We start from the raw sequence: 72,089 nt of genomic DNA, 5'->3' as shown, positions 1-72,089 counted from the left end.
AATGGGTAGCTCTTGAGGGATGAAGTGGTAAAGGCAGCAGACGATCAAGTTGGTAAAAAGACGAGGGCTGGTAGAAATCCTTGGGTAACAGAAAAGATATTGAATTTAACTGATGAAACCAGAAAATATAAAAATGCAGTAAATGAAGCAGGCTAAAAGGAATACAAACGTCTCAAAAATGAGATCGACAGGAAGTGCTAAATGGCTAACCAGGGGTGGCTAGAGGACAAATGTAAGGATGTAGAGGCTTATTTCACTAGGGGTAAGATTGCAAAGGTGGCAGGGGTAAAATACAGGGAGCGAAAGGCTATTTACAAATTGTACAGAAAGCAGATGCCAGTTATAAGAGCTGAGGGGCATGAAAGGGAAGTAGTGGATGGGAAGGGAGTGAGACAGGATTGTAGCCTCTCCCCGATGTTATTCAATCTGTATATTGAGCAAACAGTAAAGTAAACAAAAGAAAAATTTGGAGTAGGTATTAAAATACATGGAGAAGAAATAAAGACTTTGAGGTTCGCCGATGACATTGTAATTCTGTCAGAGACAGCAAAGGACTTGCATGGACGGTGCCCTGAAAGGAATGTACATTCCTGGAAATGGAAAAAAGAACACATTGACACCGGTGTGTCAGACCCACCATACTTGCTGCGGACACTGAGAGAGGGCTGTACAAGCAATGATCACACGCACGGCACAGCGGACACACCAGCAACCGCGGTGTTGGCCGTCGAATGACGCTAGCTGCGCAGCATTTGTGCACCGCCGCCGTCAGTGTCAGCCAGTTTGCCGTCGCATACGGAACTCCATCGCAGTCTTTAACACTGGTAGCATGCAGCGACAGCGTGGACGTGAACCGTATGGGCAGTTGACGGACTTTGAGCGAGGGCGTATAGTGGGCGTGCGGGAGGCCGGGTGGACGTACCACCGAATTGCTCAACACGTGGGGCGTGAGGTCTCCACAGTACATTGATGTTGTCGCCAGTGGTCGGCGGAAGGTGCACGTGCCCGTCGACCTGGGACCGGACCGCAGCGACGCACAGATGCACGCCAAGACCGTAGGATCCTACGCAGTGCCGTAGGGGACCACACCGCCACTTCCCAGCAAATTTGGGACACTGTTGCTCCTGGGGTATCGGCGAGGACCATTCGGAACCCTCTCCATGAAGCTGGGCTACTTTCCCGCACACCGTTAGGCCGTCTTCCGCTCACGCCCCAACATCGTGCAGCCCGCCTCCAGTGGTGTCGCGACAGGCGTGAATGGAGGGACGAATGGAGACGTGTCGTCTTCAGCGATGAGAGTCGCTTCTGCCTTGGTGCCAATGATGGTCGTATGCGTGTTTGGTGCCGTGCAGGTGAGCGCCACAACCAGGACTGCATACGACCGAGGCACACAGGCCCAACACCTGGCATCATGGTGTGGGGAGCGATCTCCTACACTGGCCGTACACCTCTGGTGATCGTCGAGGGGACACTGAATAGTGCACGGTACATCCAAACCGTCATCGAACCCATCGTTCTACCATTCCTAGACCGGCAAGGGAACTTGCTGTTCCAACAGGACAATGCACGTCCGCATGTATACCGTGCCACCCAACGTGCTCTAGAAGGTATAAGTCAACTACCCTGGCCAGCAAGATCTACGGATCTGTCCCCCATTGAGCATGTTTGGGACTGGATGAAGCGTCGTCTCACGCGGTCTGCACGTCCAGCACGAACGCTGGTCCAACTGAGGCGCCAAGTGTAAATGGCATGGCAAGCCGTTCCACAGGACTACATCCAGCATCTCTACGATCGTCTCCATGGGAGAATAGCAGCGTGCATTGCTGCGAAAGGTGAATATACACTGTACTAGTGCCGACATTGTGCATGCTCTGTTGCCTGTGTCTATGTGCCTGTGGTTCTGTCAGTGTGATCATGTGATGTATCTGATCCCAGGAATGTGTCAATAAAGTTTCCCCTTCCTGGGACAATGAATTCACGGTGTTCTTATTTCAATTTCCAGGAGTATATAAGATGAACATCAAAGAAAACAAAACGAGGATCATGGAATGTAGTCGAACTAAGTAGGGTGATGCTGAGGGAATGAGATTAGGAAATGAGACACTTAAACTAGTAAAAGAACTTTGCTATTTGGGGAGCAAAATAACTGATGATGGTCGAAGTAGAGAGGATATAAAATGTAGACTGGCTATGACAAGAAAAGCGTTTCTGAATTTGTTAACATCGAGTATAGATTTAAGTGTCAGTAAGTCGTTTCTGATAGTATTTGTATGGAGTGTAGCCATCTATCAAAGTGAAACATGGACGATAAATAGTTTAGACACGAAGAGAATAGCTTTCGAAATGTGGTGCTACAGAAGAATGCTGAAGATTAGATGGGTAGATCACGTAACTAATGAGGAGGTATTCAATATAACTGGGAACAAGAGGAGTTTGTGTCACAACTTGACAAGAAGAAGGGACCGGTTGGTAGGGCATGCTCTAAGGCATCAACGAATCACAAATTTAGCATTGGAGGGCAGTGTGGAGGGTAAAAATCGTATAGGGAGACTAAGAGATGAATACATTAAGCAGATTCAGGATTTAGGTTGCAGTAAGTACTGGAAGATGAAGCTTGCACAGGATAGAGTAGCATGGAGAGCTGCATCACACCAGTCTCAGGACTGAAGACCACAACAACAGCAGCAACAATGACTTAGCCACAGCATTCGGGGTATTTTGTGAATGAGATTTTCACTCTGCAGCGGAGTGTGCTCTGATAAGAACCAATCCGGAAAATTAAAACTGTGTGCAGGACCGAGGCTCGAAGTCGGGACGTTTGCCTTTCGCAGTGAAGTGCTCTGCCATATTGTAGAGACGAGGTAGTCACAGAATCGAAACTGTGAATACCGGTCATGAATCGAGCTTGGGTAGCTCAGTTGGTAGAGCATTTGCCTGTGGAAGGCAAAGATCACGAGTTCGAGTCTCGGTCCGGCACACAGTTTTAATCTGCCGGATCGTTTCATATCAGCGGACACACCGCTGCAAAGTGAAAATCTTATTGTGGAACATCAAAGTTTTTCGTCGAAAATTAACTTCCGAATTACGGCATAGCGTGGGGTCATGTTTGCATTTGTGACAGTTTACAAATTTAACGTCACACCTGAACGCAGCAGTAAGAATTTAATATTGTGGAGTTAGACACATTAGTTACAACAGCCAAGCCGAGGGGTCCTCCGCGGAGACTCATGAGCGGGGGTACCAAAATGAAGCCCGAATTCACTAATTGGAGTTCGTAACATAAGAATATGCAGCAGCAGCTTCTCTGAACCCTTCTTTTTTGTTCAAAAATTTAACCGGCCTCCTCTCACTTCTACTATAAACAGATATTTTTGAATAACAAAGCTGCTCAGCAGGCACAGCAGTAAGATACGCCACACAGCCAAGCTTCACCATCTACTATAGGCGTAAGTTTGGCCAGTTAACAGACTGGATATTGACCCAAAACTCTGGCGTTAAGCGGTATTAATTAAAAAAAACAATTTACGTGATAATGACAATATTAACACAGCACTTTGCTGACTTGAGATCCACCACTGCTCTTTATGCCAGCGGTACAAATAACCAGTTGGGGGCACATGTTCAATAAAGTGGCGCCTGGTGTGTCGCATCTGGCCGAAGTGCAACGTTCCACTACCACTTGTGTCGTCCGCCAGTATTCAAGCCCAGTGCCAAATTAATTAAAGGCTTCGCAAATGCTAAAGGACTCGTACAACAGAGAGAGGGGCACAATTACTCCACGTACAGTAAAGCAAGTTAATTACAGAAGTATTAACACTACCGCCCCGACCAACCGAGCAAATGGCTGCAACTGACAGTGTAATTGAAAACAGAACAGTTAAACAATGACAACCACATCGGTCAACAGCTCAACAAGCAATGCACACAGAGCGCACAGTGGAACCTAAGTCTTCAGCGAGAACCATGTGCAGTACCGAGCTTTAGTCTGAAGTTCAAAATAACCGCCTATCGTTCGTGACTGACACACCACAGAATATCTTCCAAGCGAATTTAGAACTGAAGTAGATTTTAACCTTACAGCGTCCAGCAAACGCCTTCTGTTGACCGGAAGTCGAGGCCAAGAGCGAAACTTCAGCTGTTAGTTGTAGTGCGACTCGCACATCCTGCACAACAGCTAGTTGGGCCAGCGACAGCCTGCTGCTCTGCCTTGAGTATCTTCCGGATGGTGACAGGCATACGAGGTGCTTCTATTAAGTAATGAGACTGATGCGAAAAAAATGTTGCTTACCGTTTTAGTCAAATTTCGTGTTGTCTCCTTCAAAGTAGTTCCCTTCTGATCGCACACACTTTTTCCAGCGCTTCTGCCACTGATGGTAACATCTCTAGAACTCATCTTCTGTAATATCCTCCAAGACCTTCATCATAGCTTTTTGGACATCTTGTGTTGTTTGAAAATGGTGACCCTTGACCGCCGTTTTGGCTCTTGGGAATATAAAAAAAACGCACGGAGCGATATCTAGTGGGTAAGGTGGCTGTGGTAGTACTGAAAGTTGTTTTGAGCTTAAAAATTGCTGTACTGACAGAGCAGTATGGGATGGCGCATTATCGTCATGCAGAATCCAATTATCAGCAATTATCCACAGCCACAAAGAACACTTTTACAAAGTCTTTCTAAAATTTATTTGTAGTAATATTGGTAAACTGTTTGTCCAGGAGGCACCCACTCTTTATGAACAATTCCCTTGCACTCAAAAAAGAAGCACTCAAGCATGCGTTTCACTTTTGACTTTGACATGCGAGCTTTTTTTTAGTCTGGTGATCCCTTTGGGCACTACTGCTAACTTTGGCGTTTTGTCTCTGGATCGTACTGAAAAAACCAACTTTCATCACCAGTGCTAACACGGCTCAACAATTATGAATTGATTTCCGTTTCCTCTAATAGAGTGGCTGCCACATTTTTCCATGTTTCTCACTGTTGTAGTGTGAGGTTTTTGGGGCCCATTTTTGCAAAAATCTTTCTCATACCAAGACCTTTAAGTGTTTATTATATGAGCCGTTTCTCGATTGGTGTTCAGTTCTTCTACAATCATTTTCACGGATAATCTTCTAACAGATCGTACAAGTTCATGCATCCCGGCCCAGTTGACATCTGCTGAGGTTGATGATCATCCACTGGGGTATTCATCTTCAACGTTCGTTCTCTCTCCACTAAACATTTTATGCCAACGAACAGCTTGAGCTCTATGTCTCCTCTCCAAAAGCCTTCTGAAGCTTACAGTAACTTTTCGTCACGTTTTCACCCAATTTAACTCAAAAAGAAATGGCAAACCATTCCGGCGGAGTACTATGTGGCTCCATTCCGTGAAGAGAGACACGAACACGTGTTAACTTATTACAGCACAGATCACGACTGAGCAATTGCATCGATGTGCCGCTTGGACTAGAAGCAGCTTATAGACCAAGGTCAAAGATACTGTGCCTACGCTGGCCTGCAGGGTTGCCACATCTTGCAAAGAAAATCAGTCCCATCACTTTACTGTCGCACCTCGTACACTGCCGGTACGGCTGGAACTCGCTCTCGGGCGTGAAAACCAGTACGTGGCATCAGCGCCGGTTTCCTACTTCTTTCTAGTGTACGCTTCACTCAATCTTCATAGGAAAGACCATGTTTCACATTTGTGCGTTGCTTAAAAGTTCTGCCCAAACAGCGGCGCGCGCCAACCTCGCCCCCCCCCCCCTCCACCATCCCCCCCCCCCACGGGAAAAAACTGAGACAGGCATATCAATGAGCCTCAACAACTACAGTCGCATTACTTGTTTAATGAAGATTATTTGCGCACTTTATATGAAAGCTACAGATGACGGTGCAGGGAATTATGGCATAATCATAGTTGGACGAACCTAAATCTTAACTGAGAAACAATAATAAAATTGCAAGGAAAGCCGAATAAATTATTGCTATAGACGACAGAGCGTAGATAGATGTGTACTGGAACCGAATGAACCTTCGGATACACCAACGGGGTACCAGCAGTAATACGTACTTCGTTTTAGAAGTTTAACACACGATATGTGTTAATGAAAATTACTGTATTATCGTTAGGTATTCTGGACGGAATGCCACTTCTTTGATATGAATTTGCCGTAAACTGGACGCGATAGATGTATTGTTGACGTCAGCTAGTGCTAAGGATAATGGCATAACCGTCTTTCTTATTTTCTTCACAGTTATACCAATACCCTGCTTCTGTCGCACCAGCAGCTGCCCTGAGTCGGAGTCATACCTACATCGTTTTGCTGTAACAGGGATGGCTTATCTGATTTCCTAAAGCTGACAATATAGTATGAAGGTTGTTCTAGGATGCTGCATCCATACGATTTATCTTCATGGTTTGAACTCATGTTTGTGTATCACATAGGACACATATAAAGTTCGGTACAAAATCTGTATTTCTATCAATGATCCTCTTAAATATATTTAAAAGTACAAAAAGTAACGCTTATTAAATTGGAAAATGTAGCACTCTAATATGGTTTAACATTAATGTGAATTGATACACATTTGATAAACGTACTATATGGATATCTTTCAACAGCATGAAAGACGATAAAACACTACAACAGAGTGCCTAACAGTTATCAATTATTTACTTTTGACATCTAGAAATTATATTTATGAATATCAATGCATGTATTTGATTATTTTAAGAGAAATGAAGTTTCATTGGGTGACTTTAATGTATAACTGTGACGAGATATACAAAAACAATATTGCAAAATTCTGTAGTAAAAACGATGGTCAAGTCAGGGACTTTGCATTGTGCAAAATTCAGAGAGTCTGTTAAGAGTGTGGTACTAGCATCGTTGAGGTGCGAACGCACGCAGACAGAGTTGAGGATTGAAATCGTACAGTGGACTAGTATGGACGCGCGGTAGACTCTGTAACGAAGTGCATTGTCGGTATAGTTTCTAAAGTCGTTAAGGCATTGCAAATAAAAATGAGCGAGCATATATCTGGGACAAAGTACATATTATAATCATGAGGAAATGGCGAGTTAAATATTCGAGGAAGTGTACCAGGAGGCCAACGTTAATATAATTTGCTCGTTATTGAAGATAGATCTGTTGGCAGTTTTTGTTGCCATTAAATGCATTACGCCGCATCACCTCCACCTTACCACAAAGTACGACTGTGAGACTTAACAGTGTAGTTTTCTATAAGAATTGCCAGTGTCGTATCGTCGTCTAAAGTGAACATTATAGCAGTTTTTAAAATTGTAATTAGCTTCACTGTTACTGTCCTATCATAATTACAACCGGCTGTCAATGTTAAAAGAAATGGTACTTGATTGGAAAGAAAACAGCACTTGCAATTCCATACTTAAGGTTAACTAATTCAAAACTTGAAATAATGATAACTAATTCAAACTCATGTTGTTGTTGTTGTTGAGGTCTTCAGTCCTGAGACTGGTTTGATGCAGCTCTCCATGCCACTCTATCCTGTGCAAGCATCTTCATCTTCCAGTACCTACTGCAACCTACATCTTTCTGAATCTGCTTAGTGTATTCATCTCTTCGTCTCCCTCTACAATTTTTACCCTCCACGCTGCCCTCCAGTACTAAATTGGTGATCCCTAGATTCCTCAGAACATGTCCTACCAACCGATCCCTTCTTCTCGTCAAGTTGTGCCACAAACTTACCTTCTCCCCAATGCTATTCACTACTTCCTCGTTAGTTATGTGATCTACTCATCTAATCTTCAGCATTCTTCTGTAGCACCACATTTCGAAAGCTTCTATTCTCTTCTTGTCCAAACTATTTACTGTCCATGTTTCACTTCCATACATGGCTACACTCCATACATATACTTTCAGAAATGACTTCCTGACACTTAAATCTATACTCGATGTTAACAAATTTCTCTTCTTCAGAAACGCTTTCCTTGCCATTGCCAGTCTACATTTATATCCTCACTACTTCGACCATCATCAGTTATTTTGCTCCCCAAATAGCAAAACTCTTTTACTACTTTAAGTGTCTCATTTCCTAATCGACTTAATTTGACTACATTCCATTATCCTCGTTTTGCTTTTGTTGATGTTCATCTTATACCCTCCTTTCAAGACACTGTCCATTCCGTTCAACTGCTCTTCCAAGTCCTTTGCTGTCTCTGACAGAATTACAATGTCATCAGCGAACCTCAAAGTTTTTATTTTTCTCTCTGGATTTTAATACCTACTCCGAATTTTTCTTTTGTTTCCTTTACTACTTGCTCAATATACAGATTGAATAACATATGGGAGAGGCTACAACCCTATCTTACTCCCTTCCCAACAATTGCTTCCTTTTCATGTCCCTCGGCTCTTATAACTGCCATCTGGTTTCTGTACAAATTGTAAATAGCCTTTCGCTCCCTGTATTTTACTCCTGCCACCTTTAGAATTGAAAGAAAGTATTCCAGTCAACATTGTCAAAAGCTTTCTCTAAGTCCAGAAATGGTAGAAACGTAGGTGTGCGTTTCCTTAATCTTTCTTCTAGGATAAGTCTTAAGGTCACTATTGCCTCACGTGTTCCAGTATTTCTACAGAATCCAAACTCATCTTCCCCGAGGTCGGCTTCTACTAGTTTTCCCATTCGTCTGTAAAGAATTCGTGTTAGTATTTTGCAGATGTGGCTTACTAGACTGATTGTCCGGTAACTTTCACATTTGTCAACACCTGCTTTCTTTGGGATTGGAATTATTATGTTCTTCTTGAAGTCTGAGGGTATTTCGCCTGTTTCATACACCTTGCTCACCAGACTGTAGAGTTTTGTCAGGACTTTATCTCCCAAGGCCGTCAGTAGTTCCAATGGAATGTTGTCTACTCCGGGGGCCTTGTTTCGACTCAGGTCTTTCAGTGCTCTGTCAAACTCTTCACGCAGTGTCGGATCTCCCATTTCATCTTCATCTACATCTTCTTCCTTCTCGATAAAACTGTCCTCAAGTACATCGCCCTTGTATAGACCCTCTATATACTCCTTCCACCTTTCTGCTCTCCCTTCTTTGCGTAGAACTGGGTTTCCATCTGAGCTCTTGATGTTCATACAAGTGGTTCTCTTATCTCCAAATCTCTCTTTAATTTTCCTGTAGGCAGTATCTATCTCAACCCTAGTGAGATAAGCCTCTACATCCTTACATTTGTCCTCTAGCCATCCCTGCTTATCCATTTTGCACTTCCTGTCGATCTCATTTTTGAGACGTTTGTATTCCTTTTTGCCTGCTTCATTTACTGCATTTTTATATTTTCTCCTTTCATCAATTAAATTCAATATTTCTTCTGTTACCCAAGGATTTCTACTAGCCCTCGTCTTTTTACCTACTTGATCCTTCCCTGCCTTCACTACTTCATCCTTCAAAGCTACCCATTCTTCTTCTACTGTATTTCTTGCCCTATTCCTGTGAATTGTTCCCTTATGCTCTCCCTGAAACTCTGTACAACCGCTGGTTCTTTCAGATTATCCAGGTATCATCTCCTTAAATTCCCACCTTTTTGCAGTTTCTTCAGTTTTAATCTACAGGTCATAACCAATAGATTGTGGTCAGAGTCCACATCTGCCCCTGGAAATGTCTTACAATTTAAAACCTGGTTCCTAAATCTCTGTCTTACCATTATATAATCTACCTGATACCTTTTAGTATCTCCAGGGTTCTTCCATTTATACAACCTTCTTTCATTATTCTTAACCCAATTGTTAGCTATGATTAAGTTGTGCTCTATGCAAAATTCTACCAGGCGGCTTCCTCTTTCATTTCTTAGCACCAATCCATATTCACCTACTACGTTTCCTTCTCTCCCTTTTCCTACAACCGAATTCCAGTCACCCATGACTATTAAATTTTCGGTACCCTTCACTATCTGAATAATTTATTTTATTTCATCATATATTTCTTCAATTTCTTCGTAACCTGCAGAGCTAGTTGACATATAAACTTGTATTAGTGTAGTAGGTGTGGGCTTCGTATGTATCTTGGCCACAATAATGCGTTCACTATGCTGTTTGTAGTAGCTTACCCGCATTTCTATTTTCCTATTCATTGTTAAACCTACTCCTGCATTACCCCTATTTGATTTTGTGTTTATAACCCTGTATTCACCTGACCAGAAGTTTTGTTCCTCTTTCCACCGAACTTCACTAATTCCCACTATATCTAACTTTAACCTATTAATTTCCCTTTTTAAATTTTCTAACCTACCTGCCCGCTTGAGTGATCTGACATTCCACGCTCCGATCCGTAGAACGCCAGTTTTCTTTCTCCTGATAACGACAGCCTCTTGAGTAGGCCCCGCCCAGAGATCCGAATGGGGGACTATTTTACCTCCGGAATATTTTATCCAAGAGGACGCCATCATCATTTAATCATACAGTAAAGCTGCTTGCCCTCGGGAAAAATTACGGCCGTAGTTTCCCCTTGCTTTCAGCCGTTCGCAGTACCAGCACAGCAAGGCCGTTTTGGTTATTGTTACAAGGCCAGATCAGTCAATCATCCAGACTGTTGCCCTTGCAACTACTGAAAAGGCTGCTGCCCCTCTTCAGGAACCACACGTTTGTCTGGCCTCTCAACAGATACCCCTCCGTTGTGGTTGTACCTACGGTACGGCTATCTGTATCGCTGAGGCACGCAAACCTCCGCACCAACGGCAAGGTCCATGGTTCATGGTGGGAGGTTGAAACTCATGGTGAGCAAAATTAGAATCAAATTTATTAAAGATCATTAATTAGTCGTAGGTATTGCTTCACAATACTTGATGACTGTAGGCGTTACTGAGAGTGAATTTGATAGTGGCTAGTCGGTATTGGATTAAACTGATTCATTGCAGTTGCTAGCGGCTAGTCTGTTTTTGTTTTCACGAATTTATTACATTAATATTAATATTCATTAATGTTTTTGTGTATGATATTTTCATTTGAGCTTCCACCTGTATAGTTACAGTTGCCGCCTAAACATGCCTCAGTACTTGTTCCGATGTCTCAGTATTCAAAGACACCTAGATAACTTCATAGCTTTCACTGAAGAACATAATTCCAACCCGTAAATACTTATTCAGTAATTACTGGTTCAATCGGTCTTAGTTCCTTATATAATTACAAACTTTACAAGGTACACAAAACTATTTAATTAGAAAGCAAAATCTATTTCCCATCATTGTAGTTCAGTATAAGTATTTGTTGGACAACTTCTAGTTATAGTATTGCTTGCAGTCTTTCACTTTGTATTTATTCTTCCGGATCGATGCCTGTTCTGTGAAATTCGAAGCATTGGGTACCACAAATCGTTGATATATCGACGAGTGCACTTAGGTTTTACTTGTCTTCCTCGTGACAGGGCTTAGCGCAGTAAAGACAAGGTTAGAATGTGACGAGGACATGTAACACGAATTCGTTTGACCTATCAATTTTAAGGAAATATGCTGCAGAAAGGTTAACGAAATTCATCTCAGAAATTACGACAGCAGGCTGTAAGCTAAGGAATGTATCAAGGAAGTGATAAACTATGTTCTGTGAAAATGCGATCATGATCCATCTCGAGATTCTCAGTGTACGGAATGTAAATTACTAGGACAGACGAGTTTAAGAGCCGACCTCTAACCATAGCGGAGAGGACATAAATAACCAAACAATGTTCCTAGTTCTTGTGTGTAAATATTCATGTGAACTTTTACTACAAAAAATATTATAAAAATTCTAAAACGATTCGGGTGTCAAAATTTTCTCTGCGTATCATTGCTAACTTTGACGATGAAGACCTCACACACGGAAACGTCAAAGAAACTGGTATAGGCATGCCTATTGAAATACAAATATGTAAGCAGGCAGAATATGGCTCTGCGGCCATCAACGCCTATATAAGACAAAATGTATCTGACGCAGTTGTTACATGGGATACTGCTGCTACAATGGCAGGTTATCAAGATATGAGTTTGAACATGGTGCTATAGTCGGCACAAGAGCTATTGGACACAGCATCTCCGAGGTAGCGATGAAGTAGGGATTTTCCCATACGACCATTTTACAAGTGTACCGTGAATATCATGAATGCGGTAAAACATCAAATCTCCGAAATCGCCGCGGCCGGGAAAAGATCCTACTGGAACAGGACCAACGGCGATCGAAGAGAAACGTTCAACGGGACAGAAGTGCAACTCTTACGCAAATCGCTGTAGATTTCAATTATGGGCCATCAGCGTACGGACCATTCAACGAAACATCATCGATTTGGGCTTTCGGAGCCGAAGGCTCAATCGTGTACCCGTGACGACTCGACACAAAACTGTACATCTCGCCTGCGCCCGTCAACATCGACATTGGACTGGTGATGACTGGAAACGTATGACACCCCACATGTCCCGAATTGCTGCAGAGTGGCTCCAGGAACTCTCGCCTGAGTTTGAACGCTTGCATTGCCCACCAAACACCCCAGACATGAACAGTATTGAGCATATCTGGGATGCCTTGCATCGTGTTATTCAGAAGAGACATAGTACTGTTACGGATTTATGGCCAGCCCTGCAGGATTCATGGCGTCAGTTTCCTCGAGCACTACTTCAGACATTAGTCGAGTCGATACAGGTTCGTGTTGCAGCACTTCTGCCTGCTCGCGGGGACCCTACACGATATTAGGTAGATGTACCAGTTTCTTTGGCTCAGTATAAAATACTTTCAGTAATTAACATAATGTGCAACAATATTGGGAGCAATAATGCACTTACACGCATAGCATTCGTATTACAGAAACGTTCAATCAAGACAATACAGTAAAGAGCCTGATTTTGTCATAATGAGCCCTTTGGAAGCCATCTTTCGGTGAGAGCAGTGTTTTCCTTGGTTCTCAGCTAAAATTGGTTCTTGAAACCTTGTGGTTACGATCTCGAGGGACACATGACATCTGTCTTCTAGTGTTTGCCATTTCAGGGTTTTCTCCTTGTCCCGATCACTCTGCCGTCGGTGACACAAACTTGTGATTTTGTGCTACTCTACTTTGTAGACTTTCAGTATCCTCTCATAGTCATACTGTTACAGCACGGAAAAACAAGGTGTTGAAATTGGGGAAAATTTTTATTGCATCTCACTCACATTGCCACAAGGAACATCAAGTCATGCCATAGAGGTGGAAGCAGGAAGCAACCTGTAGGGAAGCACCCTACTCACGCCATATAGAATTCATATGTTTTCCATTGTGTGCCAGACTATTCCGCTCTAACTAGCTACAACACGAATTTTGCGGAATACCTTAAAAGTAAAGAAAATGATCTGAAGAGTTAATGTCAGGAATGATGCTAAAATAATAGTGTGTTAAGTTTCAGTTTAGTAACTTTAACAGTTTTGGAAATGTGGACGTTTTACGTAAAAATCGTCGGCGCAACAGGAAGGAGCTACAAACTTCAAACTTTATATTCGGATTCTTTTTCGTTGTAATTTAATGGAAACAGCATGCTCGATCTCATAAAGTAATGTTTTGGTTGAAATTCATATTTTTCTGTTTTTGTATACTAAAAGGGTGGAAGCAAGATAGATTAAGTAAGTGATTAGATAAAACTAGGACGTTTAGATTTAGATAGAATGGAGATACGTTATGATAACAAAGATGTGAGAAGTTTCCGAAAGGTAGCTATAAAACGATAGCTGTAGCATCTCTCCAAAGGACAATTTCAGAGCTCATCTTGCGTGCATTGCAACTAAAATAATTCTCTCGCCAAAAGTATTCAACCTAGCCACATCAGAATTTTATTATATATACTTACCTATGTACCGATTGCACAATTAAATTGAGAGCTTCATTGGCCCTCAGCAAATGAAGCAATTAATTATTTAGTAACTTGAATTGGTTCTGCCAGCCCCAGCGGCTAGTCAGGAAGGCAAATGTCTGCGCCTTCAGCGGCCCGCACCGCGGCTATATAAATAAGAGCGCCGGGAGCTAGAATCAGGCTCCAGTTCTCTTCTATTTTCACATCAGCGCACACTCCGTGTCGGAAGTCGCGTTGCATCTGTGCAGTTGCAAGGAACAGCCTTGGATGACATATTATGTAACTCGGTATGCACGTAACAATGAGTTCATATTGTGGTAAAGTGTTAATTGTGGAACGACTTCAGTGATTCATTCTCAGCTTGCGTATGTCGCATTTTCACGTTGTGCCGCAGGACAGACCTTCTACCATTACTATCGTGGCGTTTGATGAGTATTAACATCAAATTTTGGCGAACATTCACTTTGAACATTTACATAGATGACGGTTATTGAACAGTTTCGTTATCTAGGGGTAATAGGATTCCCGCAATAGACTGTGAACAGCTTCGATAGTACAAGTGCTGACATTAGCATTGCTTGGGTACACATTTGTCTGAAACTTTACGCTTTATCGTTTTCAGAATATAGTGAAAATTGTTATAGTAAACTGCATCTTCCATGAATTCCAGACATCATCCTAAACCCTCAGCGTAATGAACTTCAATCATCAATAACTTTATTTTTCCATCAGAGTGGACACAGTGAATTTTAATTACAGGCACTACATTTCTGCTAATCACTTTCTGGTTGCCAACATTGTAGTTAGAAAGCCTGTGTTGAGAACGGCATTTGTACCCGCAGCCCCACAAACCCTGTGTCGTAAATAGGTCATTTCTTCGACACATTACTACATCTGTCAAGTGAGAAGACACATTCAGCAAAAAGGAGAGTGCGACGGAAAACCAAAGGAAGAGAGGAAAGCCTATTCGTTAGCTCATAAGGCATGTTACTAGAAACTTCATCTCTTTCTCTTTCACAAGGAACTTATGCAGAAGTTAACGATATAGAAGAATAAGGAGGACACATGCAGTCAGAACGAAGCAAGTGTAGCGTCATAGCCTCATACTAGCTCTTTTTAAATAGCCCACCTCTCCAGGTCTTATCACGATTTAACCATTTGGACTGATGGCTCGATTCCATGAATACGCCACGATAGTGAATGTATGTCCCAGATGCGGCAGCACCATCTATGAAGTAAAGGAAGATGTACTGGAGAAGAAGGCCGTCATCGGATGAACTTCATGCTGCTCACTGTCTGCCATCTAATATTGGAGGAACTCACTGCCTTCTGACAACACCACCTAGCAGAATGCTGCCTGAACTGAACTTCAGTGTGCAATTCAGCAAACTGGCTTTGTCACTTCCAGGTTCTTAGTCAACAATCAAGGGTAGAGAGGAGGTAAACTGACCGCACGACTACCGACACAGGTACTTCGTCGATGAGTCATCAAGGGCCAGCGTAGAATTTGGAATGGGACCGAGGAATCCTCAGCAGCCAGTTTGAGACCAATTTATGTAGGGCAACAAAAAAATGGTTCAAATGGCTCTGAGCACTATGGGACTTTACATGTGAGTCATCAGTCCCCTAGAACTACTTAAACCTAACTAACCTAAGGACATCAGACACATCCATGCCCGAGGCAGGATTCGGACCTGCGACCGTAGCGGTCGCGCGGTTCCAGATTGTAGCGCCTAGAACCGCTCGGCCACCCTGGCCGGCTGTAGGGCAACAGATGTGTCTGCTCGCTGGAAACCCACTGTGGCATTCGGGTCTCTATACCTCGCCTGGGCGTGCAGCCGCGGAGCAGACTGAACAGTGTCAGCTAGAATCCAACACGCAGTTGGATGAGCAACAGCCGAAGCTGTTGTGGAAGAACGACTAACTGGAAACATTGAGAATAAATGACTGTCTTTGACGCTTCTAAAGTTCCCAACAGCCATCCTGATATAAGACTGATATGGGTGTATCGATTGGACCTGTCAATCGGCCATCCCGTCTAGTTGTACCGATGCGACTAAAGTCAGAGGTCGTACTCGTCTCGACCATAGAACAAGCACCTCTGCCTGTGTGTTTCAACAGTGAGATGAGGGCCGTCAACGGGAGAGGTTCCCTGTAAGGAGGTTTTGACGGTGTCACGTGCGGTGGACGCGGTCGCGCCTCAGGATTCGGTAGTCGACAGTTATTTTGATGTACCGGAGAGCGGCGAAAGCGGGCCGGTGAGGCGCCTGTGTTCGACTGGGAGTGCACCACGAGTATTTGAGTTGTTGCTGCGTTGTATTTCGATTCACGACATCAACTGAATGTTGAAAATTTTATTCGCTCGTGCCTTGAGAGATGGGGCGGGTGCTGTCATTCATGCTCCAGTGTGGATTTACGTTTATTTCTGTTATGTGTTGTAGAAGCAGGAAAGTTTACGTGTAAGCAACGAAACGTCCTGAGTGTGGTGCCTGCTTAACGTTATCAGCTGGTGGCTTGTGTTTACCGACGGCCGGTTTCTATGCTGACAGCAAAACTAGCTGTAAACCATCTGCAACGGAATTCGGCTCATGGTACTGTAAGTGATCATGTATTCTTGGTAAATCATTTTCTTGACTAAAGTTGTGGGCTATTCTCCTGGATGACCCAAATTTTAAAAGGAGCAGAGAGCTGATTCTTTTTAATAATAAAAAGTCAAAGCTCCAAATTGTTGATTTTAAACTGATATTATCTTTACTCTTGTTACTTACGTAACAGCGCTTAAGAAGAAATTGACCTATTAATCTGTAGTAAGTCATTTACAGTCCGTATCTAAAAATGTGTGTTGTAATTTATCTCGGTGCAGTATTGGACGTATGTCTTGTAATTTTAAAAGGGTTATATACCAGGCCATTTTGGAAAACTTGATGAATTTGAGATTTAAATTTTAGGTCGTCAGTTCCCAACGACTAGTGTTCGTGTTCAATCAGTTTTTGGTGTAAATATTTTATTTGTCGCACGCAGCTTGTCTTTAACTGTGCTATGCTTTGCTGAAGGGGCTCATGCCTATGTTTTGTAGTTCACAGATTTTGCTCAGTTAAATAATATATTTTAAATGGGCTACTGTTTGGCGTTGTTCAACCATTGTACTGTATACTTTTCTAGTTGCGAGCACAAAAGGCTGTTGGTTTTGTGTCAGGTTGAAGGCAATACAGCGGTTGACTAGTTCGCAAACTCGAAGCTGCACCCGTTGGCTTTAGTCAAGATGTCATTGTAAGTTACTATCTTCTCTAAAAAAAGTTATGACTAATGTCTCCAAGTAATTAAAGAAATCTTGCTAGTTTCGTTAAGAAATTTCTAAGATGGCTAGTGTCATCAATCAGTAATGGTCGCTGATTAGGAATAAAGATAAATTTAACTCTGTTGAATGTTGGAACTACCAATTTACTTTTCTTAAATGAAGTTAATTGTTTTGTCTATCGTTCAGTAGATTTTTGCTCAAGAATAATTGTATGGAAGCTATCCCGTTCTAAAAGTTACTGCCCAAGTTACGTGCTAGAGAAACCAAAACTGCAATTTAACCACAGCTACTCAAAGGAGATAAGAAGCTCGGGAACTTTGCTGATGGACATCTTGTGGTTGGTACTTAATTTTAATTTCAACTTAAGAACAGATTTCATTATTACAGAATTACAGAATCAGAATAACAACACAGAAATTTAATTAGGATCTTTGTCCTCTAAGGAAAATAAACAACTAACTTTAACCGTCTGGCTGTCTTTTTTTCTTTCTCTTTTTCAAAAGAAATAACGATGGAATTAAATTTCGGACATTGTCCTTCACCAAACTTAGAAAAACTATGTGATTCGATCATGAATCAATATACAAAGATTATTTTGAAGATAATGATTATATCTTATTGCAAAAGGATCACAGACAGTCATCACCATAAGCACACTTAGTTCATTGTTTACGTAACAAAGATTTACACGACACCGTGAGTTACTTATAATAGGATCTCGTCCGTCCTGGCGGACGGGTTGGATATTTAACTAAAGGATGGGAGCACGGCTTAGACACGGTGGTACTCGCAACAAACGAGTAGAAAGCAAACGCCAAGTAATTTCGAAGATGATCAGGCTGCAAGACAGGGCAGAAAACACGCCGAACACACACACCATCTCAGCCTGCCCGCCAAGGAGACAAATCCCATCTGTTCACTTACCAGACCATATCAGCAAAAGCAAATAATTCACACGGCAGACAATTTCAACTTGTGATTCACCTTTCTAAAGACATACAAGTCTTCCTAACTACGTGACTATCTGTAACATAACTGAAAACCAGACATTTACCGAATAAAATAACAATTAAAATTACACTCACGTAACAAAGCTCTGCCCTTCATATTAAAAGGAAGTCTAAATCCAAAACTGGACGAAGAGCACACTAATTAACCTACTACATCAAATTAACACCACAAAGAACCTTTAAAACATGCAATAAAACTCTATTCCCTTTTGAAGTTGCCGAAATAATTGGACTCCGCACAGCGGAAAACAACACTTTTAAGCCGTAGACTTCGCAAGTTCAGTATAACATTCTCTTATTCAGAACCATCCTTAACTGATCTCCAGCAGATACAACAAGCCACCGTAAGTTTCAGCAAGTCGTATAACCCTAGCTTACTTATTTGTTAGATAGTTTAATTAATTTCTTTGCGTGTTTTTGGGTACTTGCATTGTTTAATTCATATGTTTCGTGCGTATTACAGTATTTGACAGTTGTAGCATCGCACTTTAGTGTTTACTTGGTAGAGTCTTATTTAAATTGCGTGTGAGTTTCGTATAGGAGTTGCAATTTCGAGTTTTAGTTACTGTAATCGTAAATTCAGCAGATTGTAGCGCAGTCGTTAGGCATTTGTACAGGTTAGTTGATACATTATTTGCGTGTTTCGCTTGCGTTATCTAGGCACGGACTCGTGTTTCAGTAACTGTTGTTCAACATCGATTAGAATGGACAGGGACTGCGATTTCTGTGTTCGGATGAGGGCTGACTTGGCATCCCTTCGCTCACAGCTGCAATCGGCGCTGACTTCGGTCGCGCAGCTTGAGGCTGTTGCCAATGGGCACCACTGTGGGGAGCCGGACTTAGGTATCACGGGGATGTCAACCTCGTCCCGTCTGTCCACAGATCGGCCTGCCGCTGTGGTTGCCCCGGTTGCTGCCCGCAGTGGGGCTGAGCCCTCGCCTGTGGTTGATTGGGAGATCGTTCCAAGGCGTGGCAGGCAGCGAAAGGCGTCCCCAGAGGCTAATCAGAAAGCCTCCCCGGTGCGTCTGACAAACCGGTTTCAGGCACTGTCTCTGGCTGAGCCAGATGCAGCTGCCTGCCCTGTTTCAGAGGATCATTCTCAGCCTTCAAGGTCCGAGCAATCGCAGAGGGTGGGCTTACTGGTAGTTGGGAGCTCCAATGTTAGGCGCGTAATGGGGCCCCTTAGGGATACGGCGGCTAAGGAGGGGAAGAAAACCAGTGTGCACTGTGTGTGCATTCCGGGAGGAGTCATTCCTGATGTGGAAAGGGTCCTTCCAGATGCCATGAAGAGCACAGGGTGCAGCCAGCTGCAGGTGGTGGCACATGTCGGCACTAATGACGTGTGTCGCTTTGGATCTGAGGAAATTCTCTCTGGATTCTAGCGGCTATCTGATTTGGTGAAGGCTGCCGGTCTTGCTTACGAGATGAAGGCAGAGCTCACCATCTGCAGCATCGTTGACAGAACCGACTGCGGACCTTTGGTGCAGAGCCGGGTGGAGGGTCTGAATCAGAGGCTCAGACGGTTTTGCGACCGTGTTGGCTGCAGATTCCTTGACTTGCGCCATAGGGTGGTGGGGTTTCGGGTTCCGCTGAATAGGTCAGGAGTTCACTACACTCAGCTGGCGGCTACACGGGTAGCGGAGGCTGTGTGGCGTGGACTGGGCGGTTTTTTAGGTTAGAAGGCCTCGGGAAAGTACGGGGTGGGCTGCCATGTCAAAGGGTGCATGGCAATTACAGGACGTGCTTGGATCAAGGAATAGCCGGAATTATAGTTGTAAATTGTTGTAGTTGCGCTGGAAAAGTCCCTGAGCTTCAAGCGCTAATAGAAAGCACAGAAGCCGATATCGTTATAGGTACAGAAAGCTGGCTAAAGCCTGAAATAAGTTCTGCAGAAATTTTTACGAAGTCTCAGACGGTGTTCAGGAAAGATAGATTAGGCAGAATTGGTGGTGGAGTGTTTGTGTCTGTCAGTAGTGGTTTATCTTGTAGTGAAGTCTAAGTAGATACTCCATGCGAATTGGTATGGGTGGAGGTTATACTTAATAGCCGAATTAAGTTAATAATTGGCTCCTTCTACCGACCCCCAGACTCCGATGATACAGTTGCGGAACAGTTCAGAGAAAGTTTGAGTCTCGTAACAAATAAATACCCCACTCATACGGTTATAGTTGATGGGGACTTCAACCTACCCTTGGTATGTTGGCAAAAATACTTGTTCAAAACCGGTGGTAGGCAGAAAACGTCTTCCGAGATTGTCCTAAATGCTTTCTCCGAAAATTATTTTGAGCAGTTAGTCCACGAACCCACGCGAATTGTAAATGGTTGCGAAAACACACTTGACCTCTTAGCCACAAACAATCCAGAGCTGATAGAGAGCATCATGACTGATACAGGGATTAGTGATCACAAGGTCGTTGTAGCTAGGCTCAATACCATTTCTTCCAAATCCATCAGAAACAAACGCAAAATAATTTTAGTTAAAAAAGCGGATAAAGTGTCACTAGAAGCCTTCCTAAAAGACAATTTCCATTCCTTCCGAACTGACTATGCGAATGTAGACGAGGTGTGGCTCAAATTCAAAGATATAGTAGCAACAGCAATTGAGATATTCATACTTCATAAATTGGTAAGAGATGGAACGGATCCCCCGTGGTACACAAAAAAGGTCCGAACGCTGTTGCAGAGGCAACGGAAAAAAGCATGCGAAGTTCAGAAGAACGCGAAATCCCGAAGATGGGCTAAAATTTACAGACGCGCGAAATTTGGCACGTACTTCGATGCGAGATGCCTTTAATAGGTTCCACAACGAAACATTGTCTCGAAATTTGGTAGAAAATCCGAAGAAATTCTGGTCGTATGTAAAGTACACAAGCGGCAAGACGCAGTCAATACCTTCGCTGCGCAGTGCCGATGGTACTGTTACCGACGACTGTGCCTCTAAAGCGGAGTTATTGAACGACGTTTTCCGAAATTCCTTCACCAGGAAAGACGAATGGAATATTCCAGAATTTGAAACTCGAACATCTGCTAGCATGAGTTTCTTAGAAGTAGATACCTTAGGGGTTGCGAAGCAACTCAAATCGCTTGATACGGGCAAGTCTTCAGGTCCAGATTGTATACCGATTAGGTTCCTTTCACATTACGCTGATACTATAGCTCCCTACTTAGCACTTGCTGAGTAGTCATGTAGATGTAGATGTAGAATCTCCACAGGTTAACCGCAGCATATAAATCATATGTAACTTAATGCTTCCAGTTATGAGGATGTCCAGCCTGAGATGACAGATCGGACACCGATTCGCACGCAAGCGCGTCGACTAATCAGCACCGTACACCCGGCGCGCAGCAAAACGGCGAGGACGGCTGTGCTCAGGCACCTCGGGTAGAGGCGAGGGCCTACCTTAAAAACGAGTTGTCTCGTTGAACGCTGAGCGAAGAGAGAGCTCGGCCACACGCCAAGCCGGAAAACCAAAGGCGGAGCAGTCAGAGATACAACACCAGACTAGTGTCGATATCAGCGACGCAAATGGAGGCATAACTAGCACCATTCACCACGGCCCAGTCTCTCCCTCCTATTTGAGAACCAACCGCCATAGAAGCTAACGCCAAAAACTCATGTACACTTAACCTGGCTCAAGAGTACTCTGTAAATCCTACCCGAGCTAATCTCCATTACCTGGGAATTCAATGGACTAAGAATCTTACAGATTCGGCATGGCTTATGATATCTCGGCTTAAGCGTCCCCTTTACATCCTGACCCATGATAGCGGTCAAACTGGCAACAAATACCAAATTGCCAATTTTCCCAGTAAAGGGATTTCGTTCTATATTGTAACTTTTTGCCTGCTGACTGCGCGATAAATATACTGGGTGATTCAAAAAGAATACCACAACTTTAAAAATGTGTATTTAATGAAAGAAATATAATATAACCTTCTGTTATACATCATTACAAAGAGTGTTTAAAAAGTTTTTTTTCACTCAAAAACAAGTTCAGAGATGTTCAATATGGCCCCCTCCAGACACTCGAGCAATATCAACCCGATACTCCAACTCATTCCACACTCTCTGTAGCATATCACACGTAACAGTTTGGATAGCTGCTGTTATTTCTCGTTTCAAATCATCAATGGTGGCTGGGAGAGGTGGCCGAGACACCATATCCTTAACATACCCCATAAGAAAAAATCGCAGGGGGTAAGATCAGGGCTTCTTGGAGGCCAGTGATTAAGTGCTCTGTCACGGGCTGCCTGGCGGCCGATCCATCGCCTCGGGTAGTTGACGTTCAGGTAGTTACGGACAGATAAGTGCTCCATCCTGCTGAAATATGAATTGTTGTGCTTCTTGTTCGAGCTGAGGGAACAGCCAATTCTCTAACATCTCCAGATACTGTAGTCCAGTTACAGTAGCACCTTCGAAGAAAAATGGACTAAAAACTTTATTGGCTGAAATGGGACACAAAACGTTCACCTTAGGCGAGTCACTTTCATACTGAGTTGTTTCCCGCGGATTCTCAGTGCCCCATATACAGACTATGCGACGGTTGACTTTCCTGTTAGTGTGGAAAGTTGCTTCATCACTAAACACAATCTTTGAAACGAAAGATTCATCTGTTTCCATTTGAGCAAGGATAAAATCACAGAAATCGATTCTTTTAATCTTATCAGCTGCAGACAGTGCTTGAACCAATTTCAGACGATAAGGTTTCATTACTAACCTTTTTCGTAAGACTCTCCATACAGTTGATTGTGGAATTTGCAGCTCTCTGCTATCTCTGCGAGTCTATTTTCCTGGGCTGCGAACAAATGATTGCTGGATGCGTGCTATATTTTCATCACTCGTTCTCGGCCGTCCAAAACTTTTCCCTTTGCACAAACACCCATTCTCTGTAAACTGTTTATATCGACGTTTAATACACCACCTATCAGGAGGTTTAACACCATACTTCGTTCGAAATGCACGCTGAACAACTGTCGTCGATTCACTTCTGCCGTACTCAATAACACAAAAAGCTTTCTGTTGAGCGGTCGCCATCTTAGCATCAACTGACGCTGACGCCTAGTCAACAGCGCCTCCAGCGAACAAATGTGCAACTAAATGAAACTTTATAGCTCCCTTAATTCGCCGACAGATAGTGCTTAGCTCTGCCTTTTGTCGTTGCAGACTTTTAAATTCCTAACGTTGTGGTATTCTTTTTGAATCATCCTGTATATTATTCCGACCGCACAGCCAGTTTCCTCTCAAACCTTCCGGAGTCATCGATCCCGGCAACAAATCACTATGTAACTAAACTATTTCTACGGGTTATTATGTCATTATTGGGTGGGCACCGACTCCATGTAACTCACTAGGTTACTTCTTACTATTGAACTAAAGCATAGGCAAATGGTCGCTTCTGGCACTCGTGCGGCGTCTGTTAATAAATCGTGTAAGACAGCCGTGTACTTGTTGCGTTCCGTGTGGCATAAAGCGCCTTTGAGTCAACAGAACGTAGCGCTCGGAACTATTCCGAATATTTAAATGAACCAGATGCAAATGGGAAAGCTTATTGATTGTGAAATTAACGTGAGAAGATCAGGGTCGCCACCGACTCTAACCATACAACTAATCAAACGTTTGGCCGAGTCGGAAAATAAATTAATTTGTTCATAGATCAAAAACTCATCAAAGTGCATACGTTGTGGTATCGCTCATAAGGGATGCTATGGAATTAATACTATTGCCCGTGCATTGTTCAAGAGAATCAAACTATTAAAATAAAATAGAAAGTGCATGAACACTGTGCATAATATCACCTCCCTGCAACTCACCTGAAAATAAGACTTAATCTAAAGCATTTGTTTTAAAACAAAAGGGGAAACTGATCACTGGACCTGTGCGTAAGGAAACGCGTTTGGTGTGCTAACATAAAAGCTTCGATGTGAGTGGCTTAGGTGCGAAAACGTAACCTCGGAATACAAGAGAAAATTGTGGATAAAATCATTTATTCCTAAGACATGGATGTGAGGCATGTACACAATTACTGATAACTTTAATTCCTAAAACATTAAAGGAAAGCATCGATACATTCACCGTTATAATCTACACCTAAAATCATTGGTGTGAATCATTCATACAACTGCGGTTTCCTGATAACTTAATTACAATGACTCGTGGAACGGTACACGTTTGCAGTACACCCGCGTGCCCACGTGGTTTGTGGAGACGCAATTTCTAGGTATCGAGGCCAAGTTGCAAGAATATCATCACGTAATCACGAACAGTTAACATTCTTTAAACCACACGGGATCGGACCGTTAGTGATGATTGTAGCTCAACAGACTAATGCTCATCCACGTGGTTGGCTACCCACGTAAGAAATATACGTAAAACAAGTTAAATTTACGATAAGGCAAATATATTAATATTTTTAAAAAATAAAAGCGTATACAGGCACAGCTGGAGGAAAATAGACATTCATACAGAAGTGAAGGCTCACTTCTTATAGATGCGACACCTTTGTGTGGCGCTCTTCCGGCGGATACGAGTCTGCTATAGAAATATACCAAAAGAAAAATATGCCGGAGTTTTGCATTCCTTGCTGCGACAAGGTAAAGCAATCTTTCAGAGTTGAAAAGCTAACAGCTCTTCTCTCGCCAAGTAATAACGTTCCACGCCGTCAGTCTAGCTCACCCTTCATCGACTGGAGCACAGCTGTGGACGCTTGCCGTACCGGCGGCAGACTGCCTCGCTTTTTCACCTCCAGCCCCTTCCACGCTCCGCGTGGCCCGGAAAACCCCAAAGATGCCATTTCCGTCACCAACATAACGCAGGTAGATTCCTCACAAATAGCGCAACCGTCTTTGCCTACTTGACCACTATGAGAGTCGGCGATCCTGTACAACTACTGCTGAAGCTGTGTGTTATCGCAGACTTTCTGCTGCAGAGTACGCCACCATCTAGCAACGTGACACACAACCACATTCATTCAATCAGTTATGAGAAAAAAATAAACAAGGAAAAGAAAGAGAAATGCTAGTGGAAATGGGCTAAGGGACTAATGAAAGGTGGCTACAGGACCCTTTCAACTGATAAGTTCGAGAGGGGAAAATTAACAGAATACGCGAACATTAACGCTTTGGGGGCGACACCAGTGGTCTCATCTCTCGCGGAATTAAATGCCTGATTAAGCCAGGGAAGACTCAAATCCCATCTACTCGGTGATTTAGAATGGTATATAGGCAAGGCCGATTTAAATTTCGGTTGACCCCCTCCGCAAAGGACGCCTTCGGATAATATGGAGAGGTGGTAATATGTTTGATCCCGTGGTTGAAACAAAAGGCCTTAAAGATCTTTGATGAGAAGACCGGGGCATTGTCACTCACCAAGGATTTAGTTGGTCAAAACCATAGAATTACTCTAGCCAACTGTAGTACCCCCACGAGTTGATAGCAACCACACAATGGGAGAGAAGGCATCAACTACAACCAATACATATTTGTTACACCTTCTAGTGCGCGGCTTCGGTCCGATGTATCGAGAGGGTAATCTTCCCTTTGAGATTGTAACAGCCCGAGAGGAGCGCCCGAGTTGGGTTTCGCTCTTTTACATGCCTTACAACTTGCAACCAAACGACGCAGCACGCGGTACAGTGAGGGCCAGACAAATATTTCACGTACCTTGGCTAAGGTCTTGAACAGGCCTAAATGGCCTCCAACTACAGACTCATGGAAGTACTTAAATACCATAGGTACCAAACACAAAGGCAAGCAAATCTTTAACTGCTGGTCCTTGCCCACCTGTTTCAAAGGACAGCACGATTAAGACAATAACCCGGAGAAAGCTACCCTGCCATTACCTTCTCCCTCATCGGTCCCTAGACCGAGTCCTCCGACTGCTTTTCTTGCAGGTCGCAAAAAAGCTCAGGAGTATCCGACAATATAGTTCCTACCACACACTGCGGTCCAGATCTTTGGGCCTCGGAAGGCTCCTTAGTAAACATACTACTTAACGCGTCAGTTACCGCATTATCGGAACCCTTAATATGTTTGGCGTGAAAATGAAATGCTGAAATACACATAGCCCAACGAGCAATTCGACCGGTTTTTCGTGGCCTAGCCAGAACCCAGCTCAGAGCCTGGTTATCTGTCTCCAGAAGAAATTACTTATGCTCAAGATAAAATATGAACTTCTCAAATGCAAATATAACTGCCATGTCCTCCAGTTCATAAACAAAATAATTGGACTCGGGACCAGATAAACTGCGTGACGCGTAGGCTAAGGGCCTCCTTTCTCCCTCCTCCTCCTGGAATTAGGTTGCTGCAATACCAGCATGGGAAGCGTCAGTATGTACGACCAAGCTCTTACCGAAATTCGTTACAGCCAGTAAGGGTGGATTAGAAATCGCAATCTTAAATTCTTCAAAGGCAATTTGCTGTACCTCACCCTAAACGATCTCCCTATCCTCCTTACGAAGATCGTTGAGGGGGGGCAGCTAACTGGGCAAATTGCGGTATGAACTTTGAAATAAATTCAACATTCCAACAAAACGGGCGATTTCCTTCTTACTCCGTTGAGGAGGGAACTCGCGCAAAACCTTAGTTCTTTCCTGACCAATGCTGACCCCCTTAGCCGAGACCAAGTGCGCCAAAAACGAAACCTGTGACCTATAAAGGGTAATCTTCCAGGGTTGAAGGTCAACACTGCACAACGTAAGAGGGCAAAAACTTGATCCAGATGACCTATGAGATCCTCTAGGGTTCGACTATAAACCACTACATCGTCAAGGTAATTAGACACGCAGAAAATTTCGAATCGCCGCGAACGGCATTTAGTAAACGAGATAATACAGCTGCACCAGTGCCCAAATCAAAGGCAACTCGATTGAATTCGAAAAGGTTCCAGCCGGTGCAAGATGCTGTTACCGGCTTCGACACTTACAGATAACTGAATCTGATAATACGCCTGGCTTATATCGAGGATGGTAAACACGGTCGCGCCAGAAAACCAGGCGATACGGTTATGTAAATCTGGAAGTGGCACAGATTCCAGGACTACTTTCTTGTTAAGATGACGGTAGTCTATAACACGAAAGCCGGCCGGAATGGCCATGCGGTTCTAGGCGCTACAGTCTGGAGCCGAACGACCGCGACGGTCGCAGTTTCGAATCCTGCTTCGGGCATGGGTGTGTGTGATGTCCTTAGGTTAGATAGGTTTAATTAGTTCTAAGTTCTAGGCGACTGATGATCTCAGACGTTAGGTCGGATAGTGCTCAGAGCCATTTGAACCATATAACACGGAAATCTTTGCCTTGTTCCTTCGGAACCAAGAAAACGGGTGCAGCATACAGCGAGATGGATGGCCTAATTACCCCTTTCTGAAGCATTTTCTTGATATTTCGCTTTAATATCCCCATCTTCGGAGGTGATAATCTATGCGACGCCAGGCGGATAGGAGCTCCGTCAGTCAAGATTATCTCGTACTCCAACAGTTTCGTCTCGCCTAACCGCTCGGACAACATCTCTGGGTACCGCTCAAGGACCTGTCTCAAACCGCGCACCTGATCTGTGGAAAGGTGACCCATCTCCACCTGCGCATTACCCAAAAAATCGGCACTACTCCCCCTTGAATGATTACAAGAACAAAGCGACATAACAGAACCAGGAACAGTTTTAAAATGGAAAACAGCGGCCGCATAATCAATGACCAACACGGTACGTCACGCAAAATCGCATCCTAATATCACGGGAATCTTCAAACTACTAGCAATGATAAAGTTATGTGGCCAGGAAAACCCTGTAATGTGCTAATAACCCCGCACCTCACCCGCCAAAGGCAACTCAGGGTGCAGGCCGCTGTGGCCGAGCGGTTCTAGGCGCTTCAGTCCGGAACCACGCGGCTGGTACGGTCGGAGGTTCGAATCCTGCCTCGGGCATGGATGTGTGCGACGTCCTTAGGTAAGTTAGGTTTACGTTGTTCTCAGTCTAGGGGACTGATGATCTCAGATGTTAAGTCCCATAGTGCTTAGAGCCATTTGAAACATTTTTGAGCAACTCACGGCCGTATACAACCCGACATCATTGCGCAGGAGAGAGTGGTAAGGAAAATTTACACAAATGTCGGAATTCTAGATACCACGTATGGTCAATTACAGATACCGAACTACCGGAATCAACTAAAGCATAAACTGGTTCATCTCTAGTCGGAGCACAAACATATGGCAAGGGAGAACGTTTCACACCCTTTATCGCTTTTCAAATCGAAGGCCAGTTACGGTCTCTGGTACCCTTACGTGGCCTCTGGCGTGAGCTATTCGGCCAAGGGCTCCTGGACGCGAAACACGCCGCACTAACTGATCGGTAGCTTGGCAATGGTAATATCGTAATACGCGTGGATTATAAGACCCCCTTTCTCTATCACCACTAGAAGTTACCATGCGAAGTTGTTTAACTTGGTTCGAATGGCTCTGAGCACAATGGGACTTAACATCTGAGGCTATTAGACCAATAGAACTTAGAACTACTTAAACCTAACTAACGTAAGAACATCACACACATTCATGGCCCGTGACGGAATTCGAATCTGCGACCGTAGAGATCGCGTGGTTCCAGGCTGAAGCACCTAGAACCTCTCGGTCACAACGGCCGGCGCTGTTTTTTAGGATAGGGAAGGGGGATAGAGAACGAGTTTTAAGAGAGATTGGCAGACAGTCTCAGTTTGAGAAAATAGATGAACAGGAGTCAGATTTTAGCATACAGCCTCCATTTAAACAATGTTTAACAGAAAGTAATCAGAAACTGCCAGTTCATCTTCACCAATGCAGTTATAATCCCATTAGTATGCAGTATCAGTTATCTATATTACACCAGAACATTCCGGGACTCAGAAATAAAGTTCATAAACTACTCATTTGTATCGATGAAATGAATTCATCTAACGAAATTGACATAATCTGCCTCTCTGAACATCAAGTGACCACTGGTATAGATATGTTAGACATTTCAGGATTTAAGCTTGCTTCCTACTTCTGCAGAGTAGATATGGAGGGAGGAGGAGTTGCCACATTTATTAAAAACTGCCATAAATTCAAGAACATTGACATTAATAAATTCTGTTTAGAGCAGCATCTAGAAGTATGTGCAACAGAAGTAGAGTTCCATAACAGATCCTATATAATAGTGACTATTTACCGAGCACCTGCAGGAAATTATAATCTATTCATAAATCATCTAGAAGCTCTTTTGGGTTATTTAACAGTAAGAAGCAGAGAAATTTTGATTGCTGGTGACTTTAATACATATTTTCTAATTCAATCTTCCAGTAAACATTTACTGCAGTTAGTAATGTTGTCTTTCAATCTAACTAACACTGTAAACTTTCCATCTAAGATCAATAAATCCTCACGGCCAGCCATTGGTAACATTTTTATAGACAAATCAAAGGAGCAAAATCATATGATAAAACCTGTAATAAATGGACTATCAGATCATGACATGCAGCTCCTTGTTTTAGATGTAAATTCTAAGCAGATTATCAAGACTGCTAAATCTGAGTACAGTAGAGTATTCAATCAACCAAAAATAAAGTGTTTTAGAAAACTGCTCAAAGATATGAACTGGAAAAATGTTCATAGTGCTCATGACATGAATGAAAAACATAACACATTCATGAACAATGTCAGTACCATGTTTGAAAACTGTTTTCCTCTAAAAGTTACTAAAATTAAACAGAAGTCTATAATAAAACCATGGATCACACAAGGAATAAAGATTTCCTCTAAGACAAAAAGGAAAATGTATCTGTCGACCAAGAATAGCTCCAATGCTGATGATTTAGCTAAATACAAGGAATACTGTAAAATATTAAAAAAGTAATTCAGACATCTAAACAAACACACTACTAGAAGAAGATAGCAATGTCAGGGAACAAAATAAAAACAATACGGGATATAGTGAAAGAAGAGACTGGTTAAACCAGAAAGGAACAGGAGCAAATAGCACTAAGGGTAGATGACACATTAGTAACCGATGGGCATAGTGTGGCAAATCTATTTAAGAAGTACCTTATATCCATTGCAGATAGAATGGGATTGTCAGGATCAGTAAATAATGCCCTTGAATACCTGAAACTAGCCTTTACAAATAGCTTCAGGTACATGAATATGTCACTCACATCACCAAAAGAAATAACTTCCATAATAAAATCTTTAAAAACAAAGCATTCTAGTGGTTACGATGAAATATCAAGAAAGTTAATTAAGGCATGTTCTTGTGAGTTTAGTACAATTCTAAGTTACTTGTATAACCAGTCAATTATAACTGGGACATTTCCTGACTGGCTGAAATATGCAGATGTTAAGCCTCTATTCAAGAAAGCGGATAAAGAGATGCCATCAAACTACAGACCGATTTCACTTTTGCCAGCATTCTCAAACATTTTAGAAAAAGTAATCTACAGGCAGCTTCTCAACCATCTGACCACAAATAACATATTATCAAGAACACGGTTTGGATTTCTGAAGGGTTCTGATATTGAAAAGGCTATTTACACCTACAGTGCAAATGTACTTAATTCATTAAATAACAAGTTACAAGCAGCAGGTATTTTCTGTGATTTGTCAAAGGCATTCGATTGTGTAAACCACAAGATCCTTTTAAATAAATTGGAATTGTATGGTGTCACGGGCAGTGCTGCAAAATGGTTCATGTCATACCTCGCTAACAGGAAACAAAGGGTGTCAGTGCAAGGGACTAGTGAATTAAGTCATCAGTCATCATCAGAATGGGAAGAAATTACATGTGGTGTCCCACAAGGATCCATCTTAGGGCCATTGCTTTTTCTTGTGTACATTAATGATCTGTCATCAGTTACACTGTCAGAAGCAGAGTTTGTTTTGTTTGCAGATGACAAGTATTGCAATAAATAGGATGTCGAGTGTAGCTCTAGAAAGATGTGCTAATGATATTTTCATGGATATTAATAAATGGTTTAAAGCCAACTCACTGACAGTAAACTTCGAAAAGTCTCACTATATGCAATATAGAACCTGTAAGAGGTTTCCACCCAGCATATGCATAGAGTACGAAGATGAGCAGATAGAAAAGGTTGACAGTCTTGAATTCCTGGGATTACAACTTGATAATAAATTCAGTTGGGAGGAGCACACCTCATAACTGCAGAAACGCCTTAACAAATCTGTATTTGCAATTCTAGTGTTAGCAGACTTAGGCGACATAAAAGTGAAAAAGCTTGCATACTTTGCCTACTTTCATTCCATAATATTTTGGGGTAACTCTTCAAGTCGAACAAAGAGTGTAATACGTATTATTTGTGGAGTAAACTCACGGACGTCTTGTAGAAACCTCTTCAAAGAACTGGGGATACTAACTACTGCCTCTCAGTATATTTACTCCTTAATGAAATTTGTCATAAATAATATATCTCTTTTTCCAACAAACAGCTCAGTTCATACATACAATACCATGAACAAACATGATCTTCACAAGGACTTAAAAGCACTTACTTCAGTTCAAAAAGGTGTCCACTACTCAGGAACACTCATCTTCAATAATTTGCCAGCAAACATAAAAAATTTAGTTACAAACAGAGATCAGTTTAAAAGGAGCCTGAAAGACTTACTAGTGGTCAACTCCTTCTACTCCATTGACGAATTTTTTAATAGAAGCAAATGCTGTGTTGTATATATTTATACTATTAGTATTGTTATTTAAGCTTTAAAAAATAAAAATAAAATAAAAAAGGTGACATGTTCAACATCCACGAGGATCTCCTCAACACGGATCTATGGAACGAAAAACTAATCTAATCTAATCTAATCTGTTTAACTTGGAATTGCGGACGTTGATCATCCACTAGGGAGACCTTTTCTACCTAATCAATTAGCTCCTGGAACTGTGCCAATCAAGTCGGACGCTGCGCAAAAGTTAAGTGCGAACGATCTTGAGGACGCATTCCCTTAAGCAGATGTTAATATCATCCATTTCTGATATCGACATGTCAAGAGGAACAACTGCAGTATGCACTAGATCAAAATATTGTGCTAGCGTCTCATCATCTGCTTGTATCCTCCAATAGAAATCACGCTCCAACTGTACCCGTATTCGATTGCGACAACTTTCTCCTTAAAATTTTTCGACCGAGTTCAACCAATGTTCCTTGATTCAGCAACTCCTCCGCTAAGACCATACCAAAGTACCCTCGAGCCATCGGATACAATAAAGACGAAAATTACGCAGTGCTGCACCCCCAACGCATCAGCATTAACTTGTAACAAGACTAACAACGACATCAGTTCCTGAGTAAAATCTAAGGTTTCAATATGTAATTCGGCAAATCCCTTCAAACAGTTTTACAGTAGGATTCGGAAATTTCAAAAAACAATCAGAATACACAGTTTTACCTTGCATTCCCACTCCTTTATCTTTACTCTGTACAACGGGCTCATCTTCCAAACCTCCCTCACTCAAAGCAAGCGCGGCTGTAGATACTTTGCAAATCGCGAACGACACAAACCATTTGATTTCGAAGTACCCTGCACTGCATCACTGAGATAGACAGTCGATAAATCCGTTACACATATATTATAGTGATTTAGGTGAGCCTGCAGGCGGCAAATTTGCCTCTGCGTAACTTGAGAAGATCTTACAAAGTTGAGTGTACGACCAATGTAGTCCACCGACAGTTTAATGCGTGCAAGCCACTCACCCACTTCAGTAAGGTAATCAACAGGAAGACGAATGGAATATTCCAGAATTTGAAACACGAACATCTGCTAGCATGAGTTTCTTAGAAGTAGATACCTTAGGGGTTGCGAAGCAACTCTAATCGCTTGATACGGGCAAGTCTTCAGGTCCAGATTGTATACCGATTAGGTTCCTTTCAGATTACGCTGATACTATAGCTCCCTACTTAGCACTCATATACAACCGCTCGCTCACCGATAGATCTGTACCTACAGATTGGAAAATTGCGCAGGTCGCACCAGTGTTCAAGAAGGGTAGTAGGAGTAATCCATTTAACTACAGACCTATATCATTGACGTCGGTTTGCAGTAGGGTTTTGGAGCATATACTGTATTCAAACATTATGAATCACCTCGAAGGGAACGATCTATTGATACGTAATCAGCATGGCTTCAGAAAACATCGCTCTTGTGCAACGCAGCTAGCTCTTTATTCGCACGAAGTAATGGCCGCTATCGACAGGGGATCTCAGGTTGATTCCGTGTTTCTAGATTTCCGGAAAGCTTTTGACACCGTTCCTCACAAGCGACTTCTAATCAAGCTGCGGAGCTAGGGGGTATCGTCTCAGTTGTGCGACTGGATTCGTGATTTCCTGTCAGGAAGGTCGCAGTTCGTAGTAATAGACGGCAAATCATCGAGTAAAACTGAAGTGATATCAGGTGTTCCCCAGGGAAGCGTCCTGGGACCTCTACTGTTCCTGATCTATATAAATGACCTCGGTGACAATCTGAGCAGTTCTCTTAGACTGTTCGCAGATGATGCTGTAATTTACCGTCTAGTTAGGTCATCCGAAGACCAGTATCAGCTGCAAAGCGATTTAGAAAAGATTGCTGTATGGTGTGTCAGGTGGCAGTTGACGCTAAATAACAAAAAGTGTGAGATGATCCACATGAGTTCCAAAAGAAATCCGTTGGAATTCGATTACTCGATATATAGTACAATTCTCAAGACTGTCAATTCAACTAAGTACCTGGGTGTTAAAATTACGAACAACTTCAGTTGGAAGGACCACATAGATAATATTGTCGGGAAGGCGAGCCAAAGGTTGCGTTTCATTGGCAGGACACTTAGAAGATGCAACAAGTCCACTAAAGAGACAGCTTACACTACACTCGTTCGTCCTATGTTAGAATATTGCTGCGCGGTGTGGGATCCTTACCAGGTGGGATTAACGGAGGACATCGAAAGGGTGCAAAAAAGGGCAGCTCGTTTTGTATTATCGTGTTATAGGGGAGAGAGTGTGGCAGATATGATACACGAGTTGGGATGGAAGTCATTACAGCGTAGACGTTTTTCGTCGCGGCGAGACCTTTTTACGAAATTTCAGTCACCAACTTTCTCTTCCGAATGCGAAAATATTTTGTTGAGCCCAACCTACATAGGTAGGGACGATCATAAAAATAAAATAAGAGAAATCAGAGCTCGAACAGAAAGGTTAAGGTGTTCGTTTTTCCCGCTCGCTGTTCGGGAGTGGAATAGTAGAGAGATAGTATGATTGTGGTTCGATGAACCCTCTGCCAAGCACTTAAATGTGAATTGCAGAGTAGCCATGTAGATGTAGAAGATTTGTAGATGTAGATGTAGATGTAGACGTGCCGCCAGCTCGTCCACATTGCCCTCCACGGGTCAACCGCGTAAGCGCAGCTCGTAAATTAAATGCTCGCGGGGCAAATATGAAATTCCAGGGCCGGTCCGTCCACTCTGGGCAACTTCTTGAAACAGCAAACCATATTAGCTAAATTTACACGACACTATTATCCCAAGCTTTGGCCATCAACATAAGGGTAGGAAAGGAATCCCCTGTATTAGTTCTGCTACCAGTTGAGCTGTGTGAATTCCCACGTTATGTGCTAGAGAAACCAAAATTGCAATTTAACCACAGCTACTCAAAGGAGATAGGAGCTCGGGAACTTTGCTGATGGACATACTTGTGGTTGGTACTTAATTTTAATTTCAACTTAAGAACAGATTTCATTATTACAGAAGTACAGAATCAGAATAACAACATAAAAATTTAATTAGGAACTTTGTCCTCTTAAGGAAATATACAACTAACTTTAACCGTCTGTCTGTCTTTTTTTCTTTCTTTTTTGAAAAAGAAATACCGATGAAATTACCAAAGATCAAGTCTTTAAATTTGGGACATTGCCCTTCACCAAACCTAGAAAAACTATGATTCGACCATGAATTAATATACAAACAGTATTTTAAAGATAATAATTAGATCTTAATGCAAAAGGATCACAGACAGTCATCACCGTAAGCACACTGTTAAGTTCATAGTTTACGTAACCAAAATTTACACAACACTTATGATTCACCTTGAGTTACTTATAAAAGGATTGTCTCGGCGGACAGGCCCGGTAGTGAGCTAAAGGATGGGAGCACTGGTTATGCACGGTGGTACTCGCAACAAACGAGTAGAAAGCAACCGCCAAGCAATTTCGAAGATTATCAGGCTGCAAGCCAGGGCATAAAACACTCCGAACACACACACGATCTCAGCCTGCCCGCCAAGGTGAGAAACCCCATCTGCCCCACATACGAGACCTTTTCTGCGACAGCAAATAATTCACGCGGCAGACAAATTCAACTTGTGATTCAGCTTTTTCAAGATCATGAAAGGCTTACTAACTACGTGACTATATGTAACATAACTGAAAACCAAACAGACATTTACCGATAAACAATTAAAATTTCACTGATTTAACAAATCTCTGACCTTCATATTAAAGGGAAGTCTAAAACAAAAACTGGGCGAAGAGCACACTAACACACTACATCAAATTAACAACGCAAGGAATCTTTAAAACAAGTAAAACTCAATACCTTTTGCATTTTCCGAAATAATTGGACTCCGCACCTTGGAAGAACTCTTGGAAGCCTTAGAGTTCGTAAGTTCAGTATAACACTCCAGAACCATCCTTAACTGATCTCCGCCAGATACAACATTCCACCATGTTTCACAAATCTTCACAGGTTAACCGCAGGATATGAATCATACGTAACTTAGTGCTTCCAGTTACGCGATGGGAGGATGTCCAGCCTGAGATGACGGATCCAACACCGTTTCACAAGCAAACGGGTCGACTAGTCAGCACCGTACAAGTGGCACGCGGCAAAACCCCAAGGACGGCGTGCCCAAACACCACGGATTGTGACGAGGGCCTGCCTTAAAAACATGTTGCCTCGTTGAACGCCGACCGAAGAGAGCAGCCACATGCCAAGCCGGAAAACCAATGGCGGAATTGTCAGAGATACAAGACCAGACGAATGTCAATATCAGCGACGCAAATGAGCATAACTAGCGCTGTTCACCACAGCTTAGAGCCTTTAGTTCCAAAGTAACTCCATCTACATTCACCCGTCCTTACCTCCCTCCCTACCCCCTTCTATGAAACATGGAAGGATCTTGCTGTCCTCTGTAGTACGCTGCCCTACATACTTGAGCAGTATCCCAGAAAGAAGAGCTAGAATATTTGTAAGCATTTTCCTTTGTAGTCTGATTGAATTTTCTTCACCAATAACTCTGACATTGACACCTTTTTTCCTACGATTAAGTTAGTTTTGATTATTGCACTTCATATCCTCACTATCACTGATTCAACCTCTGATTCATTGACAATGAAGTCCTTGGATACTACCTTTCTGTGTGTTGTGAAGTTCACAGTTTTACATATCTGAACATATTCTTAATATCTTCCCCACTTTTAATTCACATGTAGATCTGCCTGGATATCTGTGCAGTTTTCTACAAGTAGCACTTCACTATTCAAAAACTGCTGCATCTGAAAAAGTTATGTTACGGATTACAGAGTCTTCCAGGTCAACAATATACGAGTAGATATTGTCCTAAAAAGACCTCCATGGGGCACGTCAGTAGTTCCTTTACAAGTACAGGTAACTCTCCAACTCTCCATCTCTCCATCTCTCCATCCAAGATAATATCGCATTCTCCCTCCAAGAAATCCTGAATCCACTCTCAAACTTCATCTGATACTACATATATTTTTACTTCCTTAATAAGCTTTGGTCCAGTACAGACTAAAAATGTTTTCTTAGGTCAGTAAGTACTGCACCCACTTAGACTCGCCCACACTTACTGGATATCATGTGAGACAAACGCAAATTGGAATTCGCATGTCATCTGGTCGAAATATTGTTCGAAATGTTTCATTACATTCAAGCTCAAAATTTTTTCTAGGATGATACAAAAGATGCATTTCGATTGTATTTTGAAGATTACTTCTCTTGCACTTCTCGTAGATGTGAACTGTGCTTTCTTCAGATCGTTGGACACAGTTTTGATTTGAGGAATCTGCAATATATAAAATAGAGACGAAGCAAAATTCTATCTATAGTATTGCAGGTTTTCCAATGGACCTCACAATCTTGTATAAATGCTTTGATTTTAGCTGTTTCTCAATACACACACACACACACACATATATATATATATATATATATATATATATATATATATATATATATATATATATATATACCACTCTTTTTTTGCAGTGATATGTGAAATAAACTCGGGTAGAACTTATGTGGAGAATAACCTACCGACCGATTGCCACTGTCCTATAGTGTAATCCGTATTTACACTGTGTCTACTACTGAGTAGACTGATTTGTTGAGCGTACACAATATTCGTTGAGTTTATACAACGCATAACAGACGTTTCACTACTGGATAGTGAACGAAACCACAACACCAGTTGCAATAACTACCGTTTATGGTAACTGTCAAGATTTTAAGCTGGGTTCTAACCAACCTAAAACGACAAATTCATTATTAAACTTGACAATGAGTATATTTTTCTCAGATACAACCTAATTTGTTGTATTCTTTGTTCCTTATGATTGCCTGTTCTAATAGGAACGACAAACTTAAAATGTTTTCGTTAAATGTTTGAGGCTCGGTCGTTGCAGTATTTCACTGTTGAAATATACTAGCTGTCATCTAAGTAATGGCTATTGCATAGCGTCTATGCAGGGTGGCAAGAAATAATCTGAAAAACAAGTAAGGGTGTTGCAGGATAGGTTGTGATAAAAATAATTGTTCATAAAAAATAGACATTGCGGCGTTTCCGAGCTATTTAGCATAGACGTTAACCTATCAGGTCGTCGCCCGCACGAATTCAGCTTGCCAATATTACGATAACAAGACTTCAGCTCCCTAAAGGGCACTCACATGGTGAATGTTGAAAATTTGTACCAGACTGGGATTCAAGCCCGGATGCTCTGTTTGTCTAGAATTGTTGTCTTAATCGAATCGGTTATCCGGACACACTTCACGGCTCACCAAGCTATCAACCTATGACCCACAAAGTAGGGTTACTCCCCCTTCCCCCTTCCATTAGCCCTTCTGCTCGTTACCCACAGGGGTTCGTAAAATATGGCGCATCGGTCCCGAGAGCATCTAGAGGCGTCCTCGCTCATTGGACAGAATAGACACCACATTTCAATACGGAGACAGTATTGTCAAATTTATTAGTCGCTTGGTTTCCTCCAACCGAACAAACGCTACTTTTGCGCACCTAGCTTAAATTATCACTTCCGATAAGGCATTTCTAATTGGTAATAAGCAAATCAAGGAGTGGTAACACACGGACGCAGATGCATAGATGTCTGTGCAATATCGAATTTCAGCGCGCTGCAAGTTCTTTATTTAGCAAGTGAAATGGCCTGTCCGACTAACTTCAATATTAAATAACTCGGAAACAGCGCAACATATCGATTTTTTTCTTAACAATTATCTCTCAGCACAACTTCCCTTGCAACGTCCTTACAATCTTTTCAGACTGTTTCTGACCATCTTGTATATCAGTATATATTGCTATTACAGAGGATTTGCTTCAAATAATTTTTTAATAAATGAATCGTACCTTAATATTTACACCCATTTCCTCATTTGATCATCATTAATACTCTGAAATTATTTCTCTTCTATTGCTGCTCGAAGTTATGTCAGTTGATTCGTACTCATGTTGTTTCCCGAGCCTATTGCATCATTATTAATTGTCTCGCACAGACTTATTTCTTCGCCTGTGCTTCGTTCTGTAATTTACCAATGTGTTTTCTTCGTAACATTTTTTACAGCACCACATTTCAAATGTTTCAGTCCGTCTTTTATACAGTTTTGCATCGGTCCTCATTTAGCTTCTATGCAAAGCTGTGTCGCAGACATGACTAACTTCTTCCTCAATTTCAGTTCGACAATTGGCACCAGCAGACCCTCTCATCTGAAGTCACCATCTTTCCCTATATCATCAAAGATATTTCTTCATCTATCTCATGCTGCTTTATAATCTACGTTGTTTCGGTAAATATGTGCAGTTTTTTTTAATTCTTTGTCGACGTCTATTGTGGCTTTCACGATTTTCGTATTGTCACCTCTTGGTCGCGGCGAATCGCCGCTTAAATGCTACTTTGGTTATGGATCAAGCAAATCCACTGTGTGATTAAATGCACCTGGGTAAGACGAAACGCGCACCCGCCCGTATAAAAGCAGATGGAAAATGTTGTCTCGTGAGTAGAGAAAGAGTGACAGCAGAATCGATCTGTCAGATCATCTCAGTGAGTTCCACCGTAGACCAGTCGTTAGATGTGTACCTGAATAACAAATCAATCAGTGGAATTTCACCGCGTATAAACATACCCAAATCGACTGTTGGTGATATGCTCATGAAGTGAGAGCGCGAAGGGACAGCTACAACTAAACTGAGACCAGGAGGACGTGATGAACAGATACCATCGAGCGTTGTGGGGGGTTGTTCTACAACATAGCGTGAAATCATTGAAAGGGATCACTCTTGAGTTCCAAAGTGCTAGTAGTACTCCACCTAGAAAATTGAATGTGGTTGGCAATTCAAAAAAAAAAAAAAAAAGTGGATGGAAAGCTCAAGCAGTTAATCATCAGCCACTCATTCTGTAGTCTGTGCTAAGAGAAGCTTGAAATGATGTAAAGAGCGATGTCATTGGGCAGTGGGTGATCACTAATAAGTGTCCTGATAGCGTTCACCATATTGTGTAAGGTACAGAGATAATGATCTCGTTAAAGCCACAGTTATTTTGTTGTTGTAGGAATAGCGATGCGAAGACTACCTTTTCGTAGGGTGAGGAAGAGGGGCGATGGAGAAAAGTATGGAAACTCCGCTTGAACATAAATGGAGATACTAGCCAAAGCTGTAGACTGAGCTGTCGTATTTGACCACGAACGACACCTCAGTAATGTTCCTAAGACATTACAAATGTCAATCGCTGTCAGAACAGTATTCTTTGTAGTTGTCGGGGAATTATACGAGAGATAAATGACTTAGAATGAGGGAACATCGTTATTGGTGGTGCTTACGTAATCAAGCTAGCGGAAATGTGGTGATTCTAGAGGCACCATATAGGTGATTTATACTGCATACAGGGAATGCAGGAAAACATCATACGCTAACTGATGAAGGTTTCTTGGGTCTCCTGCCAGGTGGTGGCGCTGATATCTCGTGACGTTTCGGGAAGTGTCATACTACCCATCTTCTGGTGAAGTGATCGCCAGAAGATGGGTAGTTTGACACTTCCCGAAATGTCACGAGATATAAACGCTACCAACCGTCTGGAGACCCCAGAAACCATCAATAGTTTACGCCGGCAAAGCCTACAGTCACATATCACCCGCTAAGTCACAACGCGGACGAATGCCTCTGTCGATCGATAGTGACAGATGGTCATTGAAGAGGATTGTGACGAAAAATAAGAGGACGACAGCTGCAGAAATCACTGCAGAACTGAATGTCGCACCCGGAGCCCTGCCAGCATCAGTACAACATGAAGGGACTTCCAGAATCATGGAACTGAAGGGGTAGCTGGAATTCCAAAACCCCTCACCAGGGATGCAAATGCTCGTAACAGATTAATGTGGCGTCGAAACCATCGAACCTGGACTGTGCAACAATGGAAGTAAGGCATTTGGATGGATGAGCCTTGTTTCACACAGTCTATACGCTCTAAGCGTGAAACGAGGTTGAGGTTGTGTGTGGGGGGGGGGGGGGGGGGGTAGAGTTGGGTACATTCGGTAGTTGAGACCAGCAGTGAGGTCATCGGTCCCATTGGATTAGGGAAGAACGGGGATGTACGTTAGCCCTGCCCTTTCAAAGGAACCACCCCGGCATTTGCATGAAGCGATTTAGGGAAATCACGGAAACGTAAATCAGGATGGCCGGACGGGTCGCGCGGTGTGACCGTGCTGTTTAGAGGCGTCATGTCGCGAATTGGGCGGCCACTCCCGCCGGAGGTTCGAGTCCTCCCTTGGGCATGGGTGTGTATGTGTTGTCTTTAGCGTAAGTTAGTTGTGTGTAAAGTCTAGGAACCGATGAACTCAGCAGTTTGGTCCCATAGGAATTCACACACATTTTCATAGCCGGACTCGGGATTGAACCGTCGTCCTCCCAAATGCGAGTCCAGTGTGCTAACCATTGCGCCACCTCGCTCGGTAAACGTGGTTGGGATTCGATGATAAGTTGAGCAGCAATTTCGTGGTATTCCATGGGCCCCATGGCTATTCTGGAAGGTTGCATTACTGCCAAAGTTTGTATGATAATTTTGGGTCACTGGGTTCATCCGACGGCGCAAAGTTTGTTCCCCAAAACTAATACTGTGTCCCAAGAAGAGACGATTCCTGTTCACGTGGCTCACGGTACTTGTTTTGTGAGCACCAGCATTAGCTGCCCGTCTCTCCTGGTCATCACAGTTAACAAATCTCTATATTATAGAGCCTTTGTTGTCTATTATGAAGAGAAGCCTGCGTGATCGCTGTCCACCTTCGTTATCATTACCGGTTTTAGAGGAAGTTTCCTTGATAACGGTAAAGGTGCATGTAACTGTACCGAGACGACTGGAAGCTGCTTTGAAGGACAGCGGCGTTCCTACATCGTATTACACATTGTAACGAGTTGTTTTTTGGCGCTTCAATATTTTTGTCCACCCTTGCAGGTGGTAGAATAAGTCCAGTACAGTAGCAGCTTACATCACTGTGTTCCATCCTCTTCTACGGTATTTTTGCGAAGTATGCGATTCTCACTCGATAGACAACGAAAAGTGTGAATAACTGGCGCCTTGCTCTGTATTATCACGGATATGATAAATGAGTTTGGAAAGAAAACATTAAAACATAATCTTTTTCAGTGCAGCAAAATCTCTTCACTAAATTTCGGTCAGCAACTTTCTCCTTAGACTTCCAAAACTTTCTGTTGTGGTCCTCGCTCATAGAGAGTAATAATCATTAGGGTTAAATAATAGAAGCCAGTGCTCAAACAGTAATATTTAGTTGTTCACTTTTAGTTACTCTTCGTTAGTGCAACGGTACAGATACAGTCTGTAAGTGGTGTCTTGAACCCGCTGGCATTGAATTTATCGAGAATTACAGATTAATTGTGTGGACGCATATACGCATGTTTAAGAGGTAACACTGTTTCAGTCCAAATGTAAGTAATTCCGTGGGAAACAATCGTATTTTGTAAGCAAGAATAATAATTGAATTCGTGGACCTGTACAAAACTTTTGTTTTGTTGGGAATAGATCTGCGAACATAGTACGGCTGTAGGTGTACAGTGAAATCCTCTTTGTACTGTTTAAGGTCCGAAGTTCTTCCCGAGACAGCTACATATCTAATGACCATTCAGGATAACACAAGTCTAACGTTATGTATTCAGCTATTCAGTGTTCTTTGCTGTTAAGTTCACGTTCTATGCATGAGCATTTAATATTTTGGCATTTGTTTTGTACTGTTAGGCAGCGCACGGTGCAGAATTATATAATATTCTTCTGGTTACGTCAGGCAGGACAAAATTATGGCTACTTAATTCCACTGATAGTGGTATCTATTCGGCTCCACTTTTGTCATTATTCAGAAATTTTCTGTTATGTCTTTCACTGTAGCCACTGAAATATTAAGAATAAATATATGTGCTACAGTTGCGAAGCTACCTTTTAATTTTTTTTGTATCTCCTCTACGTTTTACTTTAGTCTATTGTAAAACTTTGCCATTGGTCTTTTTAGATACTATTACCATAAACGTAATTTCTCTACAGATTGTAATCATCATTTCTAGTACCAGCAACGCATTTCATTATTGGTTCGTTGAACACGTACAATTTGCGTATTTCTCCTGCTCTTGCGACTTTTACAGTTCCAAATTCATCTTAGTTCCGCGCGAATTTCATTAGCGATGCCAAGAGATATATTCTGTTTCTGACACCTACGATAGTCTTTTTTCCGTCCACATTTTAATCTTATCTTCCATCGGAAGACACTAGGTGTGAAGTATTACCCTTGTGTAGAACTAGTAGTTATTCACATTTCTCTTTGGGATAAGTTCTCTCTGACACTCGTGGCATATACAGTTTATTTAAGAAGACAGGTTTAAGAGTATTATCGAAGTTAACTGTAGTCTGAGGTGCACTATCTTTTGAACGCCCTTTCTGAAACAAAACAATGTTTCAACATACATGTGATTGGAGAGCGTTGTATTAGCGTGTGAGTGTGCAAGTGTTGGGCCGTAGGGTGGCGTGAGGAAGGGGTGCGTATTAAAAATTAGGTGATCATGTATAGTTCCTTCTTCAATCAGACTGTTACGAAAGGTTATCAACAATAAAAGTACTGAAGAATTGCAGGTGATTCGCGCACGTTCCCTTGAATGCAAGAATATGAACCCAAAATCCGACGTAGGTTCGTTTTGCATCAACAAAGGCAGTGCACACATCTTTGATACGAGTATGTATCGTAAATAGCTGAGTAGAAAGGAAATATTGATATGTTTATTTCGTATGAGTCTGTGATGGTGATAAAACATGTAACAGAGAGACGCACTGGATTAATTAGGCAGAGGAATAATTCAATATATGCCAAACAGTTACTGTTTCGTAGTGAAAATTGATGTCTGTAGTGTTTCGTAATTTGCAATTAACAATATGCATTACAACAACAATGAAACCTGTATCGCAGTGCTGCCTGTAATACCTCGATGTGACTTATTTGCGCCGGCCGCAGTGACAGAGCGGTTATAGGCGCTTCAGCCTGTAACCGAGCTATCGCTACGGCAGCAGGTTCGAGTCCTGCCCCGGGCATGGATGTGTGTGATGTCCTTAGGTTAGTTAAGTTTAAGTAGTTCTAAGTTCTAGGGGACTGATGACCTCAGATGTTAAGCCCTATACTGCTCAGAGCCATTTGAACCATTTGAACCATTTTGCGTGATTTTAATGTTTCGCGCTCAACAGCACTTTCTTTCACGAAGTTTTCTAATGAGATGTTGCTTAGACCAGTTGCGTAATGCTGTGAATCAGATCAAATAAAAAACTTATTAGTTAATTTGTATTCAACATTGCATTTAGACGACCTTAACAGATGAATTCACATAATGCAGAAGAATATATATTTTAATAACAGAAATAAGAATGTCAGATGTTTGCATTCTTCTTAACGAAAAATCAGAGCCACGAATGTGCGACAATATTAATTTCGTGAACCGGATTTTGGTTAACATCATTACACAGTCCCTATCGTCGTCAAAGAACATTAGAGTACTGATGAATAAATATGGAAAAGATGGTACGTACAAAGAGTGAAATGTAAAAAAACAGAGTAAGCGTTTGCTTTGATAATGCATTGTAAGGTATTATATTAATGAATTCTGCCATATTCCCTTGAGATTGGTTTACTGTTTATCTTACACATTTTCAAATTCAAAGTTATTCTTCAGCATTCTATGTTCTCCGGTGTCAATTGTAAAATATTGTACCGACAGTACTAGAAGTCTTTCCCTCACTACAAAAACCCATAAGGCAAAAAATATGACACATAGACAAATAATTTTTAACTTGAATTGCTAACGACATATTCATGTTTTTGTGTATACTCATACTTACTATGTTCGTCACAGGACCCAGTGAAGTCAGAAAGCCCAATGTGTATTCTGACATCAAGAGACACAGTCACCAAAAATAGTGCAGGGAAAATTTAACGGCGAACCGTAGGAGGCCATCAGATGTTAACAGCATCAAGAAGTTGTATGCGAAGTTTAAGGAAACAGGGAGCGGCGGTGGTCTCCCTAACACAGGAAAACCTAACCCTAATGCGCAAACGATTCAGACAGTGAGTGATGCCTTCGTGAGAAGTCCCAAAAAATCAGTCCGCAGAGCCCCACGTGAGATACAGATTGCGAAGACATCAGTGCATGGCACTTTTTCGTGCATACAAAGTCCAGCCAACGGATTACAGTGCTCGTTATGACTTTCTGCTGCGGTGTTGGCTAAGATTGATGAAGATGATGACTATCTTTAACGTGTCCTTTTCGTAGATAAGACACATTTATTTTCAACGGTGTTGTCAGCCGACACAGTGCTAGGATCCGGGGTATGAGAATCCGAACCCTGTGTTTGAGACCGTCAGCAGAACGTATGCAGCCGTTTTTATGCACAATAAAGTAATAGGATAATTACAAGACGTATATACAGCCACTTCGGTTGCACAAAATTTTGTCAAATGACCACACTTCATCAGAATAAAAAGTTACATGGAATACATGTAATCATATCACGGTTTAAAACGTCTGAGCAAAAGTGCTCTCGTCAAACAGAAATGATATAGTAATTAAAAACTAAATGTAAAAGTATAACATAATAGGATCGATTTTTCTTCACTGAAATGACACTTCACAGCCATTACCTATCTTGATACGTTGCAGTTATTTGTTGTGACAGAGATAGAGGGCATTCCGGAATTAGTTTTCCAACAAGAGGGTGCGCCACCTTAATAGCTATTACTGTAGATGTTCGTACCTATTTGGCCACAAAATTTCTGAGAAGAGGGATCGGGAATGATGGTTCATTCAACGACCTCCGCGATCATGGGACATAACATCACTGGATTTCTTTCTCTGCGGAAAAGTCAAGGACCAGGTTTAACGATCATCAGTGAACGAAATCGCAGAATTTTTGCGCAGAATTACTGAGGCCATAACATCCATCTTTCATGAAATGTTGACCATCACATGGGTGGAACTGTAATATCGCCTGGAGTTCCTTCGGGCCACGGAAGAGAGAAAATGACAACAAACCTAATACAAGAGAAAGTGATATGAAAATAATTAGAATAAATAATGAAAGACCTCTCCTAACATTACAGGACAATTATAATATATATAAAACAAAGCCTGAAAAGGAACACTATTAAGTGACCAAGTAAATATGACTAACAACTCACTGTTTACACTGATTGATCATATAATAGAAATCCGAACAAATGATTACACATCTGATTCCTCTCATAATAATAATAATAATAATAATAATAATAATAATAATAATAATAATAATAATAATAATTATTATTATTATTATTTTAAGAATAAATAAATGAATCAAAATAGTAATAAAAATAAAATAAATAATTTTTATTTAAAAAAGAAAAACTCTCTCCCTTTCTAATACACACACACACACACACACACACACACACACACACAATCACAAAACAGTTGAATGCAGAAAAATGAAATTCTGTATTAAAAATATGGCGGTTACAGTGATGTGTAACATAAACAGTGAACTGAAAGTGAACAGTAAGATGTCCACCTGTTTGCCAGATGAGAAAAACCAGTTTGCTTAGATGCAATGAATTAGAAGTTTCCTGTAAGTACCTTTCCATGTCATCAAAAAACATTAAGGAACTGTTTTTCAATCTGTAACCTAGATGTGAAACCATAACCTATGTGTAAAAATGGAAAAATCTTGTAATATTTCAGGACATCCACTGAAGATTCCTTGTAAAAAGGGGAAACGTGTCTGGGTGCATAAATAAAAATAAAAATTACGATGTGCAGCATTCAAAAAAGGCATTTTCTTTGTAACAACTGCAATTTATATACAGCTGCTGCGAAAATGGCCACTACAAGAAACATGTTATGATGTTAGGTACATGAAATGAAGTGGCGAGTGAAAATTAGTGCTAAGGCCGGGAATCAAACCCATGTCTCCTGCGTAGTAGGCAGATGTGCTACCCACTATGCCACCTAGGCCACTGCACGGATTTCCCTGCCACACGTCCCCCATCGATCTAAATTCTCACTGCCCCCATTATACATTAAATTACCCCTTACGTTCCACACTCTGGTGCTATTCCGGAACGTAGAGAGCCTCGGCAATTCTATTTATGTGTAAGGAGGAATTTAAAGTAGACTGAGGCAGCAGCGAGAATTTTGGCTAAGGACGGAGGCTAGGGTAATTTGTGCAGTTGTGTGAACCACTGTGCTAATGTGGCTTAATGGTTCAAATGGCTCTGAGCACTATGGGACTTAACTTCTCAGGTCATCAGTCGCTTAGAATTTAGAACTACTTAAACCTAACTAACCTAAGGACATCACACACATCCGTGTCCGAAGCATGATTCGAACGTGCGACCGTAGCGATCGCTCGGTTCCAGATTGTAGTGCCTAGAACCGATCGGCCAGTCAGGCTTAATGGCTAGCATTTCTTCCTAGTAAACAGAAGACCCAGGTTCGATTCCTGGCGTTTGTACAAACATTCAATCGCTCCTTCAGTCTATATAGTGTGTCGTTCATTGATAGCGCCAACGGCATGGCAGTTCAGCGTGTTCTGTCGGGGAACTGCCCACTCTCCGTAATAAAGAACTGAGTGAAGTCCTCGTTGATAGAAATAGAAAAATGTCACGTGACATCAGCAAAGAGCCACGAAAGAAGACCGAAAAAAGAGAAAAGTCGATAGAGCACTTGCCCGTGAAACGTCAGGCCCCAGGTTCCAGACCCGGTCTAGGACACAATTTCAGTCTTGTAGGAGGTTATAATGTTACTTAAAAACCGTCTTGATTGCAAATATTTTTATTCATGACCGGTTTCGGTTCATTCAGAACCATCTTCAGATCTGATATTTCAGTTACAGGAGTAACCCGTCCAAATCCAGCAGTTTTCACATGCTACGTCACGTCTTGCAATCAAGACGGTTTTTAAATAACATTATAATTTCACTGATTGCTGTTGTCCCAAAAGACATTATGTCTGTTTTTCCTTTAAGGAGGTTTCAGAAAAGCGCACACTCATGTGCAGAATGATAATTCTTGCTGGAAATAAACTACAAATTTGTAGATACATATTTTTTGTGTGTATTGGATAAGTTTCCCAAAGGAACTTTTTCAATTTGCTCTCTAGTTTAGCATTGTCGCCTGGCATTTACATCCACTCGGTAAGTTACGAAAACGTTTGGTAGATAGATTGTTTCTGAATTATTTTTGAGTTGAAGTCAATTTGAATAAAGTTATGAAGGCTACTTACAACTATCTTGAGATAAAACGTCTGGAACAGTCGCCTGCAAGACTTTTTAAGGCTAGCACCAGATGTTATGCATGAGACACATTGACAAGTCACAGTTTTCTTTGTTAAACTCGATTTATCAAGTAACACAATTCTTTATGTCGTTTTTATTTAAAGCAGGTATCGTATGTTAACTGTATAAAACTATTTACGAAGTAAGCAGAAACGGTTGGGCACATTCTGTTTTCAGAAACCAACCACAATTTCTACCACCAGTCACCTAATCGAAAGCCATAAAAACGGCATACAAACCACCATTTTTCCCTCAAAAGATACGAGAATAGAGTTGCACATAAATTTCCTAATATTGATATGAAATAGTCACCTCCACCCTCTGTATGGTGGGAGAATATATCCTATGAAATTATAGATTATATTTTGTTTCATTCGTATTTAATGGTTTCTTATAGTGGACCACATTCCCGTCGCCAACAGCGATACAATATTCGACGGCGCCGAAATACATGCAGATGACGCATCTGGTCGTGAAAGCCTTTACTGTATGATCACTAGTAGACACTGACCTTCCACTGTGTACTCGCTGCCTTCCAGACAGTCCCAGCGGTAGGATCTGAAGCACTTCCTGCTACCTCCGTCATAGTGTTTTCCGAAAAAATTAACGTTTACGGCTAACTTTCTCTCTGTCGAATAGTAAAAGCAATGATCCTGTCTTATCCTTGTTATGCTTCCTTCTCTTTTCCTCCTCCTGTGAGTCACGCTGCTTTCCTCCATTTTATTTATTATCTGTGTCTAATATCGTGCTCGTCTTAGGCCCTCCTCCCCCATCTGTAATGTTTTCTCATGCTCATTATTGTTTGCCGAAATTTCTATCTACCGTTGCACTTATCATGAAGGAATAAAAACGGTGTGCGTGTTTGGTTACTTAAGTAACACTTTGCCGTCCGCACGTCTCGTAGAAATTTATTCGCCAGCGCTAATTCGGATTACTTGGCTTGTCGCCGGTCGCTTGTCACCTTTCCGTTGATGACAAGCTTCAAACTTTTGCGCCCTTTAATTTTTTTCCGGAAATCCTCCATTTTGCCGTATCGTTCGACAAACTTGAATTTTCTTCTCAATTAACTTCTCTGCAAGTTCTATACTGTGATAATTATCGACGTAGGGGTGATGCCACTTTGTATAAAAAGGTGTCGGTAGTTCCATCACTGTTTTTGCTAAATGTTGTCTAGCGCCGGAATATATCTTTTATGAGGAAATGTATCCCGTACTCGAATCACACAGCATCCGAATGAGTACGTCATATTTATGTCGTATATATATGTCGTAATTTTCGACTGCTTGTAAACATTAAAATTTAACTCTCCACGCCACACTATCATTCCTTCATCAGCTGAGATGTTTTGACTAAGGTTAATCGTTTCTTTACACTTTTTGGGAAAATAATCAAATACGAATTGCACTTTGAAAAGCCGGTCAACATTATCCGGATTCTCGTTGTTCTCAGAAAAATGTAAAAATGGCAATATTTGTCTGAATCTGTTGTGGGATACCGTTTTGCGAAATATCGGTGTGTCTATCAACGGATTCGTTGACTAATAATGATCCATCCTTGATTTTTTTTACAGTTGCCATAAGGATAGCAAGCTCAAACTATTTTGTAAGTTCGGGTCCCGTAACGTCGACAAATTTACCATTTTTTTATCCAATTTCCTTCTACTGCAATTTTCACTGTAATAACTGTTAATTTCGTTGCTAATATATTCAAATTAATGGTTCCCAATATGCAGGGTGAAAAGTATTTAAACTGAAACTCTTGAAGGTTATAGGGGACATCAAAACAAATATTTTTTCCTAATGTCATTTTTTCCTATGCGAAGTATTTAAACCAGTAGAGGAAGATTTCTCTGGCGGCAAATTAATTAAACCAACATCCAATTTTCCATTTTTTATGACCAAGAGACAACACATAAACACAACCCAATTTCAATTACAATAGAATTTTAAAAAATGCCTCCATGACGTAAATAAAGGTTAAACCGTCGGATCATGTTCTGTCTGACACGGGCAAAAACCCCAAGAGTATCCTGAATTGTTCCTGCTGCTGCTTCTATCCCAGCAACCAGATCCTCTTCTAATGCAACTGGAGTTGCATCAACAAAGTTTTGCATCTCACCCAACACAAAAAAATCCAGAGGGCACATATATGGGGATCGAGCAGGCCATGATACAGGACAACCTCTGACAATCCACGTTTCTGGGAATCGTCGGTCCAAGAATCGACGCACATGACGACTGAAATGTGCCGGCGCCCCGTCATGTTGGAACAACATGCGTTGTCTTGTAGGGAGCGGGACGTCTTCCAGCAATTCTGGCAATGTTCTGGCGAGAAAATTCTAATAGTGCTTGTCATTTAATGGCCTAGGTAGGAGATACTGCCCAATTAAACAGTCCCCAACAACACCGATCAACACATTAACGAAGAACCGCACTTGATGAGCGCTAGTAACTGTGGCATGTGGGTTATCCTCATTCCAAACATGCGAATTGTGCATGTTGAAGACTCCATCACGCCCGAAAGTTGCTTCATCGGTTAACAACACAGAGGATGGAAATGTAGGATGCATTTCACACTGTTCCAGGTACCACTGCGAAATCTGTGCTCTGAGTGGATAATCAACTGGTTCCAGGTTGTGGACACGCTGTAAGTGGAATGGACGAAACAATTGCTCTCGACGGACTGCTCTTGCATTCGTCTGATTCCTCCCCATGTAACGTGCAATTGCACGAGTGCTGATTGAAGGCTCCACATGCTGCATGACAGCTTACTCAAATTGCAGCGTTCTTACCGTGCGACGGAATCCCTGTCCAGGTAATATGCTAAATGACCCGGTCTCACGCAGACGTTGGTACACAGTAGCTAAGGTTATATGATGCGGGATACGGCGATTAGGATATTGTTGTTGATAAACCCGCTGTGCAGCTCATCCGTTGTGGTGCGCTACGTAGTACGCACAAACCATGTCAGTGTACTCACTCCAGATGTATCACTCCATTAGTAAACAGAGACAATGCACTACTACACTGGTGGACAGCAGTTGGGTACAACTGAAGAGCGTAAAATATGCCCTCTAACAAATGAAGATCGGAATACGGCCTCTAACAATTGAAGAGCCTAATACGGTTCCACCGGTTTAAATAATCCTCATAGGAAAAAATGACATCAGGGAAAAATGTTTGTTTTTATGTCCCCTACAACCTCCCAGAGTTTGTCGGTTTAAATACTTTTCACTCTGTATAATTCGACGATATCCACAACGCTCTTTGTTTCTTAGAGATATATGTGTGGTGCCGTAGATCCTTCAAATTTATTATTGGTCCATAGTAAATCACAGTCTTCTTCGTCTGATTCATCCGAATCAGTTGGCACCCGTGGCGTTCGCCGAATTCTTCTGGGACGTATTTCACGATTCTGCCTCACTTTCATTTTTTTGATTTCCAATGTCTTCTTCCCAATCAGCCAAATCGTCAAGAACGTCAGACAAGTCGTCTACGCATCCATGGTAAATATTCGTATCGTCTCTTTCGTCTGCCATGGTGAAAGTGTACAAGTACTTATAGAAACAAAAAACTTGTTGACGTGTGTAACTTATTGTTACCTAAAAAAAACACCAACAGTATGTACATCTACATCCATACTCCGCAAGCCACCTGACGGTGTGTGGCTAAAGAGCTGTCGTTGGCTCCTGCGGGATACTATGTACACGACCCCACTGTGGTGTCGCCGGCTGTGGACCGCCATTTCGGGCACGACACCACTATGGTGTCACCGGACGGCAAAGTGTTAATAATAAAGCCTATCGTAATACAATGAAGAAGAAAATCGAGGCACCAAGGAGGCGTTGTGCGATATGAACGAAAATTAGTAAGAGTGTTTCTACATCTGAAAGATGATGTCGGTTCAAATTTCGTGCACAACTACGAAGCTGGAAATCAGGTTCTCTTTAAATAGACGCTGTAATATACGTGAGCGTGATTTACCTTTGAGATTGTTCGTTGTGAGCTGATGTTAATGAAGAGCGCCTTTAATACGACAAAGACACCTTTATCTACATCTCCGTGAGTTCGAACGAGGACCTTCGACAAGGCTACAAGAAGCTGGATGTTCCTTCTCCGATACTACAAAGAGACGTGGCAGGAATATAACCAATGTACGTGATTGCTGGCAGCGGTGGTTACGAGAATGTACGGTCGCGAGAAGACCTTGCTCTGGACGGCGTCGCGGCGCTAGCGAGAAGTAAGCTCATCGTGCTCGATGTACTGCTGTATAGCATCGTACTTCAACTGCAGCAGCAACTTGAGCAGTAGCTAGTACCCCAGGTACGCAACTAACTATTCCAAATCGGTTACCTAATGGTCAGCTCCGAGCTGTACGCCCTACAGCGTACATTCCACTGACCCCAAACCAAGGCCTTTTGTGACTTCATTGATGTCAGGCAAGTGCTTATTGGAGGGCAAGGTGAGGGTCTGTTGTTCTTTCTGATAAAAACTGGTGCTGCCTCGGTGCCAGTGGTGGCCGTATATTGGTTAGAAATTGCTTACAAATTGAAAGTCTGCTTCCAACCCCTTTGCGTGGTAGGTACACTGGACCTACATCTGGAACTGTGGTCCGGGGCCGGCCTATGTGGCCGTGCGGTTCTAGGCACTTCAGTCTGGAACCGCGTGACAGCTACGGAAGCAGGTTCTAATCCTGCCTCGGGCATGGATGTAGGTGATGTCCTTAGGTTAGTTAGGTTTAAGTAGTTCTAAGTTCTAGGGGACTGAAGACCAGAGATGTTAAGTCGCCTAGTGCTCAGAGCCATTTGAACCATTTTTTGTGGTCTGGGGTGCGATTTGTCATGGCAGAAGGAGCACCCTAATGGTTATCCCCCGCACCCTGACAGAAAAATTGCGCATCAGTCTGGTATTCAACCTGTTGCGCTGCCATTCATGAATCACTTTCCAGGAGGCGTTTTCCAATAGGATAACGCTCGCCGGCCTACCTACAGAGTGTCGACATGTTGCCTTTACCTGCTCTATCTCCAGATCTGTGTCGAATGGAGCAGTTATGGGACATTATCGGGCGACACCTCCAGTATCATCCAAAACCAGCGTTAACCATTTCTGTATTGATCGATCAAATACAGCAGTCATGAAACACCAACCCACAAACGTACATCCGGCATCTACCCAAAATAATGCGAGCACGTTTGCATGATTGCATTCAACATTGTGGCGGTTACAAGTACCAGAATTTCACATTTTCAGTGGCTTATATCACTTTCATACTAACTTGTGACCTTGCATTGTTAATAACTTCATTGTGTTACTTAGACAAATTTATTCGCCATATTTCATTACTCTATATTAATTATCTTTTTGTGTTTCGACTTTTTGCGTCATTCTACATGAAGTTATAGATTATAGAAATTTCTCATACGTAGTTGGCATTATTTTTTCCAAGTATGTTGCCATATATTTTAGTTTGTGTAGCTGCAACAAGTAAATGAGCTATATTCTGTTGAAACGTGTGTCTGAATGAGTATGTTTCGTTCTTTCATTTCAATTTTAGTTATTCATATGAAATCGTATGGCGTTATTTGAAATACGGAGTCTTGCAATGTATTTGTAAGTAGATATTCTAAGTCATTTATGCTATCTACAAAGTTTCTGCCGCGATTTGTAATGTTTAAACAAACTGAGTAATTGTTTTGGAGGGGCTGATTTGTGGGCAAGGGAGGACGAAGGATAACGCTTCACGTAGCGTCGACGGCGAAGTGATTAGAGACGGTGCGCTTTTAGGGAGAGATAGGGAAAGGAATCGTCTTATCACTGGAAAATAAACCTAGCCGGAACACTGATGAAGGGGAATAATGGAAAACCTGAATTTGCTTGGCCAGAGAAGGAATTGAACCGACGTCCTTCCGAGTGCGAGTCCAATGTATTACCTCCTCAGTGGTTGATTATATTGTGCGCCTTTACTGTGTTATGTGTTGCGTGACGGTGACAGTATACTGCACAGTTTCAGCTAATTACGGACAATAGACAAACTGATGTTACTGTATTACGGTTCCAACACACAACTCGCGACAACAGCTCTTGATATTTCGCTACTAGAGCAGTTTAGGCTAACATTGGCATGGACACTATTTTTTGCTGCAAGAGGTACAGACGGAGCACAAAAGAATGTGAATGATTTTATTTTGTTGATTAAATCCGGATAAGAGTGTTCGATGTACACTCCTGGAAATGGAAAAAAGAACACATTGACACCGGTGTGTCAGACCCACCATACTTGCTCCGGACACTGCGAGAGGGCTATACAAGCAATGATCACACGCACGGCACAGCGGACACACCAGGAACCGCGGTGTTGGCCGTCGAATGGCGCTAGCTGCGCAGCATTTGTGCACCGCCGCCGTCAGTGTCAGCCAGTTTGCCGTGGCATACGGAGCTCCATCGCAGTCTTTAACACTGGTAGCATGCCGCGACACCGTGGACGTGAACCGTATGTGCAGTTAACGGACTTTAAGCGAGGGCGTATAGTGGGCATGCGGGAGGCCGGGTGGACGTACCGCCGAATTGCTCAACACATGGGGCGTGAGGTGTCCACAGTACATCGATGTTGTCACCAGTGGTCGGAAGAAGCACGTGCCCGTCGACCTGGGACCGGACCGCAGCGACGCATGGATGCACGCCAAGACCGTAGGATCCTACGCAGTGCCGTAGGGGACCGCACCGCCACTTCCCAGCAAATTAGGGACACTGCTGCTCCTGGGGTATCGGCGAGGACCATTCGCAACCGTCTCCATGAAGCTGGGCTACGGTCCCGCACACCGCTAGGCCATCTTCCGCTCACGCCCCAACATCCTGCAGCCTGCCTCCAGTGGTATCGCGACAGGCGTGAATGGAGGGACTAATGGAGACGTGTCGTCTTCAGCGATGAGAGTCGCTTCTGCCTTAGTGCCAATGATGGTCGTATGCGTGTTTGGCGCCGTGCAGGTGAGCGCCACAATCAGGACTGCATACGACCGAGGCACACAGGGCCAACACCCGGCATCATGGTGTGGGGAGCGATCTCCTACACTGGCCGTACACCTCTGGTGATCGTCGAGGGGACACTGAATAGTGCACGGTACATCCAAACCGTCATCGAACCCATCGTTCTACCATTCCTAGACCGGCAAGGGAACTTGCTGTTCCAACAGGACAATGCACGTCTGCATGTATCCCGTGGCACCCAACGTGCTCTAGAAGGTGTAAGTCAACTATCCTGGCCAGCAAGATCTCCGGATCTGTCCCCCATTGAGCATGTTTGGGACTGGATGAAGCGTCGTCTCACGCGGTCTGCACGTCCAGCACGAACGCTGGTCCAACTGAGGCGCCAGTTGGAAATGGCATGGCAAGCCGTTCCACAGGACTACATCCAGCATCTCTACGATCGTCTCCATGGGAGAATAGCAGCCTGCAATGCTGCGAAAGGTGGATATACACTGTACTAGTGCCGACATTGTGCATGCTCTGTTGCCTGTGTCTATGTGCCTGTGGTTCTGTCAGTGTGATCATGTATCTGATCCCAGGAATGTGTCAATAAAGTTTCCCCTTCCTGGGACAATGAATTCACGGTGTTCTTATTTCAATTTCCAGGAGTGTAGTATATCGGTATTTGTGGCAACTCTTGTTATTATAAAAATCACCTACGATTTTCGCGAAGACCGAACAGCCGACTCTTCTAATTCAATTCAAAGTCCTTCATTATTGTTCCTGTCGCTGGTTCTCTCTCTCTCTCTCTCTCTCTCTCTCTCTCTCTTTTCCTCCCAGTTCCCAATCTACATACAATGCTCATTCTGCTGTTGCAACATTATCTTTGAGGTACATTGAAGTGGTTTTTTACACTATATACATCGACACCCAGTGCACTGTTGTTAGGAAAGTGTTGTCTGTACTGACTCAATCATTTTATTCGTGACTGACTGAAATATTGCGCAACGGACCTCTTTCAGTTCACAATGAGAACAAAGTCTGTCACTGTACTCGAGAGTAGAGCTTGACCAAGTCCAGCACGGATTCTCGCAGTACTGTTCTGTCTAGCGTCTTCTCTGAGTATTGGTGAACGCTTTGCACCCATACATAGTACTAACAGAAGGTACCACCAAAGCGTTAATTTCAATTCGGGAATATTATTAGCAAATTATTAGTTTCATAGTTCTGTTACGTTATTTTTACGTTATAAGCTTCTTCTTCTTAAAACAAACTAATTAACTAACTTATTTACGAAAGACAAATGTGGCATTGTCAAAAGGAGACAAGGAGCAGCTTAACCTCAGGTCGTTTTGGATAATTAATTTAAAAGAATGTGGACTAAATTTGTCAATAATGTGTTTTCAATAAACCACAGCCCAGCTTATACTTAACTGATGAGGGCTGTTTAAATAAGAACCTGAATTATAAATACCTGGTTAAGATTTTAGACATGCTCTTATACGGTTCTAGTATTGGTTACTGGCAATTGTTAAAGCATTTATCGTCAAAAAAGCCTCACTAAGCTTCCGGGACACGACTCACAAGTAGTCTTCATAGCCTCGGCATTCCAGTGTTTCTCTCTCCCACTTCTCAAACTTTGATGAACCAGCTCTCCTAGAAAAATGATGTTGCGGAGAAGTGGCTTCCCAACAGTCCAGAGCTCGTTGCCGGAGTGTTCTAAGACTTCCTCATACGCAGTTTCAGATTTAGCGCTCTTGTAAACTTAGCCATCCAGGTATTTTTAATGTACCACATACCGTCTTCGAAGCATCTCTTACGCATTTTAAAGATACACGCTGTTGCTCCAGAAAAAGATGAGAGTCTCCAACATAATTTTCTAAAAATACAAAGTTATTTTAATAACTAAAGAGAAATTATGGGTCAGATTTCAATTAATTTGGTAATTGTTTGTTGTTGTTGTTGTCTTCAGTCCTGAGACTGGTTTGATGCAGCTCTCCATGCTACTCTATCCTGTGCAAGCTGCTTCATCTCCCAGTACCTACTGCAACCTACATCCTTCTGAATCTGCTTAGTGTACTCATCTCTCGGTCTCCCTCTACGATTTTTACCCTCCACGCTGCCCTCCAATGCTAAATTTGTGATCCCTTGATGCCTCAAAACATGTCCTACCAACCGATCCCTTCTTCTAGTCAAGTTGTGCCACAAACTTCTCTTCTCCCCAATCCTATTCAATACCTCCTCATTAGTTACATGATCTATCCACCTTATCTTCAGTATTCTTCTGTAGCACCACATTTCGAAAGCTTCTATTCTCTTCTTGTCCAAACTAGTTATCGTCCATGTTTCACTTCCATACATGGCTACACTCCAAACAAATACTTTCAGAAACGACTTCCTGATACATAAATCTATATTCGATGTTAACAAATTTCTCTTCTTCAGAAACGCTTTCCTTGCCATTGCCAGTCTACATTTTATATCCTCTCTACTTCGACCATCATCAGTTATTTTACTTCCTAAATAGCAAAACTCCTTTACTACTTTAAGTGTCTCATTTCCTAATCTAATTCCCTCAGCATCACCCGATTTAATTTGACTACATTCCATTATCCTCGTTTTGCTTTTGTTAATGTTCATCTTATATCCTCCTTTCAAGACACTGTCCATTCCGTTCAACTGCTCTTCCAAGTCCTTTGCCGTCTCTGACAGAATCACAATGTCATCGGCGAACCTCAAAGTTTTTACTTCGTCTCCATGAATTTTAATACCTACTCCAAATTTTTCTTTTGTTTCCTTTACTGCTTGCTCAATATACAGATTGAATAACATCCGGGAGAGGCTACAACCCTGTCTCACTCCTTTCCCAACCACTGCTTCCCTTTCATGCCCCTCGACTCTGATTACTGCCATCTGGTTTCTGTACAAATTATAAATAGCCTTTCGCTCCCTGTATTTTACCCCTGCCACCTTTAGAATTTGAAAAAGAGTATTCCAGTCAACATTGTCAAAAGCTTTCTCTAAGTCTACAAATGATAGAAACGTAGGTTTGCCTTTTCTTAATCCTTCTTCTAAGATAAGTCGTAAGGTCAGTATTGCCTCACGTGTTCCAACATTTCGACGGAATCCAAACTGATCCTCCCCGAGGTCTGCATCTACCAGTTTTTCCATTCGTCTGTAAAGAATTCGCGTTAGTATTTTGCAGCCGTGGCTTATTAAACTGATAGTTCGGTAATTTTCACATCTGTCAGCACCTGCTTTCTTTGGGATTGGAATTATTATATTCTTCTTGAAGTCTGAGGGTATTTCGCCTGTCTCATACATCTTGCTCACCAGCTGGTAGAGTTTTGTCATGACTGGCTCTCCCAAGGCCGTTAGTAGTTCTAATGGAATGTTGTCTACTCTGGGGGCCTTGTTTCGACTCAGGTATTTCAGTGCTCTGTCAAACTCTTCACGCAGAATCGTATCTCCCATTTCGTCTTCATCTACATCCTCTTCTATTTCCATAATATTGTCCGCAAGTACATCGCCCTTGTATAAGCCGTCTATATATTCCTTCCAAATTTCTGCCTTCCCTTCTTTGCTTAGAACTGGGCTGCCATCTGAGCTCTTGATATTCATACACGTGGTTCTCTTCTCTCCAAAGGTCTCTTTAATTTTCCTGTAGGCAGTATCTATCTTACCCCTAGTGAGATAAGCTTCTACATCCTTACATTTGTCCTCTAGCCATCCCTGTTTAGCCATTTTGCACTTCCTGTCGATCTCATTTTTGAGACGTTTGTATTCCTTTTTGCCTGCTTCAGTTACTGCATTTTTATATTTTCTCCTTTCATCAATTAAATTCAATATTTCTTCTGTTACCCAAGGATTTCTAGCAGCCCTCGTCTTTGTACCTACTTTATCCTCTGCTGCCTTCACTACTACATCCCTCAGAGCTACCCATTCTTCTTCTACTGTATTTCTTTCCCCTATTCCTGTCAATTGTTCCCTTATGCTCTCTCTGAAACTCTGTACAACCTCTGGTTCTTTCAGTTTATCCAGGTCCCATCTCCTTAATTTCTGACATTTTTGCAGTTTCTTCAGTTTTAATCTACAGGTCATAACCAATAGATTGTGGTCAGAGTCCACATCTACCCCTGGAAATGTCTTACAACTTAAAACCTGGTTCCTAAATCTCTGTCTTACCATTATATAATCTATCTGATACCTGATTTGAAGGAGAAACTACAAAAAAAGCGAGAACAAACACCAATAGATTCAAGTAAGTGCGTGATGTGTGCAGCTAACTGGCTGTGAATGTTAAAACTGCTTAATTAAACTCTGATGGAAATTTAGCCAGCCTTACATCCCCTCAGATTGGTGACTACGCCATCGGCTCATGCTTACCACTCACAGACGGAGTGAGTGCAGAAGATGGCTGCAGAAGATGCTGTAATTTCTGAGTCGACTTCTACCTCTATGCTCTTCTTTAAGAGACATCTCTCTCTTTGGTTCCCCTGAAGCTAGTGTACACATTAATCTCTTGGCTCCAAGAGTGTGCTGACTGAACACCCTGACACATAGCTATGCCTGACACTGTAGAAATTTTGCCAGTCATTTCTAGCTGATCTTGCACGTTCCAACCAATAATAATTTCCTTAAAGTGTTTAACAAGTGCCTACTCTTATAAATTTTTTTCATGATTAACCAATAATGGTATGGCATAGGAAGGAAGATAGAAAGTTAGTCCTACTACATCACAGCTTCCAGCCCTTTCCAGCCAAAGGTTTGCATGCAGAAATGCACGGGAAAATGCGCCTTCTACTGAACCAATTATGGTGAGCCAATCATAGTCCTTCTTACTCAAATCTAAACACATTCCTTTGTGGCACGGCCACAAACAATGGTTGGACCCATTATTGAATTAAGAATGACTGAATATCAACAGGTGGCGGTGAAGACGGATTTGGCGTGCAATCAGTAACACCCTCTGGCAGAGACTCGTGTCCTATTGCTATAGAGTTCTCCGTTGCCTGTTGCATTTTCTTCCCACAACGACACAGCTTCTGATTGGTCTCCGTTACTCTGCGTGCTGGTGGCCCTTCTAAATTACTCTCACGACATTATGTCCCCTGAGTTCTCTGCGAAGTGAGCTGCACGACTTCCATAACAAGTTCATGGTATTCGGTTGTTCCCTATCAGTTGTACTCATCATATCTCGTTGAATCGCGTGTACTGCCCCGGTGGTCTGCGTTTTTCTAACACAATATTTCAACGTCGTACCTCGGCATCTCCATCAACTATTAAGTGGATCGTTTTACCGACCACCCACCCCCGTCCCGACTCAGAAGATAGTTGCTGTAGAGTTCAAAGAAAACTTGAATTAAAATAGGTACCTCATCGTGTAGGTGGTGATTTCAATATATCCTCGATATGCTGGAAATATCGTACTAAAACGTACTGAAAGCTTTCTCAGAAAATTAATTTGACCAAGTTCATGAAAACACTCGAAGCGTAAAAGGTTGCCAAAGCATACTTGACCTCTTAGCAAAAAAATATCATGGACTAATAGGGAGTATCGTGATGAATACAGGGATTAGCGACCACAAGGCAGTTTGTGATAGGCTGAATACTGTAACATCTACAACCATCAAGAAGAAACGAAGAGTATATGTATTTAAAAAAGCTGGTAAAATTGCACTTAAGGCCTTTTTATGAGACAATCTTCTCCTTCGTATCTGATCATAATTTCAGAGAGATGCTATTGACGGCAGATGAGAGATATATACCACATAAATTAATAAGTGATGGTACTGATCTCCCATGTTACACAAAACGGGTCAGATCGACGTTGCAGAAGCAACGAAAAAAGCATGCCAAATTTAAAAGAACGCAAAATCCCGAATATTGACAAAGTTTCGCAGAAGTTCGAAATATAGGGCGTGCTCCAATGCGTTTTCACAACGAAACTCTGTCTCGGAAGATGGCAGAAAACTCAAAGAGATTCTGGTCGTACATAAATGACATGACGCAATCAATACCTTCACTGCGCGATAGCAACGGTGAAGTCACTGATGACAGTGTCACTAAAGCAGGATTATTAAGCATGGTTTTCCGAAACTCCTTCACCAAAGAATACAAAGTAAATATTCCTGAATTGCAATCAAGAAGAACAGCCAAGGGGAGACACATAGAAGTAGATATCCTCGGTGTAACAAAGCAGCTTAAATCACTAAATAAAGTTCAGATTGTATACGTCAGGTTCCTTTCAGAGTAAACTCCAATTAAATACAACCGCTCGTTCACTGATAGATCGGTGCCTAAAGACTGCAAAATTGCTCAAGTCACACCAGTATCCAAAAAGGGAAGTAGGAGTAATCGGTTGAATTACAGGATCATATCACTAATGTCGATTTTCAGTATGGTTTTGGAACATAAACTGTGTTCAAACGTTATGAAGTACCTCGAAGTAAACGATTTCTTGACACATAGTCAGCACGGATTCAGAAAATATCGTTCTTGTGAAACACAACTAGTTCTTTATACTCAAGAAGTAATGATTGCTATCGACAGAGGAGGTCAGATTGATTCCATATTTTTAGATTTCCAGAAGCCTTTAGACACCGATCTTCACAAGCGTCTTCTAACCAAACTGCGTGTTTATGGAATATCGCCTCAGTTGTGCGACTGGATTCGTGATTTCCTTTCAGAAATGGCACAGTTCGTAGTAATAAACGGAAAGTCATCGAGTAAAATAGAAGTAGTATCCGGGGTTCGCCAAGGAAGTGTTACAGGCCTTCTCTTTTCCTGATCTATATTAACGGCTTAGGAAACAATGTGAGTAGCCGTCTTAGACTGATTGCAGATGATGTTGTAATTTACCGTCTTGTAAAGTCATCAGATGACCAAAACGAATTGCAAAATAAGCTATCTGTATGGTACGGAAAGTGGCAATTGACCCTTAATAAAGAAAAGTGTGAAGTTATTCACAAGTGTACTAAAAGAGAGCCGCTAAATTTCAATTACGCGATAAGTCACACAAATCTGAAGCCTGAAAATTCCACTAAATACTTAGGGATAACAATTACGAATGACCTAAATTGGAATGATTACAAAGATAATGTTGTGGGTAGAGCAAACCCAAGACTGCGATCCATTTGCAGAACACTTAGAAGGTGTACAGATCTACTAAAAAGACTGCCTACATCACGCTTGTCCACCATATTCTGGAGTATTGATGTGCGGTGTGGGATCCGCATCAGCTGGGACAGACGAATGACATCGAAAATGTTCAAAGAAGGGCAGCTCGTTTTGTATTACCGAGAAATAGGGGAGATAGTGCCACAGACATGATATGTGAATATGAGAGGCAATCATTGAAACAAAGGTGTTTTTCGTTGCGACGGGACCTTGTCATGAAATTTCAATCACCATTTTTCTCCTCTGATTGCAGAAACGTTCTGTTGCACCCACCTATATAGGGAGAAATGGTCGTGACGATAAAATAAGAGATCAGCGCTCGCACAGAAAAATGCTAGTGCTCGTTTCTCCCGCGCGCCGTTCGAGAGTGGAACGGTAGAAGACAGCTTGAAGGTGATTCATTGAACACTATGCCAGGCACTTTATTGTGAATAGCAGAGTAATCACGTGGATGTAGATAAAGGGAATTCGCAGCTGTGATACATATTATATGAATTGAATGTGGCGGGGGAGGAAGCAAAGGAAAGGAACTATTGATGTCAGATGCATCGTGACTTCCTAAAGGAACACCCTCATATTCTCTCAAATATCTGTTATTTTACATTTAGTTTCTTTTATGTATGTAACGAAGAGGGCTTTGTTTTGTGTGTTAATGTGTCCACGAAGTCCGCTGGAGAACGGAACGTCCAGTTTGCCCTATATAAAATTTATTACAAGTCATTCAAGTGTGCCCCAGGGGAGTGTCATAGGACCGTTGCTATTCACAATATACATAAGTGACCTGGTGGATGACATCGGAAGTTCACTGAGGCTTTTTGCAGATGATGCTATGGTGTATCGAGAGGTTGCAACAATGGAAAATTGTACTGAAATGCAGGAGGACCTGCAGCGAATTGACGCATGGTGCACGGAATGGCAATTGAATCTCAATGTAGACAAGTGTAATGTGATGCGAATACATAGAGAGATAGGTCCCTTATCATTTAGCTACAAAATAGCAGGTCAGCAACTGGAAGCAGTTAATTCCATAAATTATCTGGGAGTACGCATCAGAAGTGATTTAAAATGGAATGATCATATAAAGTTGATCGTCGGTAAAGCAGATGCCAGACAGATTCATTGGAAGAATCCTAAGGAAATGCAATCCGACAACAAAGGAAGTAGGTTACAGTACGCTTGTTCGCCCACTGCTTGAATACTGCTCAGCAGTGTGGGATCCGAACCAGATAGGGTTGATGGAAGAGATAGAGAAGATCCAACGGAGAGCAGCGCGCTTCGTTACAGGATCATTTAGTAATTGCGAAAGCGTTATGGAGATGATAGATAAACTCCAGTGGAAGACTCTGCAGGAGAGACGCTCAGTAGCTCGGTACGGGCTTTTGTTAAAGTTTCGAGAACATACCTTCACCGAAGAGTCAAGCAGTATATTGCTCCCTCCTACGTATATCTCGCGAAGAGACCATGAGGATATAATCAGAGAGATTAGAGCCCACACAGAAGCTTACCGACAATCCTTCTTTCCACGTACAATACGAGACTGGAATAGAAGGGAGAACCGATAGAGGTACTCAGGGTACCCTCCGCCACACACCGTCAGGTGGCTTGCGGAGTATGGATGTAGATGTAGATTATACCCTGATCTGTATACTCCAGAACCTATTGTAGACGTCTTAGTTTTTCTCGCCAATCTGAGGACGTAATCTTGATTTCAGTGTGTTAAATGGTGTAAATGCTAATGTAACGTTCGATTTTCGAAAACTACACTTGATTTTATCAGATATTTGTTCCTCATTGGTACGCGCCATTGTTTATGTATTATTATTTTACTAGATTTGCACCCACTTCAGTTACGTTATTCCAATATACTATCCAACAGACCACTTTGGTAACGCTATTCACAAGACGATTGTACGAGAGTGTAACCATGTACGTGTATGTTCATGTCCGACAACAACTTACAAGCGCTTATCCAACAAAGAGGGCTAACATTACTTCATCAATAGTTATATTTTATCACTACACTGACTATAGTTTTACTGTGCTTACCTGGACATAAAGCACTGTATCGAATTGTACAGTTGCATAACTTCCAAGTGTGGTGGATTTCCTAGCTCATATTTAATGTAAACAACAGATATCCGAGTTATTTTTTTCTAATACCTCATCACTGTCTTGGTAATACTTAACTGTTCCTCACTAATACATCGGGTTGTGTATGAAATTGTTTTATTCTGTAACTATAGGACTCACCACCATAACTGCATGTTTCTAGCTGAGTCCACAAAAACCTGTGGGCTGTACAATACCCTTACTTTGTATTAAAATCTAAATGTCCACCTTAAATTAGGTTATGACACATTCATTATTATTCATTAGACTACCTCTCGCATTCGGGAAGACGACGGTTCAATGCCGTGTCCGGACATGCTGATTTAGGGTTTCGGTGGTTTCCCTCAATCTCTTCAGACAGATACCAGGATGGTTCCTCTGACAGGCACGGCCGACTTCCTCTGTAGTCTCTGTCAGTCTCATTGCTATTGGCATTATGTAGCCGACAGCCAACAAAGACATATCGACACTTATTGATGTGCCACACGGCTGCTCCCGGCGGAGGTTCGAGTCCTCCCTCGGGCATGGGTGTGTGTGTTTGTCCTTAGGGTCATTTAGGTTACGTAGTGTGTATGCTTAGGGACTGATGACCTTAGGAGTTAAGTGCCATAAGATTTCACACACATTTGAATTTTTTTTGATGTTGTTGTTGTTGTTGTTGTTGTTGTTGTTGTCTTCAGTCCTGAGACTGGTTTGATGCAGCTCTCCATGCTACTCTATCCTGTGCAAGCTGCTTCGCCTCTCAGTAGCTACTGCAACCTACATCCTTCTGAATCTGCTTAGTGTATTCATCTCCTGGTCTCCCTCTACGATTTTTACTCTCCACGCTGCCCTCCAATGCTAAATTTGTGATCCCTTGATGCCTCAAAACATGTCCTACCAACCGATCCCTTCTTCTAGTCAAGTTGTGGCACAAACTTCTCTTCTCCCCAATCCTATTCAATACCTCCTCATTAGTTACGTTATCTACCCATCTAATCTTCAGCATTCTTCTGTAGCACCACATTTCGAAAGCCTTCTATTCTCTTCTTGTCCAAACTATTTATCGTCCATGTTTCACTTCCATACATGGCTACACTCCAAACAAATACTTTCAGAAACGACTTCCTCATACATAAATCTATATTCGATGTTAATAAATTTCTCTTCTTCAGAAACGCTTTCCTTGCCATTGCCAGTCTACATTTTATATCCTCTCTACTTCGACCATCATCAGTTATTTTACTTCCTAAATAGCAAAACTCCTTTACTACTTTAAGTGTCTCATTTCCTAATCTAATTCCCTCAGCATCACCCGATTTAATTTGTCTACATTCCATTATCCTCGTTTTGCTTTTGTTGATGTTCATCTTATATCCTCTTTTCAAGACACTGTCCATTCCGTTCAACTGCTCTTCCAAGTCCATTGCCGTCTCTGACAGAATTACAATGTCATCAGCGAACTTAAAAGTTTTTACTTCTTCTCCATAAATTTTAATACCTACTCCAAATTTTTCTTTTGTTTCCTTTACTGCTTGCTCAATATACAGATTGAATAACATCGGGGAGAGGCTACAACCCTGTCTCACTCCTTTCCCAACCACTGCTTCCCTTTCATGCCTCTCGACTCTAATAACTGCCATCTGGTTTCTGTATAAATTGTAAATAGCCTTTCGCTCCCTGTATTTTACCCCTGACACCTTCAGAATTTGAAAGAGAGTATTCCAGTCAACATTATCAAAAGCTTTCTCTAAGTCTACCAATGCTAGACACGTAGGTTTGCCTTTTCTTAATCTTTCTTCTAAGATACGTCGTAAGGTCAGTATTGACTCACGTGTTCCAACATTTCTACGGAATCCAAACTGATCCTCCCCGAGGTCCGCATCTACCAGTTTTTCCATTCGTCTGTAAAGAATTCGCGTTAGTATTTTGCAGCTGTGACTTATTAAACTGATAGTTCGGTAATTTTCACATCTGTCAGCACCTGCTTTCTTTGGGATTGGAATTATTATATTCTTCTTGAAGTCTGAGGGTATTTCACCTGTCTCACACATCTTGCTCACCAGATGGTAGAGTTTTGTCAGGACTGGCTCTCCCAAGGCCGTCAGTAGTTCTAAAGGAACGTTGTCTACTCCGGGGGCCTTGTTTCGACTCAGGTCTTTCAGTGCTCTGTCAAACCCTTCACGCAGTATCTTACCTCCCATTTCGTCTTCATCTACATCCTCTTCCATTTCCATAATATTGTCTTCAAGTACATCGCCCTTGTATAAACCTTCTATATACTCCTTCCACCTTTCTGCCTTCCCTTCTTTCCTTAGAACTGGGTTGCCGTCTGAGCTCTTGATGTTCATACAAGTGGTTCTCTTTTCTCCAAAGGTATCTTTAATATTCCTGTAGGCAGTATCTATGTTACCCCTAGTGAGATAAGCTTCTACATCCTTACATTTGTCCTCTAGCCATCCCTGCTTAGCCATTTTGCACTTCCTGTCGATCTTATTTTTGAGACGTTTGTATTCCTTTTTGCCTGCTTCATTTACTGCATTTTTATATTTTCTCCTTTCATCAATTAAATTCAATATTTCTTCTGTTACCCAAGGATTTCAAGCAGCCCTCGTCTTTTTACCTAGTTTATCCTCTGCTGCCTTCACTACTTCACCCCTCAGAGCTACCCATTCGTCTTCTACTGTGTTTCTTTCCCCCATTGCTCTCAATTGTTCCCTTATGCTCTCCTTGAAACTCTGTACAAACTCTGGGTCTTTCAGCTTATCCAGATCCCATGTCCTTAAATGCCCACCTTTTTGCAGTTTCTTCAGTTTTAACCTACAGGTCATAACCAATAGATTGTGGTCAGAGTCCACATCTGCCCCTGGAAATGTCCTACAATTTAAAACCTGATTCCTAAATCTCTGTCTTACCATTATATAATCTATCTGATACCAATTAGTAACTCCAGGATTCTTCCATGTATACAACCTTTTATGATTCTTGAACCAAGTGTTAGCTATGATTAAGTTATGCTCTGTGCCAAAAACTACCAGACGGCTTCCTCTTTCATTTCTTAGCTCCAATCCATAATCACCTACTATGTTTCCTTCTCTCCCTTTTCCTACTGACGAATTCCAGTCACCCATAACTATTAAATTTTCGTCTCCCTTCACTACCTGAATAATTTCTTTTATCTCATCATACATATCATCAATTTCTTCATCATCTGCAGAGCTAGTTGGCATATAAACTTGTACTACTGTAGTAGGCATGGGCTTTGTGTCTATCTTGGCCACAATAATACGTTCACTATTCTGTTTGTAGTAGCTTACCCGCACTCCTATTTTTTATTCATTATTAAACCTACTCCTGCATTACTCCTATTTGATTTTGTATTTATAACCCTGTATTCACTTGACCAAAAGTCTTGTCCTTCCTGCCACCGAACTTCACTAATTCCCACTATATCTATCTTTAACCTATCCATGTCCCTTTTTAAATTTTCTAACCTACCTGCCCGATTAAGGGAACTGACATTCCACGCTCCGATCCGTAGATCGCCAGTTTTCTTTCTCCTGATAACGACGTCCTCCTGAGTAGTCCCCGCCCGAAGATCCGAAAGGGGGACTATTTTACCTCCGGAATATTTTACCCAAGAGGACGTCATCATCATTTAATCATACAGTAAAGCTGCATGTCCTCGGGAAAAATTACGGCTGTAGTTTCCCCTTGCTTTCAACCGTTCGCAGTACCAGCACAGCAAGGCCATTTTGGTTAATGTTGCAAGGCCAGATCAGTCAATCATCCAGACTGTTACCCCTGCAACTACTGAAAAGGCTGCTGCCCCTCTTCAGGAACCACATGTTTGTCTGGCCTCTCAACAGATACCCCTCCGTTGTGGTTGCACGTACGGTACGGCCATATGTATCGCTGAGGCACGCAAGGCTCCCCACCAACGGCAAGGTCCATGGTTCATGGTTTTTTTTTTGGTGTGCCACAAAATTATGATTCTGTCTTGCTATGAAGAGACAGCTATATTGTTTAATGCTCTACTCTCTTCCAGTTATGAGGTAACGTTTCCTCAGACATATTTTGGAATTTGTATACCTACAATAATAACTTGTATACAGGTAATTTTCTTTTATTTCTGATTCACAGTTCGTTACAACGGTGCGAAAAGAAACATGTAGTTCGTCACAGAGCGTGGTTTCACAGCCAGTAATTTCTGCGTACGTCACAAAGAACTTACGATTACTGCTACTACTAGTGTAAATATTTTTGCAATTTTTGTATCCTTGCGGGTCTCAGAACAGCAGGTCAGTCCTGTCGAAACTAGTAGTACAGTGTACAGAGACGCGATCAAGGTAATGAAAAAATGCATATCCTAAGCTTTCTTGACATTGAAACTTCCTGTCAGATTAAAACTGTGTGCCGGACCGAGACTCGAACTCGAGACCTTTGTTGGTAGAGCACTTGCCCGCGATAGGCAAAGGTCCCGAGTTCGAGTCTCGGTCCGGCACACAGTTTTAATCTTCCAGGAAGTTTCATATCAGCGCACACTCCGCTGCAGGGTGAAAATCTCATTCTGGAAACATCCCCCAGGCTGTGGCTAAGCCATGTCTCCGTAATATCCTTTCTTTCAGGAGTGCTAGTTCTGCAGGGTTCACTGGAGAGCTTCTGTAAAGTTTGGAAGGTAGGAGACGAGGTACTGGCAGAACTGAAGCTGTGAGGACTGGGCGTGAGTCGTGCTTTGGGAGATCAGTTGGGCAGTCTGCCGCCGGCAGTGCTGCGAGGCGGTCACGCGCCAGAGCGCTGCGGGCGAGGCGCGCACGGTGTGTTTGTGTTTATTCGGCCACTATAAGTGCCGTTTTCCCTTCTAGACTATCATGGCGCACAACTATCGGAAGAAGACATTACGTTTCAACTTTTGTTCCGACTTTGCCCGACCCAAGGCCCTGGAGGTAGAACGATTTAGTCGCGATGAAGTTAAGATACCACCAACGGATCTGACTGGTATCCACTTGTCGATAGCAGTACCGTCTACGTCAAAAATGATCAACGATGTGGCGTGCGAGGACGATAAGGATCTTCGAACTGCCGTTCGAACTATCTGCAGACGTCGTCATCGAGGCGATCCGTCCCTATGGCAACGTTCTGGAACATGTTGCCAAACGATGGGTACAATTTCAGACCTATCCCGTTTTAAACGGTGTTAGACAGATCCGCATCGAGTTGCAGAAACACGTGCCTTCTTAGCTAAGTATCGGAGGCTGCCGTGCCATTATAATGTACGACGGCCAACCTCGAACCTGTTCCGGTTGCGGGAAAGAAGGTCACCTACGGTCTGAATTCATTCAACGACGTGTCGCGCAGCTCCCGTTATCGGAAGCGTCAGTCACACCCACGATGACCGCCCTACCGGTCACTTACTCAGCGGCTCTTGCCACGTCTACAGTTTCGTCCAGTCCGTCGCCCGGTCCTTCCGATCGGCACTTCCCACCGTCCCAGTCACCTATGGACGGTGCGGACGTCCCACCTGACAACCTTGCCGCCGAACAGGCTCCCGCTCCGGACTCTGAGGACAACAGTACGTCTTCACAACACCTGTTTGACAATTTCATTGTACCCACCGACGCATTCGAACCAGGTCGACGCTCTTCCTTGCCGTCGTCCGACACTGACGAACACTTGCGCAAACAACGCTCGCCACGTAGGCGCAAACGCCGTCGCCGTTCGCCCACGGGCTCTCAAAGCGTCGCCACCCGCGACGACGAAGACGACACCCAATCAGCCGACGTTTCAATGCAGAGGTCGGCGGACAACTTTCACGATGATCAAGACATTTCGCAGGACGGGACCACTATGGAGGTCGCCACGCACAATGTAACGATCGGTGCGCCGGTTGAGACGCCAGTCTCCCCGCCGGCAACTCCAGATCTCTCTCACCACGACGCAATTCCCATGGACATTGGACGGACCCATGGCACAGGGGCATGGGCCGACGAGATTGAGGAAGATACGCCCCCTCCTCCGGATGAGTTGCCTCCGCCGGACAAGGCTGCCTGTTAACATCAAAAGCGAGGCCCTGCAGCTGATGCGACGGGACTTCCTGTCGGTGCCCTCCTCTTACTTCCCTTGGTGATGGTAGATGCGCGACCACCACCACTAAAACAAACGTATCGGTTGGCCACGCTGAACATCAACATGATCGGCACTGTACCCAAGCTGCAACTCCTATGTGACATGCTTCGGGCCTCTGACGTCGACGTCACCCTTCTTCAGGTAGTACGCGTTGCCACACTACCACCAGTCTACGGCTACGACTCAAACACGTCCACATGTGATCAATCAGGGCGTGGAGTGGCTTTCTACATACGCGAAGGAATCCCACTCAAGGACACGACAATCCTTCCCTGTGGAAGAGCCATGGCTGTTAACATCTTCGACACGCGCGTCATCAATATCTACGCTCCGTCTGGCTCCACGAACCGTCGGCAGCGGTCCACTTTCTTCGGACATGACGTGGCGTCCCTGTTTTCTGGACGCTATGATCGCCTTATCATGGGAGGCGATTTCAACTGTGTCCTCCATCTGCAGGACCAAATGCCTGGTTATTCGCCATGCCCGGCGCTTCTCACCTTAATCGAAGATTTTCATCTAGTGGACGTTTGGGAGAAAATTCATGGCAATACCCCCGGTTTCACCCATTATACAGCACATTCTGCGAGCAGACTGGACCGGTTATATGTCTCTGTCCACCTTGGCAATGACGTCGCCCAAGCTGGACGATGGCCCCTTGCATTTTCGGACCAATGCGCCGTCATTTGCTCCCTGGCTCTGCCACCTCAGTCAGTGTGGCGCAGCAGAGGTTACTGGAAGCTTAATACCTCCCTCCTTAATGATCCACACTGCCGACAATGTATTGCCACTACGTGGGCGTTTTGCGAAAGACGCCTTCCGCAGTACACATCCACGTTCCATTGGTGGCTCAAATGTGCCAAACCTGCAATCAGAAAGGCCTTCATACAATGTGGCAAGGAAGCAGCAGCATGGCATCGAGACACCACAAATTTTTACTACGCCGTCCTCCGTGAGCTCGATGCGCTCCCGCCATCACCTGACACCCGTAGGGAACGACAACGTACTAAAGCTCGTCTCCTCTCTCTTCAACGTGCACGACAGCATGGTGTCGTGGTGCGTTCCCGACGACAAGACCTCCTCCACGACGAAACCCCATCCACAATCCATGCCACATCCGACCATAGTCAACGACGTCGACTTTTCGTCTCCAACGTCACGACCTCCGATGGTGTTCACCACACAACACAGGCAGCGGTGGTGTCTGCTTTGCTGAACATTATCGCCAATTTTATGTTGATGAACAGATGGCGACGCCCATTCCTGATGATCTCCGTCCTTCCCCTGACCGGACCCTCACCGTAGCGGAGTCAACGTCCATGATGTCTGCAATCACCGCAGAAGAGGTAGTAGATGCGATCAACAGAGGGGTCAAGAACAAATCACCAGGACCAGATGGTCTCCCAGTGGAGTTTTACCAGGCGTTCACCATGTTGATGCTTCCTCGCTGGACGGATATGATTCAGGAACTCTTTACTCCATCCTTCCCAATTCCACCTGAATTCGTCACTGG

This window comes from Schistocerca gregaria, chromosome 3, assembly GCF_023897955.1.
Source record: "Schistocerca gregaria isolate iqSchGreg1 chromosome 3, iqSchGreg1.2, whole genome shotgun sequence".
Taxonomy (NCBI): domain Eukaryota; kingdom Metazoa; phylum Arthropoda; class Insecta; order Orthoptera; family Acrididae; genus Schistocerca; species Schistocerca gregaria.
This window is presented reverse-complemented; position numbering follows the sequence as displayed.